This window comes from Gigantopelta aegis, chromosome 9 (assembly GCF_016097555.1).
Source record: "Gigantopelta aegis isolate Gae_Host chromosome 9, Gae_host_genome, whole genome shotgun sequence".
Lineage (NCBI taxonomy): Eukaryota > Metazoa > Mollusca > Gastropoda > Neomphalida > Peltospiridae > Gigantopelta > Gigantopelta aegis.
The window spans coordinates 68,601,363-68,673,451 of NC_054707.1; the positions used below are offsets into that span (position 1 = coordinate 68,601,363).

The 72,089-nt window shown below is 34.6% G+C and overlaps 2 protein-coding genes across 6 annotated transcripts in view; both read right to left on the reverse strand.

Annotated features, from left to right (window-relative positions):
* Positions 1-2,665: 2,665 nt before the first annotated feature.
* LOC121380585 (mediator of RNA polymerase II transcription subunit 25-like) lies at positions 2,666-46,125 on the reverse strand. Of its 5 annotated transcripts, none has more exons than XM_041509466.1 (23): positions 45,872-46,125; positions 41,470-41,515; positions 40,836-40,960; positions 38,762-38,860; positions 36,565-36,685; positions 35,334-35,399; positions 32,636-32,723; positions 32,051-32,119; positions 30,444-30,554; positions 28,788-29,062; positions 28,202-28,232; positions 26,890-27,453; positions 24,659-24,770; positions 22,950-23,115; positions 21,694-21,855; positions 21,415-21,456; positions 19,213-19,293; positions 15,835-15,915; positions 14,501-14,587; positions 12,435-12,558; positions 10,621-10,668; positions 6,263-6,381; positions 2,666-3,646 (listed from the first exon to the last, which is right to left on the reverse strand). In XM_041509466.1, exons 1-23 carry the CDS (start codon positions 45,994-45,996, stop codon positions 3,422-3,424), a joined length of 2,967 nt encoding a protein of 988 aa, XP_041365400.1. In that variant the 5' UTR covers positions 45,997-46,125; the 3' UTR covers positions 2,666-3,421. The 5 variants fall into 5 exon arrangements, with proteins under 5 accessions (XP_041365400.1, XP_041365399.1, XP_041365403.1 ...); XM_041509465.1 differs by having other exon boundaries at positions 14,501-14,590; XM_041509469.1 differs by lacking the exon at positions 19,213-19,293.
* Positions 46,126-51,379: 5,254 nt separating this feature from the next.
* LOC121382351 (NADH-cytochrome b5 reductase 3-like) overlaps positions 51,380-72,089 on the reverse strand; it is a 23,944-nt gene continuing 3,234 nt past the window's right edge. Inside the window, exons 2-9 of the mRNA XM_041511936.1 lie at positions 66,486-66,632; positions 63,476-63,548; positions 63,057-63,163; positions 61,796-61,925; positions 60,643-60,726; positions 56,519-56,604; positions 55,831-55,930; positions 51,380-54,152 (exon numbers count right to left, since the gene is read on the reverse strand). Of these exons, the coding sequence (XP_041367870.1) occupies positions 53,980-54,152; positions 55,831-55,930; positions 56,519-56,604; positions 60,643-60,726; positions 61,796-61,925; positions 63,057-63,163; positions 63,476-63,548; positions 66,486-66,632 (900 nt within the window). The 3' untranslated portion in view covers positions 51,380-53,979. The remainder of the gene's footprint in view (positions 54,153-55,830; positions 55,931-56,518; positions 56,605-60,642; positions 60,727-61,795; positions 61,926-63,056; positions 63,164-63,475; positions 63,549-66,485; positions 66,633-72,089) is intronic.

Consider the following 72,089-nt stretch of genomic DNA (forward strand, 5'->3'; position numbering starts at 1 on the left):
TGTCGGTGGGCACATTGGACTATTTCTCATTCCAGCCAGTGCACCATGACTGGTATATCAAAGGCCATGGTATGTACTATCCTGTCTGTAGGATAGTGCATATAAAAGATCCTTTGCTACTAATGGAAAAATGTAGTGAACTTCCTCTAAGACTATGCCAGAATTACCAACTGTTTGACATCCAATAGCCGATGATTAACAAATTAATGTACTTAGTGGTGTTGTTAACCAAAAAACCCCTCAACTATTACGGTAGGCTATTAGCCAAGATGGATCAAATTTCTTCATTTCTAAATTGCAAGTTAAACAATTTTTCTTTTTTTCTTTTTAAATTGCAAGTTACTGAAAGTGCATTGACATGACTGTATCCTTCAACTTTTAAAAAAAAATCACAGAAATATGTACCGACAGGCACAGACATGTGCTAATAGAATATAAATAATAACAATAGCCATACCATTTAACAATTTTTTTTAATTACATTGGAAATATACTTAAGCTGAACAAATATGTACAAAATTATACATGTGCCAAGTTGTACACAACTTATTAAAAAATACCCTCATTTATTTTTTAAAAAGTTTCATGATTTAAAAAAAAGGATTATGAAAAACAAATCTTTGGGTTTTTTTTAACTCTTTCTTGGTAAAACAAGTTTCTAATAAAACTCAAATGGGTCATTAAACTGGAAAAAACAAACAAAAAGAATTGGTAGGTCAACTAAAGTTTGAACTTTTGCCTCACCATTATATCAATAAACACCCTCTTAACCCAGCTCCAATCAAAATGTGATGATAAATGATACAGGTAGCTTTAATGTTCATAGGCTATATTTATTTGATCACATCAACCAATTTAGTTGGAACATGGCAAACTTTTTATCAAACAGCAGTACATAATACTGTATTTTTTGTATCCATATAGTGTGAACATATTTCATTTGTTTTTAACTTTTAATTAAAAACGTTTTTAAAGTGGTTAATGCTCATTACCATTGATTTGAAACAATTTCTTATCATGCGAATCAGGCTGGATGTATACCTGGATATTTCTCCATATCAAAATTATAATATACTTATTTACATTTTTGAATTTTTATACTGATGATATTCAATCATAAATTGTTTCATATCATGGCTCACACTGGAAATTGTTTTGGATTAGCCAATTTTCAGATATGTAAAGTATTTTCTTGAAAATGATTAAAATGTGTTTAATTTAAGGAATATTTTATTATCCAAAGACTAAAAATTCGCAATTGGCTAATTTGGCAATGTACAGGGTGAGCCCTGCATATACTTACTTGGTTTGACACCCAAATAGCTGATGTATTTTTCACAATTATCAACATATTCACAAGTAAAAACTACTTGTTTTAAGTACCCCCTTTCTATAAACATACATGAACGTTTATAATTGTAAACAGTCCCTAACTACTTAATATATAAGCATAACAAAATATTTCTTAATTTCATAAGGACACATTAATATAATGCAATTTATATGAAGTTAAGAACCACCCATATTGTCTCTTTAACAAATTCATTTAAGTAAATACGAATCCATCAGTAGCTAACCATATAGTTTAAGAAGGCCACACAAAACGTGCAATGGAATAGGGGTGCACATTAATATACCAACCGTATGAGTGCTCTTCTTGTTGCCCCACTCGATAGTTATAATTTAATCCCCCACCCACCCCACATAAGTTCTAAAAGTCTGAGGTACTCATAATAATGTATGTACAATTAACAAATAACATACATGCAAGACAGTTATTATAAATAACAATAACATAACAGGCATATTACACAGCACTAATGTGTACACCACCACCTAGTATAATTTTTTCGTATCACCAATTCAACCATTCAACTTTTTCTTTGTCTGTTACAAACAAAATTGTACTCAACTTGAAAGTCTGGCAATCAAATAATAATTTCAGATTTCATTATAATACTGACCATTTTAAAACAGTTTTATGCAACTATTTTGATAGTTACAAAATAACAACAAATAAGAAGGCCGACATGTGTGATGTCTCATAAAGATGAAATCAAGAAAAATGTAGATGTATGTTTTCCATGTCTAGTAAGTTGAGATCTTCTATACTGTTCAAAATATGTAGAGGATATTTTAATTCAGAAATGAATATTAATGGAATGAAACATACATGTATTAGCAGCAGCACGTCAACACAAAATGACAGCTAGCTCTGAGCCCAGATCTAACTCTTCCCTCCTCCATCCTCGGACATTTCTGTCAACAAAATTTCACAAGTTCCAGCCTTGTTGCTTATCTAGAGCCTAATTCACAAAGCCCCTTTAAGTAACATAATATCATCCTTGAAGGTCTCGTTTCCACTGCACTGCAAGATGGAAGATTTGCAAGAATTAGGTCCCAGGGTCTGGTTTGGGCACACCTTATACTTCTAAAGCATGGCATAAACATTTAAATGCAATGCTTGTATTCAATGCCCGATGTCATTTAAAAGTCTATAGGTGACATTTGCTGTGTTCTAAATAAGATCAGGGCCCAATTTCACAAAAGATCGTAAGCCTAGTTTTGCACGTAAACGTAAATCCACGACTAAATGACCATTCTTATTACTATTATAGTTCAACAAATATAGTTTGAAGAACACATATTTCATTTTGTTTGGTCTTTAAAATACTCCAGCTTCCATAATGATGTAATTTTCTGTGTGAAATTGATGCCAAACATGTGTAAACGCATGACCAGTACAACTGCTAGTAGCAGACATAAACTTACGATTTTTAGTGAAATGGGCCCTGGAAGGGTAAAGTCATCTACAAAAGCCTATAAGTGGCATTAGCTGTGTTCTTAAAAAGGTCTGAGAAGGTAAAGTTGTCTCACAAAGTCTATACTCTGTCCCTTTTTAAGTAAAATTTACAAAACTGTTTAGGTGGCATTGACGGTGTACCAAATAAAATTTGGGAAGGTGAAGTCATCTAAAAACATTTGTATTGTGTGTACTGGCTGTATTCAAGGTAAGATCTGCGAAGATGATGAAGTCATCTTGTAAGTCTGTAGGTGGCATGGGCTATTTTTTAAATAATATCTGGGAAGGTGAAGTTATATAAAAGTCAATGCATTGGCTATGTTCAAAATACGATCTTGAATGCCAGTAGGTGGCATTGGCTGTGTTCTACATAAGATCTAGGAAAGTGAAGTTATGTGTGAAGTCGTTTATCAAAGTCTGTCCTTGCTGCTGCTTCCTGAATCCTCTATTGTATGGTTTTGGTACTAGCTTTGTTATAAATAACATCTGGGAAGGTGAAATTATTGATGACAATCGGTAGGTGGTATTGGCTGTGTTGTAGTCGTGTAAGACAACGGTAGGTGGTATTGGCTGTGTTGTAGTTGTCTATGACAATCTGTAGGTGGCACAGACTCTATTCTACATAAGATCTGTGAAGGTGAAGTCGTCTATAAAAGTCTGTCCTTGCTGCTGCATTGGCATTCCCTGTCGTATGGTGTTAGCCATCATGCCGGGCTGTGATGGTTGTAATGTGTGTTGAGGTTGCTGCTGCTGAGACTGCACCATGATCTGCTGACGTATCTGCTGCTGCTGCTGCTGTTGCTGCTGCTGCTGCTGGGCAGGCTGCTGTGCTGGTGTTCCACCCTAAAACAATTCAATCCAAAGTCAGTTCTAAATAATTAACTTAATTAATCAAATTCACCAATGTAAGAAATTTTTACAAAACTCGCTGCTGTATTTTGCTTATAAATTTATGAGAGATGGAAAGATTGAAGATGTCTCTTTAAAAAAAAGTGTACAATGTATGATTATTATACATGTACTAACAAATTATTATAAGAGATGTTCAGAATCATGACTGATTAGCACCAACATCAGTAGTCTGCTTGCATCAAAAGAGAACCGATGAAATAAAAACATTTTTTTACAAATTACTATCCAACTGCAAAGATTATCTCCTATTCTGATATAGAGATGATGGCAACTGATGGGACAGGCAAGGTAAAGTTCCCACTAAAGTCTTTAGTATCTGTGTAATGCATTATCAATTTATTTAGTAACAATTCTGATGAAACTGTGTAACTTGGCTGTTCCAGCTTTTTGTTTTTATCCCTCTATTACAACCCCGTCAGTGGGCTCCAGCCAGGGCATCACGACTGATACATCAAAGGCTGTGGGATGGTGCATATAAAAGATCCCTTGCTGCTAATCGAAAAGAGTAGCCCATGAAGTGGCGACAGTGGGTTTCCTCCATCAATATCTGTGTGGTCCATAACCATATGTCATATAAGGCTACACTTATTTAATTTTTTTAGGATTACGGATTTTTTTTGAAGGAGGCTATGTCGGAGGATGGAATAAAAATAAAAATAAAATTCACCCAATTCCTGTTGTTTTTATTAAAAAAAAAATTGTATTACGGATGTTTTCAATAAGACGTTCGGGAAAGAGGAGAACTAAAACTAAAAAAGATCCAAAAAGGTTCCCAGCCTTGATATACTGAAGCCAGGTATTACATGCTGTGTATGAGAGGAAACTACCATCCACCAGCCCAAAGGAATTTAAAAAGAACAAGCCAAGATTTAAAAAAGATACAAATTGTTTTATTACCATTTCAGAAGAAAACAACATGTGTTTGGTCTAAATTCCGAACTTGTCGAAAGATGAAATGAAAGTTCAAAGTCGGAGTTGGGTATAAATTAAAGTATTAACACCATTCAAAACATACTTTGTACTACTTTTAATAAAAATCCATCAAGATAAAATTTAAATAAACATATTAATTAATTAATGAAATGTCAAGGGAGAGAACGACTCTTCGGCACTCCGTTTCAGATGGTATTGAATTCCACTTTTCTATACACCACTCCACTCCAGGTTGCACCGCACCAAATAAAATACTTCCGGATCGAAGCTGAAAGTGCACCGACAAAATCTTACGGAGTTGGAATTGGATGGGCTTGTAAATACTGATTTAGCTTTATATTTTAAGGCTTGTATTTTTATTTATTCGTATTTCCCGACACTGCCACTGTAAAAATCATAAGTAGGCGGGAAAATAAAATAAAAAATTGGCTGAAAACTGAATTTTTCTTTTTTTTCATTTTGGCAAAATTAACGTCGGCGGATCCGTAACCCGAAAAAAAAAAAAAGTGTGGCCTAACCGTAAATAAAATCTGTTGAGTGCGTCGTTAAATAAAACATTTCCTTTCCTTTCCCTCTATTACAAATAAAATTTAAACTATGTACTTTGTTGGAAATTTGTCAGGAAAGTTTATTTTACACAGATTTTAGTAAAAGTATTTTTTTAAAAGAATTATATGTATTTAAAACTTAATATGTTTTTACATGAGTTTTAACATTATTTAGTATATAGTTAATATATTCCAATTCATCGGGTCCCTTTGGCCTCAAATAGATTCCTGCTATTGAAAATATATCAACTGAATTTGACATTTAAAAAATAAATATACTAATTTAGTACTACTTACCAGGGCCCCGTTCCATGAAAGAATTGTAGCTAAGGTTAATTGTAGTGACTTATGGTGAATTTTACAACTGGCACCGTAAACTTTACAGCCGTTCCACAAAGCAACCTTACGGTAGTCGTAAGTGCCCCTTTACCGATTAAAATATTCTTTATGAAGAAGTATGAATTAGTTAAATAATGAATTGGTTACTGACTTTTCGGAACATCTATTATGTATTCAATGGTATCGGACATCCATGAAGTAACTTTGTCAGTTTATTTGCTAAGCGATAATTGCTGAATGCATAAGACATGAGAGTTATCTCCCGTATTTTCATGTAAAGGTCGTATGGCCGAGAATATTTTTCATCGAACGCCGAGTTTTATAAAAGGTATTTGGTATATATTAGATCCATTTTTATACAAAAAGTTTGTTTCTTTCTTAGAAAATGACCAAATCATCATTTAACTGCCATTTGACAGCTACGTTAATGGCTTACAACTGCCTTGTACCTATTGTAAATTTTCACAGTAATTTACGACGATAGTAAGCTATGCTGTTGTGGAACGGGCTGGTGATCGTAGAACAAAGTTAAGGAGGCGATAGTAGGCATTTATGGTGATAGTAGTGCTAAGATAGCTTCGTGGAACGGGGCCCTGGCTATTTTGTAATGTTTGAGTGCTAAATGGTTCAGAGTACAAGACTTAGTGAGAGTATCACTGTACTCAGTGATGTGCGATATTGATGATATTAAACTTCTGGAAATGTTTTTCTGAACAAAACACTTTACCTGAACTTGAAGGAGCTGCTGCAACTGTTGCTGCTGCTGCTGCTGTTGTTGCTGCTGCTGCTGCTGTACACCCTGTTGCATTTGCAGCCTTTGTTGTTGCAATTGGAGTTGTCGCTGAGCTGTTACAAGAAATTGTATTCTGCTTATGAAAGAAGATGAACTGATCAGATACTATTACACTAAAAATAGATTGCATTCAAAGTATTAGTTATTTGACAGAATCAAAGATTTCTACCAATTTAACTAATATATTTGATGTGATTACATGACATTATATACATAGCAGTTGTAACAAAAAACAAAAAACCCCAAAAAAACCACCCACATTTCAAGGATTTTTCAAGCACATTTCCAATGTCTTCAAGGACTACATTTCTCACCTATTACCTACTACAAGCTTTATATACATGCATGTCTGCACACACTTAGACATGTTTACAAATAAATACCCAATGACTCACCAGTAAGCAAAGCCACACATTCACTTTATTATGTTTGCTTGGAAACGTGCCATTTCAATTGTTGGTGTATAAAAAATCTTTATTTCTAAATTGAAGGAAGTTTCTGTAAATTGCAAGCACTGTGTATATGTTCTAAGTATAAAACCCATATTTGCAATATTTTAAGTACTACCCAAGGTCTTTTCATGGTCTGTATGAACCCTGCCACATGAAGGAAGATTTGAGTATAATATCTATTATCTACACTATAAGTGCTAAATGTTTTAAAATAACTCCTATCAAATATATCTTTCTTCTAACAACAAATCAATAAGATGTAAAATGTAAAGTACAGGACCCATATTCACAAAAAAGTGTAAATTTACGTCTACGACTAGCACTTACGTGTGCCGTAGATTTACGTTTACGTGCAAGAAGCACCGTATTCTTAAAGATGGTCGTAAATATAAACGTAACTTAGTTGGACGTAAATCTACGATTTAACATTCTCACTGGAGTAATTAATAAAAATACATTAGAAACGATGGCTACCGGGTAAATAACAAATGCGCAAAACGCAATTTTGTTTGTCGTCTGCTAACAATAACATTGCGAACAGTGAACCATGGCATTTTGGTATTGGTGGGGATCCGCGTTTTGGTACGAACTTGAGGACATTTCTTAAAAAGGAAAAGATAACTCAGGAGAAATTGGCTGAGTCGAAAACATCCATTCGATCACGAACAAAAATATGTTCAATCCGTGGGCGTTCGCCATCGCAAACTGCTTCATTTATTGGAAATACTGCTAGTTTCCGTAAATAATAGTAAATAACGGCGATCGTGCTTGATTTATTATATGTACACTACTTACGTGCAGCGTTAGTTGCAACCTGAGGCACTCCTATATTTACGTCCAACTTTACACGTAACTTACGTTTTCGTTGTTTCGTGAATAGCTCTTCAGTCGTAGATTTACGTTTACGTGTAAAACTAGGCTTACGATATTTTGTGAATATGGGTCCAGAAGTCTTAAAGACCATCACAAACATTAAAATAAAAGATGCAAAATACCCACATCCTGTCACCACACATGCCAATAATAAAATAGATATGAAACACCATTAGTACACCAATAAGCATACACGTCTTACCCCCTTAACCATTAAACCAAAATGTGCCAATTTAGGCTGACTGGACAGTATTTCTGTTAGAAATAAAATCTTGATTATAAAATCTATCTCTCAGGTAACTTGTCCAGAAGGTTGCTGGTTCAAAACTGCTTACTGTCCGATGAGCTGTGTGTTACATAAAAATCATTACAATCTTATTACTATCTGCAAACTGTCATATTTCCTGTTTATATTAAGATGTAACAAATCAGAGTAGCTTGCAGTAATGTAAAGTGTCATATCAGTGACTGAATGTAGTTAAAAACAGTTGGAATTTAACTTTTAAAATGAAAGCAAAACATAAATAAAAACTCAGGCATAAAACCCATATCCTCTTAAATTTACAAGTATTACCAAAGATGGATTAACTTGGTGCAATGAGATTTGTTAACCCTTTTGGAAAAAGGCACTGTGACAAATATTTTTTAAATTAAAGTATTTATTTTACCTTTTTACCTAAAAAATGATTTATTGTACATAAATAAAAACTTCCAGCCAGTTACATGAACAACAATATGGAATGACAATGCAATATTAAGACAACCCATACCAACAACACAAAAACGATTATATCACAAAAATCATCCAAAAGTATAATTCATAAGGTGGACTCATACAATTTAATAATCTGTTTGGGCAAAACTGTTCTAAAGGTGACAGTTTAACAAAACAAGGAATCTACCAAGTACACATATGGATGAATAGACAACATTAGCATATCATAAAAGCTAAGCCTTGTGACTTTGTACAATGGAACATAAAATTAAAATAGCACCGTCAGCTTTCCCAAAACTATGACCAAACTAGAAAGCATTAACAACATAAGTCGTCTGTTTAATACAACCCAACACAGGCTGACAAAACAATAATGTATTTGTCATAAATTCTGGACTCTCATTAAATGTAGTTACAGACTACTACAATGTCATAAGATGAAACTATAGACAATGTTTTGACATATGCAGGTAAGTAATCCCCACCATGTTATTTTTTAATGGGCTAGGTGAGCTATATTTCCAGGACTTGTGAGGGTAATGTCCGAAATGCAAAGTGCACAACTGGGTATCTGGTGAGCATTCAGGTTTCAACATTATATATGGGTGCAATGGCATGTACACGTATGAGTGACTTCTCACCATAAAACAATGCCTGAAATTGGATACTTAACTAATTGTATGAATCTTATGTTGAAATTTTTTTGTTTTGTTTAACGACACCACTAGAGCTCCTTGATTTGTTAAATCATCAGCTATTGGATGTAAAACATTTGGTAATTTGACATAGTCTTATAGAGGAAACCGCTACCTTTTTTCCCCCACTAGTAGCAAGGAATCTTTTATATGCAACATCCCCAACAGGATAGCACATACCACAGCCATTGATATACCAGTTATGGTGCATTGGCTGGTATGAGAAATGAACCTTAATGTTGAAATCTAAACAACTTGTAAACCTGCTGCTATTCACTTTTAAATTAGTAGGATGAGATAATCTCAACCACAGCATACATACAGTTTATTACCAGAGAACATTTTGGTATCGTCAATATATTAGGAATAAAAATAGTATTATGTGACCTTGTGGGTCTTTGTAAATGGGAATGGTATCATTCTAAATAATTATAAACTAGTGCATTTTTGTTTTAAGAATGCTGGACAACTTCCAATTTAAAATTGCTAATGAAATGTTTTTGCTTGATAACTGTGAATGCATCCATCAATTCTTGAGTGTTCCTGTAGCACATGTATATGTATGAATCAATAAAAGTTCTGTGATCTGGTTATGCTGCCTATTATATTCAAAATCACAAATGCACAAGGTCATGACAGCTGCCATGAATAACCATCAGACGCTTTCTCTGTGGAACTGACGAGAAATCCTTCCTACTTTGTAGGATTGCCACTCCCAGACTGGTTTGACAAATTTAAACCTGCACAAGACAGTAAAGTAAAGTTTGTTTTTAATGACACCACTAGAACACACTGGATTATTCATCATCGGCTATTGGATGTCAAACATTTGGTAATTTTTTACATATACATGTACTCTTAAGAGAGGAAATCTGCTACATTTTTCCATTAGTAGAAAGAGGTCTTTTACATGCACCATCCCACAGACAGGGTAGCACATACCACTGCCTTTGATATACCAGTTGTGGTGCACTGGCTGAAACGAGAAATAGCTCACTGGGCCCACCGATGGGGATCGATCCCAGACTGATTGCATATCAGCCGGGCACTTTACCTCTAGGATAGGTCCCGCCTCCACACACGTCAGAAGCTTGACGAACAAAGCAACTTGTTACACTGTGATTAATCTAAGTTAATTTAACAACCCCAGATTAAAAATAATTATAAAAATTAATAAAAACTCAGCTTTAACCCTTAAACCCTTTTTGAAATGACTCTTGTATACCATTTCTAGTTGAGTATTTTGTTGCAGATATTAGTATTTAGTGGAAACAGAAATTTATTAAAACCACAAATACTTTATGCAGTATACTCAACCTTTCAATTAAAGTGAATGATACACTTTTAATTCAACAAATAATTGACACAATAAATACTGGTATTGTGAAAAATATACAAAACATTAGCAAATAGCAGACATCTAATATATAGATCTTGTAGTCCAGAATGTATGAGGGACAAAAAAAATTCACATCCCAACATCCACAAAACTGGGTTGTAATGTAGATGCAAACACCACCAAGCCCACTTAGACAGGATGTTACCATAGTTACGTACCAGCATACATGTGACTAGGTGGAGGTGGGCCTGGAAAATACACCTCCTCTACAAATGGACAGACAAGTTTTCTAGATTATTGATATTTGTGAAGCAAAAATCAGTAGAGCTCATTTGGCTGAACAACATACAATGTAATTATTACCATTATTCACAAATTGCCCATCCGCACCTTGTAAACTAGAAATATCCCCCCCACCACATATTAGAATCTTAAACTCTTAACACCAACACACACCCCTAAATCTGACCCTGTTGCAGACAGAACCCCTACCAGTATTTGCAAACTAGAAACCTTTTTTTAAATTAAAAACGTGCCTGCCTCAGTTTCCCCCTTCCCACTAACAACCCCTTAATTGTATACACAAGCAGCAAACTTAAAAGAGTTAACATATTTCATATCACACATTTCATATATGAAGGTTAACAATTGCCAGGGACATCACTTTGTGCAGTCAAGCTAAGAAAAATATATAAGTCAAAGTAGCAAAATAAACACAGCAAAGTTGAACCACGAGACAGAAACAGCCAAGTTGAAATAACTTATAATAATAATTATTAATCAAGTAAAGTAAATTATCCTGGAATTCATACACTTTTTATTATCTAATATATAGTTCATACAGTAATTCAATATTTTATGTGAAAGCAATTTATAGATAGAATAGATGTATAACGACACACCAGCATGAAAAATACATTGGCTATTGGGTTCAAACTATGGTAAATACAAAAATAATGTGATGATAAACATCAATATAAAAATTCAAGACTTAAATAAAAACACAGTGTAAAGAACTGTGCAAAAAATACAAAGTCTGTATGACGTAAAACTTGTAATAAAAGTTCTGGATGGAATCGAAAGCAATTTATGCCTTAAAAATAATCATTAACTGTCTGATGATACACATTACAAAATGCATGTAATTTGTATTTGTGCATTTTCTGTAGTTACATTTTACACTAAACCTGAATTTTATGAGACTGTTGATTCAAAATGCTAAATCCACTAATCAAAACTTAAATCCACAAATTAGCATTTTCTCCGAACATTGATAAAATCCACTAATCAGAATTTCTCATAAATGTTAAAATGAACCAGTATGCTGCATTCAGGTCTGCTTGGAAAATGACAATTCTGAATTTTAAACTCATAATCACAACTTGTACACCTTTAAGAAAATAAGTTCTGGTTCCCTCAAAATAATCAACGTTTCTTACTGACAAATTTAGCTATTTCTACTAATACTGAAACAAAGAATTGAAAAAAAAATAACAACAAAAAGAGAAACCTTTTAAAAATAATTTTGTTACTCGAATTAAATTTTAAAATATTTTTCTATTTCAAATGTTTGTTAATTATGAACAACATCAGTTTTCCCAATTGAAGTGATGCAAAAAAGGATTAAAAATAGTCTCCCACCATTTTTACACTGAACAATCATATTCCATGGAACATTTAAGGTGTATGGGTTTTTTTTAATCATCAAAAAGAAGCTCATAGAAACATTTTGTCACCATTTTCCTTCTAAATTAAAAAAGGTGCAGGTCACTTGGTGAGCTTGTTTTTCTTCCCAAGTTTACAAGTTGTTAATACAAGCTCTGGAACATTTCGGACAATATTTTCCTGTCAGAAGTTGTTGAACTGGTAATTACGAGCACACTCGAACGCAGCATTATTATAACTGGTGAACAAAATCTACCAATCTGAAACTGTTGTGGCAAATAAAACAATATATTAATTTAACACCACAATCTTAATATGAACATGATAAAGGTTACTACCAATTCTGTTCTTTAATATATCCACCTACCCATCATTTGTTGTTGCTGTCTCGCAGCAATTGCATTGCGTTGCTGGAGTTGTTCCACCTGCTGAAACTGCAGCTCTTTTTGCTTGGCCATTTGAAGTGTTTGTTCCAAGTTTTGAATCTTTCTCTGACAAAAAAAAAAAAAATAATAATAAATAAATAAAATTATCATAAATCAGTAAATAATTATTTTCAAAGAATATGATCTTAACTGTTTCACTGAATGAATGAATGTTTAATGACACCCCAGCACGAAAAATACATCGGCTATTGGGTGTCAAACCTGTTTCACTGAAGACTACCATCAAAGGTTTAAGCATTCCATGTTCCGTTACGTAGTTGCTCCCAAGACAGATGTTATTGTTAACAGCTTTATGTGTTGGCAGATGCTAAGATTTGTTAACAAAATAGACATAAAGTTTGTTTTGTTTAAACGATACCACTAGAGCACATAGATTAATTAATCATCGACTATTGGATGTCAAACATTTCAGTGGAAACCCGCTACATTTTTCCTAATGCAGCAAGGGATCTTTTATATGCAGTTTCCCCACCGACAGGAAAGCACATACCACAGCCTTTGATCAGTAGTGCAGTTTGGAATGAGAAAATAAACCTGGTATATTAATCACACACATCAAATTCATGTGTGACTACAAAACATGTATGACATCAAGTATCTGTAGTTTTGAGGTTACACACACCTCTAAACTTTAATGCTCTGTAGTTTTGACATCACACACCTCTAAACTTTGATGTTCTCTTAGCATGAATACATAACCTGACCTAGCTAATTACATTTCCTAACATCACACATTTACAGACTTCAAGTTGTTTGAAAAACAAATTATTAAACTTAATAAATCATGAAGTTGTAACCAATTGTTTGTGACATATTTGAAGGCCTGAACATACCTGTAAATAATAGCATTTTCTTTTTGAGGATTGCTAACCTGTAACCTGCAAATCAAAACATTAATTTTTTGAGGGCTGAGGATTGCTAACTTACCTGTATATCAAAACATTAATTTCTTAAGGGTTGAGGATTGCTAACTTATCTGTAAATCAAAAGATTAATTTTGTGAGGCTGAGGATTGCTAACTTACCTAAGGGGATTCGAATCACAGACTCTCAGTATGGAATCCAGCGCTCTACCAACTGAGCTAATAGGGAAATTCCCACTAGCTACTGCCAGTATGAGCACTTTATACCAACACTACTACATACTCCCCCCTCAAGTGAAGCTACGTCCCGGAGCTGTGGGCCACGGGCAGTTGAATTATTATGGGTCCTGACTGAGTTATAATTGTATTCTTCTATTAAGAACACACCCAGTCCCTATGTCGGCTCCAAATGTAACAGATAAAAATCAACCTCCATTAAGGGGATTCATGAGAGTCCAGCACTCTACCAACTGAGCTAATAGGGAATTCCCACTAGCTACTGCCAGTAGGAGCACTTCATACCAACACTATTACACCTGTAAATCAAAACATTAATTTTGAGAGTGTTGAAGCTTGTCAACTTACCTGTAAATCAAAACATTAATTTAGTAAGTATTGAATATTGTCAACTTACCTGTAAATCAAAATGTTCATTTGTTTGAGTATTGAAGATTGTCAAATTACCTGTAAATCAAAACATTAAGTTTGTGAGTGTTGAAGATTATCAACTTACCTGTAAATCAAAACATTAAGTTTGTGAGTATTTAAGACTGTCAACTTACCTGTAAATCAAAACATTTATTCTGTGAGTGTTGAAGATTGTCAACTTACCTGTAAATCAAAACATTAATTTTGTAAGTGTTGAAGAATGTCAACTTACCTGCAAATCAAAACATTCATTTTGTGAGTGTTGAAGATTGTCAACTTACCTGTAAATCAAAACGTTCATTTTGTGAGTGTTGAAGATTGTCAACTTACCTGTAAATCAAAACATTCATTTTGTGAGTGTTGAAGATTGTCAAATTACCTGTAAAACAAAACGTTCATTCTGCGAGTGTTGAAGATTGTCAAATTACCTGTAAATCAAAACGTTCATTGTGCGAGTGTTGAAGATTGTCAACTTACCTGTAAATCAAAACGTTCATTTTGTGAGTGTTGAGGATTGTTGATCAAGTTTGCTCCTTGGCTCCCCATCATTCCAGGAACAGGCTGCTGCTGAAAAAGATAAAAAATAAATACAATCAAACATCTGAACCACAAATATCCATCAGTATATTTCATATAGTCTTCACTGTCACCCAAAGTTGACAAATTTTGCCTTCAAAATTCAAGATTCCCAGTCTGGAGCTCCACGCGGTAAGACGTGTTTGTTTCGCTTGTGCACACTGCACGTGCTTTCGTGTGCTCGACTTGGGGGTCCTTCATTTCGTTGTTTTTCTCGTTTGGACAGTCTGCACCACCAGGTTGGATTCTTTTTCAGCGAGATTCCTCACCTCCACGTTTTTCTCCGTCTGACTATGTTGACTTGTTTTTTCGTGACTTGTATGACAGCCATTCTGCAGAACGCCACGGTTGTTCGTGTTTAGTCTCTACATGTCCGAGCCTGTCCTAGCAGCACTGGAAGATTGACCGCCCCACTCTAAGAAGAAATAGGAAGCGGGGTCGGCCCCTACTACTCTTTTTCTAGACTTTACATTGTTTTATAGTGATACCATCTCGTATCCTCCGGAGTCGGGCCTGTCCGCACCACTATACCAACCCATGACGACTGGTACTCTACTTGTTCGGACGGATCCGGCTTCTCAAGATCTGTATTTCAGCACAGCACTACACCTTCAACGTCTATCGACTGTCAATCTAGGGCTTTTCTTGATGGGATGCAACCCATCTCGTCCCTTTAAGCTGTGCACCCAAACGGCCTTAACGAGGCCACTCGCATGGACATATCGATCGGACTTTAAACGTTTAGATCTGCGTTCAAAATTTTATGTCGAAATTACTTTTTTTTTTTAATATTATTAAATAGTCCGATCCTCTCCTCTTTCTCTTATTTAATTTTGGACTGTCCTTCTAAAATGCTCCAAATTATATAAATATTCGGCCGAGCAGTCAATTCTTTATTATTTTTGGCTTGTAACTTTTTTTTTTTTTCTTCTTTAATCTATTAACCTTTTTACTGATTGCTATTTTCAAAATTCTGCCCATTTTCACCCCCCCCCCCCCCCCCCCGTCATGCCACCGATCTTATTGGAAGTCGGACTCGGGATGGGCGTGTTCGAAACCCTAGTGGTATATGGGCACGTTAAACTAGTTATTATCATCATCATCATCATCAAAATGCAAACATTTTCCCTGAATTTGGCATTGAGCAGATGTATTAATTTGTAACTGAATACTTGTTAAAAAAAACCCACTAAACAAAATCATCCCAACTTAGTATGAAGAAGACAGATTACTACCTGTGCCTGGTCCTGTCCCACCGACATGGAAACGACTGGCTGCTGCATCGTGCTGCTTGACATTGGCATCGTACAAGGCACCTGTAAACCACAACATCATCATTGTTCAGTGTAATGATGCAGAGACTGGCAGAATGAAAAGTAATCGTTAAAAACTCAATCAGATCTATTATTATTACCCATATGGCTGAAAATATCTTGATACATATCAGAGTGATACGTCCCACTAGAAATGCCAAGTGAGACATAACACTTTGTGACATCATCAATTAGCACACTACAACCTTACAGGAACATCAACCAAACGAGTTGAGTGATATTAAATTGAGACCAATCATGGGTAATAAATAGGATATTAAACTTGCTACCATTCTGTATCATGTTTATTTTCCCTCGTGAAATAATTTTCATTGTCACTCGCTAAAGCTCACAACAACTGAAAATTATTTCACTCGGGACATAAACATGATACGAAATAGAAGCTTGTTTAATATCCTATAAAACATTACCTGTATAAAACTAGCAGCGTAATCCAAATGGACGAATGAATAATTAATGACACCTCGGCATGCTTCAGTCTCATGCCATCACAACCTCATTTTAAAATAGCGGTCTGCTCAATACAGTTTATATTACATTTGATGATTTGGAAGAATAAAAAATGTGACCTCTTTAAGACATGTGGCTGCTTTTTTTTTTTTTTACAGATGGTCGCTTGAGCTGGCTTGATAGTATATTATTCTGATATAACACAATCTCAAAAATGTAGTCTCTGGTTTATTTGTATTACTTAACCATTTAAAACACACTGGCGAGTACAAAACATTGGGCCTAGTAAGCATAAACAAGTTAAACATTAAATCATCAGTTCTTAATATCTTAGTGTATCAAAAAAAAAAAAATCATGTTTACTTCCTATATGACCAAACTCCAGCTTAGATCGTCTGAATTTGTTATAGATGCATTTATTTTTAGCTTTAGCCTGAGCATGCACAACATATTATGTACAGGAAGTTTAGCCAACGATAGGGTAAAGTCAGTTGGACAGCTAATGTCCGTTTGTATCTTTGATGCATCAAACAATTACTATATGCCTAGTATTCATTAGATTTCATGTTGTGTACATTCTTTTAAATAAGCACTTTATTAGCACAGATATGGAGCAGAAAATTTCTTGGAATTATCAAACATCATACAATTTTTATTAGTAGTAAAAAAAATATTAACTCAAGGACAAATGTCAATAATTATAATAAATAATGATAATAATAATCAAGTATTGAATTTGGGGATCTTTTTAAGGATTCCACTGGAATTAGTTTAAGATTCCATCCAGTAAATTTAATCCTGCAAAATGTTCAGCCTTATAAATGTAAGAAAAAAATCAACCTCCACTGAGGGACTTGAATCACGGACTCTCAGTGTGAGAGTCCAGCGCTTACCAAGTGAGTTAATAGGACAATCTAATTAAAATTAGCTCCACTATTACATGTAGATCTAACAGCAGCCAGTTGGAGCTCATGTCCCCCAATCAAAACCTTACTTGCAGAATCATGCCAGTGATTTGAAAATAATTTGAAAACATTCCGAATTATCCTGAGGGTATACGACATGTTTCATGTGAATTATGAATTACGAATGCCTTATTTAGACCTGTAGAACTAATTTTAATCAGATTGCTAACAACACTGCGTAGACTCCAATGTCCAGGTAACATTTCGTCTGTAAATAATAATGTATATATTGACCAATCACTTTGCCTTTTATAACGTTATTTGGGAGCATACAATTTCTAAAAATATTGGGCGAGTCTATTTTAGTGGCCGCAGTACAGCGAACCATACCAATACGTACGGGATGGGTTATCAGTCTTCAATTTTACATTTAACATTATTTATTTATTAAAAACCCCCAACTAAATCAGTCTTCAGTTTTACATTACAAATTATTTATTTTATAAAATAAAACATGTTTTAAGGCATTCGTAATTCACACGAAACATATCGTATACCCTCAGGATAATTTGGAATGTTTTTAAATTATTTTTAAATCACTGGCATGATTCTGCAAGTAAGGTTTTGATTGGTGGACATGAGCTCCAACTGGCTGCTGTTAGATCCACATGTAATAGTGGAGCTAATTTTAATTAGATTGCTAATAAATAGGAGCACTGTCTACCAAAACTGCTAAATACTTTCCTTGCAAGTGAAGCTACGTCCTGGAGCTGTGGGCCATGGGGCAATTGAACTGTGACTGGTCCTAACTGAGTTATAATTGTATCGTTGTGTTAAGAACACACCCAGTCCCTACATCAGCTCCAAATGTAACAGAAGTGTTGTATACAGGAAAACAACTCGGCATAATATTGATGATGCCTCTTACTTTTATACATGTTCATTCAACTCCTCATACCGGTGTAACAGCCCAAAATATACCCCCCACCAAACTATACCTGGGATATAAACTGGACTAGCTCAGAATATACCCTGGGGTCTAAAACAGGCTAGCCCAGAATATACCTCTCTAGTCTGTATTTCAATGTCCAGAGGTTTTTCCCCATCATAATTTATATATTTTGGGCTAGAGAATATCGAAATATCTTCTAAAATGACTATCTGTGATATTTTTATTTTTATGAAAGCAATAGTTCTTTTAAAGCATTTATTATTATTTATTTATTTGTTTTGTATACAGGTTAGTATTAAAAAATGAGGAATAGGGTTAGGGGTAGGGGTATAAAACAGGCTAGCCCACTTTAACCCCGGGTATAGTTTGGCAGGGGGTATATTTTGGGCTGTTACACCGGTACCAATAGCACACAACTGATACACTACCATACCATCATACACAATATCATCATACACCATTTAATGTGTGTAACAAACATCATCAAACATCCAACTTCTTACATCTACAGCGAAAATACAACTAAGACTGAATCTAAATCTGGTAAAAAAAAAAGTTTGTTTTATTTAATGACGCCACTAGAGCACACTGATTTTTTATCTTATCATTGGCTATTGGATGTCAAACATATGATCATTCTGACACTGTTTTTAGAGGAAACCCACTGTCGCCACATAGGCTACTCTTTTTACGACAGGCAGCAAGGGATCTTTTATTTGTGCTTCCCACAGGCAGAATAGCACAAACCATGGCCTTTGTTGAACCAGTTATGGATCACAGGTCAGTGCAAGTGGTTTACACCTACCCATGGAGCCTTGCGGAGCATTCACTCAGGGTTTGGAGTCGGTATCTGGATTAAAAATCCCATGCCTCGACTGGGATCCGAACCCAGTACCTACCAGCCTGTAGACCGATGGCCTAACCACGACGCCACCGAGGCCGGTTCTAAATCTGGTAACCTTAACAACAAACCTGTGATGTCATCATGTCAATGCTTGATGTTGACGTCATGGGGTTTGTCTGTAAAGGAACATTTCCTTGATTCGGTAGATTCTATAGAAGGAAAAAAACCTAAAACATTGAAATAATAAGCTTAAAAAGTCTGATGTCCTATATGCTATTAGGTATGATATATATAAAAATCTAAATATAATAAACAGAAAAAACATATACATCAGGAAATATTAGCGAGCCTAAAATATTAGCAAATTTAGCAAGACCATACAAATCGATAATATTTCATGACCAAATAATCTTGAAAAAATTAAAAAATTAAAATGTGTATGTGCATTAAAAAAGAGCACACAATATACAGGGGTGGGAATTGGTGAACTGTAAAAAAGAGGAAATCTAGAGGGGTCCCGAAAATGTTTGGTTTTTTATATGCACCATCCCACAGACAGGATAGCACATACCACAAACTTTGATATACCAGTCATGGTGCACTGGCGAGCAAGAAATAGCCCAATAGGTCCACCGACAGGAATCGATCTTAGACCGACCGCGCGTCAAGCGAGCGTTTTCCCACTGGTTTACGTCTTGCCTTAACATGTACACAAGTTTACAATCACAGAATAATATCTCACTATTATTACACCATTTGTACTGAGGGACCGGCCTCGGTGGCGTCGTGGTTAGGCCATCGGTCTACAGGCTGGTTCAGATCCCAGTCAAGGCATGGGATTTTTAACCCAGAGTGAGTGCTCCGCAAGGCTCAATGGGTAGGTGTAAACCACTTGCACCGACCAGTGATCCATAACTGGTTCAACAAAGGCCATGGTTTGTGCTATCCTGCCTGTGGGAAGTGCAAATAAAAGATCCCTTGCTGCCTGTCATAAAAGAGTAGCCTATGTGGCAACAGCAGGTTTGTTCTAAAAAACTGTCAGAATGACCATATGTTTGACACCCAATAGCCAATGACAAGATAAAAAATCAATGTGCTCTAGTGGTGTCGTTAAATAAAACAAACTTTACTTTTTTTGTACTGAGGTACACCAAATAGAATGAAATATTGGTATTATGTAGGCAGTTTATAACTTTTATCATAATCTGCTTTTAATATTTATTTAAAAATAAAATATTTGTCATCAAATAAGATCTTTAGATTAACCAAACGTAAAAACTTTTTTTTCAATGTTTGATATATGCTAACCTCGCTAAAATTTTATATAATGGAGAATTCATGGTTAACTGCTGACTCTGTGAAACTTAAATGTTGAACATGAATTCAATAAGGTAAAAAGTAATTAGTTTTTTTTTATCCAATTCGACTTATTTTCATGCTTATATGCAATTAAGGTTCAAGCTTGCTGTGCTGGGCACACACCTCAGCTATCTGAGCTGTCTGTCCAGGACAATGGGTTAATTGTTAGTTGTTAGTGAAAGAAAAGAAGGCGTAGTGGTTTTACACCTACCCATTGCATTGTTAAAACTCACTCTGGGTGGGAGCCTGTACCAGGCTGTGAACCCAGTACCTACCAGGCTTAACCACGCCACCACTGAGGCCGATTGACAGCTATCAATTGATTATGATTATCAATGGAAGCTAACTTTATTGTTATCACTGTTTAAGACTGATATTTTAATTTTTATGATTAAAACCTGCCTTATAAAACTCATATTGTTAACTTGTGGTGTTAAGTTTCATTACACAAAACAAACATGGCAGATTTGAGTTTAGTTGAGTTTGACGAAAATGGTCAAATAAAAAGAGTTACTTTTTTTAGTCATATTTGTTCATGTATAATAATATACTGATGGAAAGGAATAAAGGATCACACAGATAGCAACAAGAAATAATGACTGCATCAAAAATCAATTCATACTGTCCGAAGTTGACTGGGAACATATAGGCAACACATTCAACACTACAGACATTCAATCCCACATTACAACTTGGTATGAAATACAGACATTACTATGCTAGTAGTGAATTAAATTTGGTCTACAATTCGATGTGTTCCCTTATTTCTTTCCATCAGTATAGTTTATTTGGATGAGATAAAAAGAATCCATCATATGCAGCAATGTGAGATAAAAAAGTTAAACTCTTGATGGTAGTAATTTCAAGCCTGGAACATAGCAAGTCTCATCCCAGGTCAAAATGAAGCCACCTCATGCTTACTTTTTCTATTCCACATGTCCCTGTATATGATGGTTGTTTTCTAGCCTTACCTGAGCTGGAGTTTGAATCGGCTGTGAAACTGGTGGGAGACCCTAATATAAAATAAAATAAAAATATGTTACAACTATTATCCAACAAAATTTAATATATTATTCAAAATAATTGTTATTAAAATATTTCTTCATGTGAAAAAGCAGTGCATAGTGAATAGTAGTTTTGAAGAGAAAAAAAGCATGTTAAAGAAAAACATATTTTTAATGAATGGAAACCAACATTTTATGAAACATTTGTACGATATTTTATAATAAACAATACTGCATCAAACATACCCGGATTGTTCTGTGTTTTGTGAGGACATGTTTGATTCCCTGTACAAATGCACTCTGGTCGTTTGGTATGAGTCCGAGGAAAGCCTTCTTGCGATTGCTGAATAACAGCAGCAGGACACGCACTTCACACTGAGACGGCTGCGGGAAGTGCACACAACCAGCCTAAAAGAAAGGAAAAGTTAAAATGTTTGTTTTGTTTAACGGCACCATTAGAGCACATTGATTTATTAATCATCGGCTATTGAAAGTCAAAACTTTTGTTAATTTTAAAATATAGTCATAAAAAGACAACCTGCTACATTTTTCCATCAGTAGCAAGGGATCTTTTATATGCACTATCCCACAGACAAGACAACACATACCATGGCCTTTAATATACCAGTTGTAGTACACTGGATGGAACGAGAAATAGCCCAATAGGCCCACTGACGGGGAATGAACCCAAACCAACTGTGCATCAAATGAAAGGAAAGAAATATCACTGTACTGACACGTTAACACATTTAAAAACTATTTGGTGTATAACGTGTGGTTATTTCGACAACTAATTGTGACAAAGTGAGGAAAATCTCAGACTTATTCCTATCAATAAAGCAGTATGAGTTTCTCATTTCAGTAGTTTTCGTAAATACACACAACGAAAACACTGTGTGCAACATATTTGTGGGTATCGTGGGTCAAATTTTACTGAAACAATATTTAGAAGTCTACTGTGAAGGCAATGTGCTAAAATAATATGATACTTGCAAAGAATGACAAAAAGTCTACTGGGGCCTAAGCCACTAAACTCTCACAACTTTACAATCTCACAGTGCAATTCAAAAAGCCTTACGAAGACGATGCTTTGTTGTCTAACAGAGCCTAAGATAGCTTTGTGAATTAATCCCCTGGGCCCCCATTCCACGAAGCGATCTTAGCCCTAAGATTACCTTAAGCGCATAGCTACTCTATGCACTTAAGTTGATCTTAGGGCTAAGATCGCTTTGTGGAACGGGGCCCAGGTCCTTAATTAATTTTGTTGAATATAATGTAAAATTAGATGCCAAGAAACATCCAGTGAAAGGTGATTCAGTTATAGCCAAGTAATTGTACACTTATTACAAATTTATTAACCGGAACACACCTGGAAAAACTAAATATTGGGAACTCAATGCATGTATTAGTAGTAATTTTATCTGTAAGTCATTAACAGTGAATTATACCAACAACTTATTCTTCATTTCATACAATAATTTAGACAAAATGCAGATACTTACAAACCCAGTTCCCATAATACGATACAGGTTTCTCATAGCCTCCACGTCAGTGTGTTGAAAGTGGAAAGATACAGTTCTTGAGTTGCGGAAAAGGGAAGACAACTCATTCAGCATATCTTGTGGCATCAGCTGCATGATAAGTTTCTCTGGCCAGTTGCGAGCATTGCTGTAGAAATAACCAAATTTAGGTGAGTTTTACAAAATACTACTAATTGCTCTAACCCGACCTACTCTGAAGAAAGTTTTAGATTTCTTGTTTTCAGCCATCAAGTTTCTACATTTCTTTTCCACTCACCAATTTTCAATTTAACAACATCCGAGTCGTCCTTTGAAAATGGTACCTTTTTGATGCCCAGACATTTTGAATAAACAATTAAGCAGACATTAATTTTGTCTCAATTCCACCTAAGATATTACAGTGAAACCCCTCAAAACAGGAAAGCCATGGGACCAAGAAAAAAGTCCGGTTTTGGGGGTTACCCGGTTTACAGAGGTTTGAGTATTGAGGTGAACTGTTTGTTGGTTGATGTTCTCTATACAATAACAACAAACAAAAGGGTTCAAACAAATGGAAAAATTAATTAAATTCCTAGTTGCTTTGCTGTTCAATGTTGTACTCGTGAGACGTACATGTAGGCTATGAAAAGGAGCTCAATCACATTCGTAAGTTAATCTAACTTTGTAACAATCGAGCTCAGAATAAAGGGAGTACATTTGTTTCCTCCAGTTATTTAAACATCAAAGCTGTTAATTAATCCTGTAATTGATATTTGTCAACTGCACAACAGTGACATTGGAGCATGCGCACATGTAATTAGCTCTGCATATGCAATCACCTTATCGGCTGAGTGGGTATTCAAAGTATAAGTAATGCAGTAATGATTGAATTCAGTGTGACAGTCTGGTTTTCTGAGGTAAAATGTGCATTAAAGGAACACAATGGGACCAGATAATTTTGTCCATTGCAGTTTAGAGGGGTTTCCGGTTTAGAGGGGTAAATTTTAGTGTTAAAAGATACGCAAATCATGGGACCGTGTAAAACAGGGAATTCCTGTTTACTGAGAGTCTGGTTTTGAGGGGTTTCACTGTAATATCCTGGATTCCTTTCAAACAGAAAGGAAAAATATACAAGTATAGGATTCGAATTTTACCGTATCAGGGCTTCTAGAATTTTTATAAAATCCACTAGCCATGGGATCAGTGATTTAAAAAAGGTACTAGCCACAATTAAAAGTTCACTAGCCCTACTTTACCTTTAGTTAATACAATTTTACTAAATAATAATAATAATCAGATATGTCACCTAAAGAGGGAGATGTAGAGCTTAAAACACTAACATTGGAGGGATGGGGTGAGGGCAGGATATTCATATTTACAAAATAAACTTAACTGCAACATTTGACAAAAACAATTTCACTAGCCGTCGGGTATGGCAATAGTAGTTATTTACTAGCCCAACACTGAATATCACTAGCCATGGGAGTGGGGCTACCATAATCTAGAAGCCCTGTAAATATATACAGTAAAGTTCTCTTACAGTAACGAACATGCTTAGAATGATCTACTGCATAGAAAGTCCTATTTTATGTCTCTATACATTAATAACCAACTTGTGCAAATGTGTACAACAAATTACTGCTACCATGGTCCCTTTCGGTTCGGTATAGTACTTTACTATATATGCAAGTGTTGAGTTGGTATACACTCACAAATCTTGGGTTGATGCATTCACAGAAACACAACAGCTCAGCGTCTTGGTACTCTTCTGCTTTACCGAGTTCGGTTCTTGAGTCTTTGTTTTATCCTGGTATTCCAGCATTCCTACAACAACAGAATCAGAATTACTATGTACTGAATGCAGTTTAACTCACACATGCTAGAAAGATTTTTTATTGCACCGTGCTGGAAGAGATACCCATGTGATATTTATTGTCTCTTTACATTGTGGAATATGCCTTTTGAAAAGTCATGACCTCTGATCAGGTGACCAACTGTATCACACAGTACAACTCCACATATATCTTTGTGCAAAAAGTGTGTGCATGGTTCTTTCGATTCATATTTTTAAATTGAAAAAAATACTTGCTGTCAATTCTTATAACAAATGTTAGCAGCATATATATTTTAATAATTTTGTTTAGCCTTGACTATGTTTATACTATTGTTTGTGTAAACTTCATTGATAGATGTGTGGTTTAAGAATACAAAGAAAGACATGTTTTATTTAACAACACTCAACACATTTTATTTATGGTTATATGACGTCAGACATATGGTAAAGGACCACACAGATATTGAGAGAGGAAACCCGCTGTCACCACTTCATGGGCTACTCTTTCCGATTAGCAGCAAGGGATCTTTTATATGCACCATCCCACAGACAGGGTAGTACATACCACGGCCTTTGATATACCAGTCGTGGTGCACTAGCTGTTTAGGAATACAAAGTTTCATTGATAAATGGCTAAATGAAGTAACCATAACATGACATATTGTAAGCGACATAATTTTCTCGGTCTTTAATCTCTGCATTTTCAGGTCTTGTTTTGTTATTTTGGAAAGTCACTATGTGTGATTTTTGGTCATTGATGTGCTGTGAAATAAATAAAATACTATACTTGTTCCCATGTGAGATCATTTATATTACAACTCATGTGTTTTTAATTGTTTCGCTCGTGATGTACAATTGAAAGCACAATCGTTGTAATATAAACGGACTCACACTGCAACTCGTTTAGTATTCTCTATATAAGTAACTATAACATCATGTCACACAAAAGATTATCATGGTTTTCTGAAAATGATAACCTCAGTGCTAGTCTTTAAAAAGCACTTATTTTCTGTTTTTTAAGTACTTTAAAATGATATCACACAATACGAGTGCAGCATATAAGAATAGCCGATTACATAACAACCGAAGGAAGGAAGGAAATGTTTTATTTAACGACACACTTAACATATTTTATTTATGGTTATATGATGTCGGACATATGGTTATGGACAACACAGATATTGAGAGAGGAAATCCACTATTGCCACTTCATGGGCTAATCTTTTTGATTAGCAGCAAGGAATCTTTTGATATGTACTATCCCACAGACAGGATACTGTAAACCATGAAAAAAATGAGTGCGTATAAATTTCGCGTCGTTCGCGTCAAACTTTATGTCGTGAAATTAATACACACGCACTATTTTTCAGTTTGAAGTGTGCTTAAAGTAATTTGTTTTGTTTTGAAATATTTTATTGAGAATAAAATTCACAAAAAGATTCACTCAACAGGCACAGCCTATACACGAGTTCTCCTTGATGGCGACTAATCGTTAATTGTTTTATGTAACTTCAATCGATGGCGACTAATCGTTTATTGTTTTATCTACCAAAGGGTGTTAACAGTTAACAACTGAAGCTGTGAGTTGTGATTCTAATACAGGTGAGGTGGGTAGGGCCTAATCCCCTCTATAGACTCTGTACCAGGCACAACTGCTTGATGTAGGATAACAGAATATTGACTTACAGACAGTAACTTTATAACAATTACACTGAGCTGTCTTTATCCATATTTTTTTTGAGCTGTCAACGGTCGTTCGCGAAAAAAACACGTCGCAATATTAATACGGTTTACAGTAGTACATACCACAGCCTTTTTACACCAGTTGTGGAAGACTGGCGTTAACATGAAATAGCCCAATGGGCCCACTGATGGCAATTGATCTAGGATCGATCGTGCATCAGGCGAGCGCTGTACCACTGTGCTACATCCCGCCCCCACATAACAATCGATGTCACAATCAGCTATTCTCATATGATGACTCATACATTTTTCTATTAGTAGCTAGTAGCAAGGGATCTTTTATATGCACCATCCCACACAGAATAGCACATACCACGGCCTTTGATATATCAGTGGTAATGCACTGGCTCAGTGTGAATCACTCACCTCTCCAAATGACCTTCTTGCCTTGAAGCTGTAAGCTCTTCGGTCCCAGCGGATCTGACCCTGCATCAGCTCCACCCATCACTCCCACCGGATTGGCCACAGCTGTCGATCCCGACCCAACAATCCCGACCTGCGGCTGAGACGAAGGATTCTGCTGTGGGAACGGCTGATTGGACACCATTCCTGACTGGTTGGGCAACATTGAGACTGGAAGCTGTGTCACTCGGTTTGATTGGTTGTCAGTCTGGGCCACCATGGGCTGAGATGTCTGCAGTCCCGGTTGGTTCATTCGAATCTGCATGCTGGGATTCTGGACTAGGATGTTTTGTTGTTGTTGTTGTTGTTGTTGTGCTGTGATCACCGTCTGTTGCTGTTGGTTCAGGTTGTCTCCCTGCACGGACATGCTGGTGGGCGGGGTCACGACGATGTTGCCGCCACCGCTGCTGACCCCACCCTGGGTCATGCCTGGCTGTGCTACCATCTGGTTCGGTTGAGACATCGCACCCATCGCATTCGGCATTCTCTGGTTTGGTAGCATTCCACCTTGACCCGGTCTCTGCTGACCTGTATCAATAAAAATGTTAATATTTTAAAAATATGGAGTAAACTTGGATCATTTTCTCTTTTAAGAAATGCCTAATGTGACCTCATACAATGGCAGGATACCAACAGGATCCTAGTTTTATGACGAAAAGTTGTTATATCAAATCTCAATTTTACTATGTATGTTTTTAATAACAGACATTTTATATAGGGTTTAAACTGGATTCTAAAATATTTATGTTATTTGACGAATTTGGTAAGAAAATCTGCAGTCAAAATTAAGTTCGAATTAGCCAAACAAAATCCAGCAGGTAAAATAACACTACAGCAAATGACTGCTTAAACCCTGATTATATAGTTTACTAAACATGACTGTACTCTCAAACGTAATGTAAATTATATAATTCATTCTGGGTGTGGTAGTTCTAAAGTAAACTACATTCCTTCCATGAATGTCTCAAACAGAGTATAAGGCCGGTAGGTACGGGTTCGCAGCCCGGTACCAGCTCCCACCCAGAGCAAGTTTTAACGACTCAGTGAGTAGGACTACTATCCACTCTTCTCTCACTAAACAATAACCACTAACAACTAACACACTGTCCTGGACAGACAGCTGAGGTGTGTGCCCAGGACAGCGTGCTTGAACCTTAATTGGATATAAGCACTAAAATAAGTTGAAATGAAATGAAACAGAGTATCAGGAAAATATCTCAAATGAATGTAATTTACCATAGAAACAGATTAATGTTTTGTGGTTGTAAAAACCTACCTGCTCCAGTTTGGTCTTGTTTAACCATACCCTGAAAGATATTAATAATAAAACAATAGTGCTTGAAAACATTTACCAAAATATTTGGTAATAAATATAATACAAAGGGTTAAAGTTGTTAATATAGGAATCTATTGACCTACAACCCTATTCAAAAACTTGAAATATTTATTGCTTATAAAAATATATTTACATATATTCTAAAAATGTGACATATAAACCCATATGGCATTTTAAAACATTTCTAAAAATATTTATTTTTGCAAAAATGTGAATGGTCTATAGTCTTTTCCATTAGGAAACATCATTCTGTTAATATGGCATTTACTACAATCTATTTATTTCTGAGCTGATTGTGTTTAAATTGCACACAAAAAGAGTGGGTTTTTTTTGTTGTAATTTCCAAAACACTTTTACTTTTCTTCTTACATCAAACGAAACTGAAATTATTTACAACAAAAAAAGTTCATAGAGGCTGGGAGGGACTATATGCACTTAACACTTCTTTATATATTGGTCAAACTAGTTTCAGAAAACTCTTCAAATAATTATATATTTCTACAACACCTCTCAAAACCTATTCTACCTGAAGTGGCAAGCCAGGTCGCAATGCAGCTGCCGTGTTAACTGTCAATCCACCAGACATAGACGTTACTGTGTTGGGTGTCTGCATCGCCAGGCCAGACGGCATAGACATCACCGGCCGCACCTGTACAACCGGTGGCTGCATCGCTCCTGGCGACGGCTGAGACGCTGAGACAACGGGCTGGGAAGGCTGGTTCACCTGATTTGGAGGCTGTGACTGAGGATTCAGGGGAGATAACTGCTGGGGTGAGGGATGTTGAGGTATGGAACCTAAACCTGAACAGGAAAGAAAATGTTTTAATCACACATTCATTATATTTACAGTTACATGACATTGGACATTTATGGCCAAGGACCACAGAGACAATCAGAGAGGAAACCTGCTACTGCCACTCCATAGACGACCCTATCCAACAAACAGGAGCACTGGCTGGAATGAGATATAGCACAATTGTCTCTGACTGGAAAGGAAAAACATTTTATTTAACGACACACTCAACACATTTTATTTATGGTTATATGGCATCAAACATATGGTTAAGGACCACACAGATATTGAGAGAGGAAACCCTCTGTCGCCACTTCATGGGCTACTCTTTCCAATTAGCAGCAAGGGATCTCTTATATGCACCATCCCACAGACAGGGTAGTACATACCACAGCCATTGATGTACCAGTCATGGTGCACTGGCTGGAATGAGAAATAGCCCAATGGCCCCACCGACGGGGATCGATCCCACACCAACCGCGCATTGAGCAAATGCTGTGCCACTGGGCTACGTCCCGCCCCCTCACTGATGGAAATCAATCCAAGGAAAATTTACAATCAAATTCATAGAATTTAACAAAAGCCCTCACATAACAATCAATATTTGTTGTTTTTTTACATTCGAATCTTATAAGACAGAAAAAACAATCTAAGGGATCATCTAAGAGGCATTATCCATACGACCAATCACACCAGTGCTCTCCCACAAGCCATATCCTGTTTACAGAAATCAATATGAAATCTGAAGAATTTTGTTCCATATACTTAGGGATTTGTCTGTTATTTCTTTTACGTTCATGGGACTACATGTATAAACAAAACAAACCATACATTGGCAAACAGAGTGAATCGGCAAAGTAGATGAATGTAAATGAAATAATAGACAATATTTATAATAAAATTTGCATCATACTTGTTAATAATAACACTAAACATTCACAACACCAAATTAGTTTTTGATTCTGAAACAATAACGCTCAGTAAGACAAAGTACCAATATAAAGTGATGGCATCAAAAAAAAAAGAGAAAAAGAAATGTTTTATTTAACGACCCACTTAACACATTGTATTTTACGGTTATATGGTGTCAGACATATGGTTAAGGACAATTTCATGGGCTATTCTTTTCGATTAGCAGTAAGGGATCTTTTATATGCACCATCCCAGTCAGTGTAGTACATACCACTGCCTTTGATATACCAGGCATGGTGCACTGGCTGGAACAAAAAACCGCCCAATGGACTGATGGCATCAGATATGATGCTATTTTTACCTTCATCTGCTGGACAAATGGTATGTCATTAAATTGAAATGAATGAAACAGAAATTTTATTATTCAATAGCGAAGCTATAGTCACTGAGTACTATGTGAACGACAGGACCACGTACTTGACTGATTAGAGACGGCAGACGTCGCGGGGCCGGGAACCTTGAACTGACCGTCACAGCTACCGGGTGGAGCTGGCGAGTGTATCAGAGAAATTCCTCCTGCAGCTGGTCCTGAAATCAAACAAACAAACAATATTGTCACACAAGTGTTGAAGATATTAACAATCATATTGTCACACAAGTATTGATGATATTAACAATCTCATATTGTCAAACAAGCATTGACGATATTAACAATCTCATATTGTCACACAAGTATTGACGATATTAACAATCTCATATTGTCACACAAGTATTGACGATATTAAAGTAAACAACCTTAGTATTTAAACACTACAGCAAATTTCTCACTATTGGAGCAGTTTTTAATAATTGAAATCAAGACATTACTTAGATTTTGTTGTTTAGATTATCCATTTCCACACATCTGAAAAGTTTCTGGTCATCATTCTGTTTCTAATACTACGGAATGCATTTATTAATTTTTTTTAAACTACATGTCTCTCTAAGACGTACCAGCTATGAAGGCAACTCTAAGGTCGACGACAATCACTTTTCGCACCCTTGTTTTTGCTTCGTACACAATAAATATAACATATCTTACCGTAATTTCACTTGAAATCCATATTTCGGAAAAGGTACACTATTTTAATCACAAGATTTTCTTCAAACACATTTAAGTGCATTAGTAATGTTCAAGAAAAAAAAAAATTCAACAGCAATTTGGTATTGGAATTTTTCCAGCATTCTTAAAATGGAAACGTCATGTACCCAGTTTATGGTTAGTGATGTTATTGGAATATTAACGTCATTCAAATTCAAAATTAGTTATATTATTACAATGCTTAGCCACATTAAAATAAAAACTGGTCTACTAACCTCAACTGTTGTCAAATTTCTATAACAAGCAGACAACGTTGTTTACAGGTCAGTTTTTGTGTGTTTTTTTCATAATTCTGGACAAAATATTACTTTTAAGTTTTAAAAGATGAAAGAAATAAAATGTACCTTTTGTAAAAAATATCATGTCGAAAAATTAGTTGGATATGTTTTATTTATTGTGTATGAAGCCAAAACAAGGGTCTGAAAAATGACTGTTGTCGACCTTAGTCTGCCTTTTAATGGTATTTCTCCATTTCAATATCTTAAACTATTGTTTCACTCTGTTGGAACTGAGTCAGATGTGTTACTAGAGTGTAAGTTAACCAAATTTTGTGTCCACTTTTACGGATTGAAACTAGGGTCCACAATTTTAAAAGTGTCATAATGTGAATATTTCATACATTACAAATAATCAAATGCAATTTTGGCTATGCTTCAACTTTTTTGGTTACTGTTATTTTATTTTGAAATTATATCTTTTTACAAGACCAACGGAAGTCATTTTAATTAAATTCAAAACCTAACATGTCAACAGGGAACATTTTGTTCAGTATCGTTTTTTGATTCGCTGCACAAATTTCAGAGATCGCTACACAATTATAAAATGGTAAACAGTAGTTGCTACTCAATTTTTAACTGATCATCAACTGTCACTAATCAAAATTTAAAAAAAAAAATTTGCTGGTCAAATAACATACCATGTTGCCAGAGTACACAGAACTCACCACTGAGATTTGGTTTGATTATTTCACTTGCTTGTTTCTCGTCTTCTATCGTTGGTGTGTGTGAGCGCTCTGTTGTAAATACATAAGAAAATCAATTGATATTAACTTTCTGCTCACCACTTTAAAAATGTAATAGTCACAATTCGAATCTCAAATAGTTCCACCAATGAACAGCAAAAGGTATATTACATGATCACACAGGCAGGGTAGCACATACCATAGCCTTTGATATACCAGCCATCAATCGTTGGTTTGGGCAGCTAATTATTAATCAATTTACAAATGCTAAACACAATGCTATATAAAATAAGTCAATATATATTTGGCCAGGATCAGGTAAACATTGAACCAAATAAACTAGCGAATACCGGGTAGAAGGAAAAAAGATAAATGTGGAGAAGGCAAAACAAAATATTTCTTTAACCAACTCCACCTGGGCACATTCTAAACCACAGATGTCTAACATATGGTAGATTACATATATACTCACAGAAAAAAGTTCACAAATCCCCTCATAATGATTACGAATTACCCATAAATAATGCACAGGAAGATAATTTATCCCATGAATATATAAGTATGAACCTTGAAGTTGGTAGCCATGCAGTAAAACCATGTGACGTGGGTCGGTGGTGTAGTCCTTCTGTGTACATGGCTTCTCCTGGGGATACGCCTACAAAACAAAACAACGATAAATATAACAAAGCAGCAGTCTGTACGCGTATCTCACAAATGGTAAACATGAAACATGTTCTAGAGGGGAAGTGACAAAGCCTGTTACTATCCACATCTGACCAATCCAGAAAAACATTTTCTTTTTCAAATTTTTGTTACAAACAGTTGCTAATCACAACTGATTAACATTGTGAAAATGTGTAGCAATCTTTGAAATTTACAAAATGAACAAAATGTTCCCTGTGACACACTTATAAAATATTTTTAAAAACCCAGCTCAGCATGCGTTTCAATATACCAATGATGAATCATTGGTATATTAATGTGTTTAACATTCAACACATATATTTAAATTTTATAAAATAATTTCAAAATAATTGTTATTTTAAAAATTTAACAGATAATTTAGTAAAGACCGCACCGGAAGACTAGTAGCGCCACTCACATCTGTTACATCATTGCCGAATGCAAGGTTTGAAAAGCACATGTTAGTTAACGTCTATAAAACATTTATTGTTTAATATTGGAAGAATACCAGTACTTGTAACAGGTATAAAATACATTGATAAAACTTTATAACAAATATAGAACTCATGTTACTTGCCTCTTTACGTTTTATTCAGTGGCAAAGTGCAAAAGTAGCGATACTGCATTTAATTATTGAAAAATAGTGTTGATGTCATTATTGCAAGTATTTATTTTTGTGAGGTAATTATATTTAATTTATTACTCTTGCAGTACATGACAAAATTTAGATGTTTTGATTTATTGTATAACTGTGATCGCCCGTTAACAACATCTTCCTGTTTGTCTGTTTACTACAATCCAAGATGGCGGATATTTGTTTACATTTTCAATGATTTGTTATTATGAATACATTTATTGTGGCCCTGACACATCTGTTGTTAGGGAATCACATAAAAATAATCCCTATAACCACATCTTTATAATTAACAGATGTAGGACAAAATGTCAAGTCAAAATATCAACTATTAAAGTGGAAGGAAGGAAGGAAATGTTTTATTTAACGACGCACTCATCACATTTTATTTACGGTTATATGGCGTCAGACATATGGTTAAGAACCACACAGATATTGTGAGAGGAAACCCGCTGTCGCCACTTCATGGGCTACTCTTTTTCGATTAGCATCAAGGGATCTTTTATATGCACCATCCCACCGACAGGATAGTACACACCATGGCCTTTGTTATACCAGTTGTGGAGCAGTGGCTGTAATCAATTAAAGTGGTACCCAGGTAAAAATGTAAACTTTGACATTATACTTAATGTGTAAAAAAAACTTTTTAAAATCCTAACCATGTATTCTACGACTTTTTGTTTCACCAATTAAACCACTGTTTGCACACCTTTGACAATTACAGCACTAAATGTGTATATAATTGTCTCAGTAACACAGTATGGGTGATGTAATTTTGTTTTTTAATGCCACTAACTTATTTTTTAAAAATCAAAGACAGGCTGGCTAATAAGCCAAATAAACAACAATGAAGCATTCTCTAATTATTCCAAATTTTGTAATTAAGAAGAAACTCAATTTCCCAAAACCTAACATACATCTGTTATCTCTCTTGCTCTGTCCTTTTCCTCTCTCTCCCTCTTTCACTGTCTCTCTGTCTCATTTCTCTCTATCTCTCATATAACAGACACACACAAGTTGACATTTTGACAGAGATACAACATTAACGGTACACATTTTGTCCTCTTACATATTGACCATTGACCTGTATATCACTTTTTCCATGGCCGACTGATGCTCTTTACTCTGTACAATTGAATGCTGTGATAATGTGGGTAACGAATGAGGAGTTACATGTAGCACATGATGATGATGGTAATGTTCATTTGTAATGCACAAATGAGTTTTATTACATTCCACGTTGTATGATATATGCTTATGCAACAAAAATGGCCATTTTCTTATGTTGAACCCTTTTTGAGGGTGGATGGGTATTATAATGACCAATTAGTCAATTATACTGATTATATTAATGGTACTGAAGGTATTTTATTTGAAAATAATGAATACATTCCTACAATTTTGAGTATGCCAAACTTTTTTTTGGTTTTTGCAAAACGGAGTTACCTACCCTGATTACAAATTATTTTTTTTGGGGGGGGGGGTCAGGGCTAATTGAATTTTTATTTTTATTTTTTATTCTTTTAAAGGTATTTCTTCAGTATAACAAACAATCAATATCATTCTTGTCATACTTAAAAAGTCTCCGCGGTCCCTAAATTTAGTGAAATGTTCTTCTCTTCCAGAGCTAGACCTGGTTTAATACACATTACTAATGGTGGATGTGCAATACTGAAATATAAACAGTTATTTTCTATTATTATTTATTTGCCTCATAAAACCAGTGCAATATGATCAGATATTTATCATACAACATCCACTTTTGACGTTTGTACATTATGTGCAATGAAACTAGAGTTACGGTATATTCAACAGATTGGTCAAATGGAAAATTTAGACATTTTCACAAAAATATCTGAAAAATTAAGTCAAATTACAGTCAGAATTAAAAATTTAGACATTTGTAATGAAACAGATGAATGGACACTGGTAAAAGACACTACTTACCTCTTCAAAAAGTTTCTGAAGAGCTGGAATCTTCTTTGGTGAAATAATTGACAAATGGATTCCCCGCTGCAATATACAAATTAGTGTGTTTTTCAAACTGTAATGATCAATTAAACAGGAGCGCTCCAGGAAGGTTAGAGTCACCAGACTGCATGCATCCCACTGCTAGGACATTAATCAGTAACACATTACCATACATATTATATATCATGATTATCTTTGACTATAAATGTAAATACATGTCAGCTAGATAAATTTTAAAAAGGCAACAAGAACTTATAATAGTTGTTAACTAAATAAATATTTCAATTAATGAACCAAGAGTAATATTGTATAAAAAGTTCTGAATGTTACTACACATTTTTAAACAATATATATATGATTTGTTTTCTTACTGGACAGAATTCCACCACATATGAATATATAGCTAGCTTCAAATTTATTTTACTGTTTAGATGAGGAAGTAATTTAAAAGAAACAACCCAAATAATGCAAATCTACCTCCTATTAGAAAACAAAATGAATCTGTGACACCGAGATGCTACTGGCAGTACTGCTTAATGAATCATCAGCAAATTGTAAAACTATATGTCTATGGTTTCTAGTGTGGTTATTTCAATACTTGACCAAAACAGACAGAGAGGCAACCTACTGCTGCCACATACATATGGGCTAAACACAATTATAAAACAAAATGATATAGATCTTCTGTTGATACATTCCCATAGGCAGGACAGTAAATACCACAGTCTTTAACTTACTGGTTGGGACGGGGGAAAAGAACAACAGAGTCCCATCAAACCACTTGCCTCAAGAGACCACTCTACCACAAAGCTATATCTGGAGTCCAAGATCCTGGCTAATGAATTGTTTGGTATGAGCTAGTGGACATTATAAACTGTATTATATTACTACAATACACAGGACTCTAGCTGAAGCTTCTGTCAGGGCTAGTGACTTTCTCAAAACATTTATCAAACATTGTATAATATCCCGCCCAAAGTTGCTATTGAAAGGAAGAAGGAAATGTTTTATTTAACGACGCATTCAACACATTTTATTTACGGTTATATGGCATCAGACATATGGTTAAGGACCACACAGATATTGAGAGAGGAAACCTGCGGTCGCCACTTCATGGGCTACTCTTTTCGATTAGCAGCAAGAGATCTTTTATATGCACCATCCCACAGACAGAAGTTGCTATTGGAAACAAACTAAAAAAGAATACCTTTCCCAACATGGTGGCCAATTGATCACTGGTGTATCCGGAGTAGTCCTGACTCTCCTGACATGGCAGGTGATATGGTGGTGAGTTACACACCAGAATACAGTGACGCTGGGTAGTGATCCTGGTATGAACAAGGAAAAAAGCCACATTATACACCTGGCTATTTAATACAACTTGTACTGAAAGAAATGATTATTTAAAACGAGGAAGTATATTAAATGAGCTTCTAAACATCGGTGTGAGTGATTCAATGGTCAGCTCACTTCTTGTTCCATGATTGTTATTTTATTTTGAATGATAAGTTTGAATTTAGAATAACGGTGTCTGTAATATTTTAACCATGGATCAAATGTGTTGAAAAAAAAAACAATTAAATAAGTTTCATTTCATCACACTAGTGAAGTTTTCTTTTGTCATACAAACAAAAAACCTCACTGTAAGCAGATACATTTTTTGGTCAAACTTTAAAAAAAAACTATTTATATGGTTGATGACAGATTTATCAGACCACCCCCTTTGGAAATAAATTTAATTTAGATTTTTTTTTTTTTTATGACAATCACTGCCTTGATGAATGCAGAGGTCAGCCTGCCCATTGCCAAATTAGCCATTTCTTAACTTTCATAGAAAGTGGCTACAACATTTAGTATTTGGCTAATAACAAAAATTCTTTATATAACCACTTTTCAATAATTTTCTACGAAAACCTCAACAAATGTGAAAATTGTCTCAAATCTAAATATTTTTCAGAGTAAGCCCTGGAATTGTAAAGTGCAAACCATCAAACTGCTAATAAACGAAAGCTTTAACAAACACTTAAACCCACCATAAAAAAAAACACTGGTTAAAAAACAAGAACTCAAAATCATATGGAACAGTACAAAATGGTACTGATAGATTTCAAGTTTATAGGTAGTACTAAAGCAAATAACTTCCGGCTGGGTCAAAGTTCGAGGTGCACCGAACTTTTGATAGAGAAGTGAACACCACAAGTCCTGTGATTGGTTATAAATGTGAGTGTGTTGGTTGTAAAAAATAATAGTTTCATCTGGGTAAAAAAAAAATGCAATTTTATTTCATCTAGTACCAATGTGTCAAGTAGCCTTGTGCTTGAAACATGTATGGGGTACCTGTAAAAAAAAAAGTACTCGAATTTTGTGCAGAACTAGGGTAGTCATAAACGCTACCTGTTATCTCAGAAACGAGCAGCTTGACCCCCAATTTTTCCTGATTCACTTTAAGTGTGAGGGATGGTAGTATTTATATCCGTGGCGTTTATGTCGGTTGATACGTTGCAGGTAGGAGTTTTAGCCACATATGTTACTATTGTCGTCTATGGGATTTGATTTGGTAGTATACACCCTGTAGGCAGTTCCATGGAACATGGTCACATTATACTGGCCGAAAGATGAAAAATGTTGTGTTCCTGCACTTACCTTTGATCACTTTGCTGTATTATTTACTCTTTTAAATGCTATTGTTTTGATGTGTAGAACTGCTTTCCATATATTAAATTCCTGCTTCAAATTATTATCAAGATTTGAACTTCCAAATACTGCTATTTTAGAAATATAACATATATTTATCATATTTTAAATTTTCAGTGCAATCAAATTATGTGATATTTTTAAGATCACATACTTTAAGAATTTGATAACTTTGCAAATTAGATGTAAATTAATCGAGGTCACAGCACTAGGTTTATTGACATTTAAGCAAACGTACTTGTGTGACACTCCATAATTGACGTATAATAGTCATCAAATAAAAACATTTCAATGGCAGTTTGACACTGAAAGCTGTTCAGCGTTCAGAAAACAAAAAAACGTTAAGCCCTAGTTTGTTTTGATGTAGGGACATCCAAAATGACGTCATTCACGTTTGATGTCAAAAATACACCGCGCCACATATTTTTACGTCATTTGAATATCTAGTAATGGTGGGTGGACTGGAATTAAAGTTGCGTGTACAGTTTACAAAAACATGTTGTACTAAGCTAGAGATTATATGATAATGAGATTATTATCCTCGTGCATTTCGTTATCGTCAATATCATATATTAGGAATAAAAATAATGTATTATGCTTGCCAGAGGCTCGCATAATACAATTTTTATTCCTAATATATGATATTGACGATACCGAAATACACGAGGGTAATAACCTCTATATACTTTTTTTAAAGACAAAAAACGAACCCTGGATTTCTGCATTGCTTGATGTGGTCAAAAACTTGTAGAGCAGTTCCAAGACCTTCTGATATGTGACTGAACCGCTGAGATTCACCTCCAATAAATCTGCAACAACAATAACCCACAAAACTTATTAATACATTAATGATGTGTTTGGGTGTGCTCTGAAATTGATATACCTGTTTGCAGGGGTGGGAAAAATAAAATTGTCAATCGGTCCCACTTGATGTCATCATTAACAGAAGGGAGGGGAAGGGAAAGAAAGGAATAATAAAAAAAAACACAAATTGTATATATTTTACATAATGGAATAAATAATATAAAAAAGGAATAAAAGTTATGAATTTAATTCCCATATATATGTATAAAAAGTACGAGTATTCAATACTGTGTCCAGAAAGTTAATAAAAGATCGCACCGTTGAAGCATTTGACAGCCTGAGCTAGCACATGTTTAAACAAAGAGATTAATAACGTCATCACTGATTGGACGAAATTTGACCTCTACTGGCTCTTGAGATAACCAGTACATGTAGCTGTTCTACTTACTCCCACTTGTTAACAAAAAGGTGGAAACCAGTCAACAATAAATACATTTATAGATTATTTCAGTATATTTTATGCTATTTCAAGCAGTTTGTATTGCACAAAAGTCTCTTGCTTCAGACTAGGACACTTGACCCGACAAAGCTCCGTACATAGGTGTTAACAGGTGCTGATTGTAACCAGTTGCAAACTCTGGGTCCTTTGTTTTAATTGGGAGTGTAATACCTTGATGGCTCTCTTACCAAGAGTGGTGTTATTGTTAATGTCTGTTTAATCTCTTGACCGGCTCAGCAACTTTGACAAAATTAATGTCTAGCCTAGTGGCTGTGGATTGATACTACTGTAGGTCCGACTTCAGTGACCGACGATATATATATATATATATATATATACGTAGGCAGACTTTAAAATCACAGACGTCTGAAACACCAGCCATATTGACCACTATTTATTTATTTTAAATCATGCATGAGATACCGATGTCTGGGGAGGCCGATCCACTTGACAAATAAGAATTTGTTCCAATAATAGAAATGAACAGGTGCTTCGGACCGACAAGAATGACAAAAGTGGGACCGGCAAACACACGTTTTAAAAAAATAATTTCGGTCTCGGAGATCGAGAATCGGTCCCAGACTGGGAGAAAGGGGCTTTTCCCCACCCCTGCTTGTTTGTGTTCAGGTGCACTTGTAAGAAAGTAAGTTCCTGTTCACTCAAAATAGTCAAAAACAATATATTTAAGTTACAAAAATAGCTACATTCACTAATAATAAAACAAAAGTATCTTAAAAAAAAAAAAATCTTTTCAAAGTCTGCTACATATCAAATTAAACTTTATAATATTTTGCTATATTATAGACTCAAATGTTTGCACATTTTATAAATTATGAAGTAATTACCACTGTGTTACGTTCTGCTGCAATAAACTTGTGAATACAGCCCTTGAAAAAAGTCTTACGTGCAAACGTAGGCTTACAATGTTTTCTGAAATTGGACCCAGATCTTGCATGGGTTACGTCTTGGTATTTTTCTATAACCCATACTTTGTATGCATATTGCCAATCACAATTTTGTTTGCATTACATAGTTTTCATAATTTCTACAGACCACCCACATCAGGGGTGGGCGAGAACTTACAATGTCTAAAAGTCATGTTATGGAATTATAGCCTTCTAGTCTAGTTGAAATTGTCAAACAAACAGTAATTGAATTAGCTAAGAAATAGCACATAACCCACTAATCGGTTACGCGGACTACAGTTTATTTCCAAAGGCTGTGAAGGCTGGTTGTCGGGAAGTTGCAGTTATATTTGTACCATGCATTATATATATATATTTATCCTATAACTTACCCATAATATCCATGCCATAAACTCATGTGATAATTTCGTGTATTAACTCGGTTCATAATGGTATGCAAATTTAAAGATATATGCAAATTTGCCAAGTCGAGACAGATACCGATTAACATAAGACTTGGTTGATATTTTCCGTATTCAAAAATACTTGTGACGAATCCTTTATATATGTACTTACTCAGCATCATCTATCCATTTCATAAACTTGTGAATGCTGGTCGTTGGGTAGGTGCAGTTTGATGCAGGGCTTGGAGCAATATCCCCAGAATGGAATGTGACCAAATCATACAACGTACTGCTGAACTGTGAAAACAAAACAACACACATGGGATAAAAAAAAACAAAGTTATATATATATTGAAAAAAAAATAGTTTTACTGTGCTAGACATTGTTACTCTTTATTTACACTGAATTTTGTTTTAAAATGTTATTTGAGTTTATATAAAATGTAACTTTATGTGTTATGAAGTTATGAGCCAATTTGACATTGGTTCCCTTTTGACACAAACGAACTGTAAGTCATATTGATTTATTAATCATTATTAGTTACTGGATAATTCTAACACATTGTCTTAGAGAAACCCCATTACATTTTTCTATTAGCAGCAGGAGATCTTTTATATGTATCTTCCCCCAGGGAGGACAGCCAATACCACCTTTGATATTCCAGTTGTGGGACACCAACTAGAATGGGAGAAAAAAACAATCAGAGAATGGGTTTAATCCTTTGACCCAAGCACCTCAGTTGAGTGCTCTACTGACTAAGCTAGATCCCACCCATGGGATAAATAGTGTACAATTAACAACATACATCATTTCCATAATCTGTTGGATCCGGTGGGGCGCCATTGAAATGTCTGAAAAACAAGGCAATTTACAGGAATAAAAATAGTCCAAAAACACACCACAATAAATAAATTGTACATTTATACATACATCATATTTTGTGGAAAATAACATGCAACTTTCCACCCTACCCCAATCAGAAGAGGCATATTATTTAAGCCAGGACGTGACATTCTGACTCTTATGATCTCCTTCACTGAAAATCCTTTTTAAATGGAAATGCAGTTTTAACATTTACAGACTCATTACATATAGTAGTATAAGTACGTCAGACCTAATTTTGTTTTTGTAAACAAAAAATTACTTATAAAGTGAAAAGTAAAATGTGCCAGGACATGACGAAAATGGACATCACTTTTTTAACACTGCAGTAAATTTCAAAACTCTGCTCTCCTGATAGAATGTTTGCTTATTGAAATACACTGTTTAACACAATATCCAGTCTATTTCTAAATGCCGTATAGCAATTTAATAAAAAAAATATTCTTTATGATGTAACTTTAACTTTTAAATTTTTTAGTACGAGCCAAGACGACTTTTTGTCCAGTTCACTTATACAACTAATAAATGATATGTATATCAAATACTACCAATGAAACAGTGTTAGTTTATGAAATCAATGATATTTACTTGTTTTAAGTGTTTTTATCATCAAAATAATTGAACTGTCGTGGTGCAAAAAAAGTTCTCATACAATATTCATATATAATAATAATATACTTTTATAACCAGTGACCATACTGTCAACAACACTGTTTATCCTGATGTTGCTAAGTCTGGTGATTTTTGTCTTACCTTTACAGTACATGTACAAACTAAAAAGATGAAGAATAGGTATCAACTTTTGCATTTAGCTCAACATTGATTGTACAAATGTAGCTACATTTCTCATTAATGACATGTCCTGCATCAGTACAGCTTCATTTATAGTTCTATCTATGAATGTTCACCTCAATGCACAACAAATTTTTTTTCTTCAAATTTATTATTTTAAAATTTTAATTTAATTTTTTTCTGTTTTAAAAACATTTTTAACATGCATTGAGATAGATCTATGCACTATCAATAATACTGTTCAAATAAGTTTATGATAGGCCAGACATTTAATTCTGTGGAATGTTTGTTTGTAATTTACAATATATGTTAGAATTAATATATTATTATATTTTGCCTTTTGTTGGTATTTTTATGATCATCTGATTTAATTGGAATTCAAAATATGAACCTCAATCAGTACAGAAATTATAGTTTTTGGACAGTTTCTTCTTTCTGTTCATCATTATCTGATAGGCCAAACTATCAACAATGTATATTAATATAAACTGTTGATGGTTGACAATATAAAAAATCTCAATGACACAATTGATTTGAATTCCCCCAACCCAAGTTTTATGATCAACATGTATCTTTTATCAATTACATCCTTCACTGGAGGAATGTTGGTTTTTATATTCTAATTAATGTTTGAATACCTGTATCTGCCAAGGAATAAACTTTAGATTTTAGCAGCACATTGTATTTGAACAAATCTTTGACACAATATTTATTGTACGTGTACACCAGTTTGGATTTCACAAAATGGAACATTTGGTATAATACAATATTCTTTAAATTGGTGGATTATCAATAATTCATTGTTTGGTCAAAACATAGAATTAATTGATAATAGTATTTTTGTATCTACAGTCAAACTTCGTTAACTCGAAGTTGAAGGGGATGACGAAATAGTTCGAGTTTCAGGGAGATCGAGGGTTCGAAATTCGTACAGCAGACCTCAATGTGAAACTGCATTGCAGTATTATCATTTCGTTGATATCGGATGCTAGCAAATTTCTTCTGTGTATATGATAAAACTAAGTAAATATTAACAGAAACGAGATAAATCCGATCAATTTGACGTACATATCTATGTACTTTTATTGTATTAATTGACAGTAAAGTAAAAAAAAAAAAAAATGAAAACTGAAAGCACGTACTTACATATAACAGGAAGTAAGCGATAAATTAAAGTTGATATATTTTTCAAATGTCAAAACAAGGCGGAACGTAACGTTGTAATAAATTAAAATACTGAATGTCAATTAGCACTAAGTACGTTTGTTTACCAAATAAAAAATACACAATATAAATAGCAAAATTATTGTAAATCACAAAAATCATTTTAAAAACCCTCACTAACATAGCGAGACATAACATAACAAATCAAAATGCTGTATGCCAAATAGCACTAGGTTATGTACTCTTTTTTTTTTACATATAAAACATTCACAACAGTACAAAATAATTTATAGCTCTCAAATCACAAAGAGCAGAACTATCCAAAAAATTTTGTAATTAGAGATTGTTTGGCACACTTGCTTAAAAAATTGTCTTTCATTACTGTGTCTGTAATCTTGCACAGATTTAGCAGCATTTCTTCCGAATGTTCACGGTTCTGCAAACAAACAGCGTTAATTGTTATTACAACAGTTCTTTGAAGATTACAAGACTATCGGTACTTTGTGTAATGAGGCCCGCTTCCGTGTACAAACACCGACAACCCAATGCAGGCATGTAGGATCATTTCATTCCGCATAGTCGGCGATCTATTATTCTGTAAGTACCGCGTGTATCATCGATAGCCGAGACCAGTCGAGGCACTCACGCTTGGCTTGGGTGACAATTCATTTTTCTTTAAAGTATTACCGGTACAGTTAAAAGGCTCAGTCACTCCACAAACTTCGAGTTTTGGAAGTGCAATATCCCTTATTTTTTTATGGTGGGACCACAAAATTACTTTGAGAGATAGAGTTTTTCGAATGTTCGAAGTTTGAGTGTTCGAAGTCTGTTATTACTAGTTTGTATAGCTGTTCGGCCGGGACCGCCGTTTCACTTCGAGAGATTGATGTTTACGAAAGATCGAAGTTTGAGTTATCGAAGGTCGACTGTACATGAATCCATGTTAAATATTCAACATGCTCCCTCGAACATCCAGTTTTCTCCGTTTTCGATTCTTGATGGTGAGAGAAAAAATATTGAAAATAAAAGTAATTTAGTTTAGGTACACGTGCATTATCTAGTCAGTTTTGCCAATTTCTCTATAGAGAGAGATTTAATACATTTTTAATCTTTACTCAATTTAACATGCCATCTTGAAATTCACGTCCTGGTTCAAAGTTTGAGGTGGTTATTTTAATCATTTAATACAACCAGTCATCATTATACCTTTAATTTATACTTGGAACATTGAGAAGAAGGAGAATTAAAAGACATTTTTATTTCTGAAAAAGAGTTTTTAAATAAAACTAACTTTTATATGTCAAATCAGCCAGGACGTGACATTAAATATTTTGAAAAATAATTTAAGATACTAATTATGATATGAAAGAAGGGAAAGTAGTATTTTTATATGCAGTATATTTTAGATATGATGTCCTGATACCTAATTTTTAAGTTTGACATAACAGTAATGAAATATTACCAAAAAACAAATGTCACGTCCTGGCTTACAAAAAATATTTTTTCAAATAAAACCATCATTAAAACAAAAGTAAATTGGCAATAAAAGTATATTTGTATGTGCTTACGGGTGTTCACTTTAGGCTAAAATATAAACCTCATTTAATATATCATTTTGAAATTTCCACACCAAATACCATGGAATGGCCCTATAACTGTGTGGTTTATATACAACTTTTACTTTCAGTTTCACATGTATAGACCATTTGTTTTAACTAGATGTAGTATGAATGTTTTATTGTAATAAATACAGGGCTAGCTTTGCAATGTTCCAGTTAAATTATAAATACATAGATGCATTGCCGTCGGGTTTCTTCCTGTTGTATGTATTGGCAGTGAACAAGCAAAATATTTGTTATCAGCAAACTTGAAAATTATCAATATAACTTTTAGATATTTGTGTTGTATTTAGCAGGAATCTTTGTCTACTGCGTGGTAGTCAGCCATTGTTCGTTTTCACTATAAAATAATCTCTGACTGACTGAGCAATCATAACCGTCCCGATGTCTGTCTAGTACTCGAGCTACCAGTGCATGGGTTGGAACGAGAAAAAGCCAAATGGGCACACCAACAGGGATTAATCCTACACCAACAGTGCATCAAGCAAGCACTTATCACTGGGCTATGTCTCCAAAACTCACATAGCAAATTGCAACCCCAATACTGAACAAAGTTTTCCCCAATAATTTGAATAAAAGATGAAAACCAACTAATCACAAATCAGTCTAATCATTGACATTTCAATTCATTGTCAGAATGTTCATGTTGCAAAAAAAACACAAAAAAAACCAACAAAAAAAAACAACTAAATATCTTATCTATATACTATATTTTAGAAAACTCTTTTCTCTTTTTTAACAGTGACTTACTCCAGTGAAGGCAAAATATATGAAGATTTCAATGTGTTTATGTAAGTAGCAAGGTTTGCCGTCATTTCCACAACAAAAACCACATCATACACTGGTCCCACAGGGCTGTCGACTAGAGGTATCATTTCTCCTTTTTACGTTACATTAGTCATAAACCAAAAGAAAAATCTAAGCAACAACAACGAAGCAATCACAGAATATCATGTTTTCATTTTGAATACGATTATCGATTAAAAACTTCCTTCTTCCCTTGATATATTCCATATGGCGGAAGTACGCCAAAGCACAAACTAAAATAGTTAATACACCTTTAAAAAATAGTTTCATATATAGATCTCAGTTTTGTACATTTTCAGTTTTTGTATCTAAGATATGTCTACATTATTGTGATTGATTTTGTTTTTTAACATATATGTATAATTTAAGTATTAATATACGTCAGAAATAAATAGCAAATCGATCGTGACTGCTCACTATGAAAGCGGATTAATATCTCGCACCTGCTATACAAGTTCCGCCTTCTATAGTGGCGCATCGTTACAAATTAGAGTCGCAGAACGTCGACTCTAAATTGTACTATTCAGATTAAAGTTTTGTAAAGCCTTTTTTCCAAGGCTAATTTATTTAGGGTAGTATTGCTTCGAGATGTTTGAACAATGACCTATTATACTTTCAGTTGCTAGACCTCCTGCCTAATGACATGTTTACATGTCAAAAATTGTTCCGTTATAGCTTATTTAAATAATAAAAAATTTATGCCAGGTGATTGACTGTAACCTTTGTAATTAAAAACAAACAAATATATATATATATTTTTTTATTTTTCAAAAAGTTTATTTCCATGAAATGCCACATTTATATCCGTGTTATATACCCACGTGGCTTGGGTATACTATACACACACATATACATAATAAATATTATACATCTTATTTGAAGAAATAACATCGCAAAATAATAATAATGAAAAATAGCTATGTACATCTATTACATAATAAGGGTTGGCAAAGTCATGGAGGACAGTTATATTAGTAAGAAAATTAAGGAAATGTTTTATCTCCAGCTGAAAGGATGTTTCCATTAGCGTAAAAATAAACTACGTGGAATTGATGGACTTATTGTTATTATTATTTAAAGTATTAATTTTAAAGAGGTAAAATGCTCCAGTTTTCTGTGAAGCGGTCTTCGTTGTACCCTAAAATATATTTTTGTTCGATAATATTTTATAAAACTAAGAGCTTCCATAATTTTTTGTAGTTTTTCTTTATGTTTACAACTATATATGTATATTTTAAATATAACTTAGATGATTTATTAAAATGCTTTGACTAAGGCTACCTAGCAAAACATCTTGAATATTAAATTTAATAATTTTTCTTTTCTTGCTGTTTGAATTATTGTTCATGTGTGTATGATTCATATATGTAAATAAATTATTGATTGTATGTTTAATGGCAACATTGGGCTTTCTTTCTTATATTTCGATTACGTGTTGGGGTAACCATTGCACTTATTCACGAAACATTTGCGTTGCGTGAACATTGCGTAAGGTTTGCGTGGTATTTGCTTCCAAGCTAGGTTAGAACAGAACAGAACTTTATTCAACTCATATCACCAAACGGTGATGCATTGAGGTGGTTTACAAACATATATACAGACGGCTGCAGTAAACGCTTAACAAATATATATATACTTTAGTTTTATATATATATATATATATATATATATATATATATATATATATATATATATATATATATAGATAGATAGATAGATAGATAGATAGATAGATAGATATATATATATATATATATATATATATATATATATATATATATATATATATATATATATATATATATATATATATATATATATATATATATAGATATAGATATAGATATAGATATAGATATATATAGATATATAGATAAATACACACACACACACACACACATATGATATACACATACTACACAATAGGTATAATAATATGACAGTGTTATAAGCAGTAGTATACTTTTGATGTTAACCATTACGTATTGTCTATAATTATGCTGTATAGATATTTTTGAGAACAGAGTTAATCGTATTCAGGAACATACATAATTTCTTTGTTGTTGATAGCTTTTTCGAATTAAATAATTGACAGAATTTATAAGTATTGGGTCTGTCATAATAATATTTTTTTAGATATATGAATCTCTCATTTGAGAAATATGTACACTGAAATAAATAATGATTTTCATCACCTAAAGTGATACAGAGAGGACATTTTCGTTCTTGTCTATCGATATTTTGCCATCGGCCAGTTTCAATTGGTAGATAGTGATTACAAGTCCTGAATCGACAATATATTGTTCGCATGAAAGAGTCGATTTGAAAATTTTGTATGTGGAACATTTTGGATAACGAAGTGTGGTATTCACTAAACAAAACGCAAACCATTGCTCATTGCGTTTCCGCTATCGTGTGCATCACAGAGATTCCCTCATTTACAACGTTTTGGTAATGCACGGAAAACGGGCCTTGTAGAATTATATGAATAATTATTTATGTTTTCGACCATTTTTATGTCATAGAGGCAACAATTATTGTACCTTGAGTAAAGGAAATTCGAATTTCATTTCACAACCCCCCCAAAACCACCCCCACATACACAAAGAAGAAGAAGAAGAAGAAGAAATACCCCACATTTTAAAAATGTATTTGAAAATCCTAATAATGTGTTGTTTACCCCAAAATGGGCATGGTTGGATAGTTGTATGTTCATAAGTCTCTAGGCGCAAAACATTAGAATTACAATCGATAAATCAGGTGGATTATGAGAGTGATTGTTGCCAAGCACTTCTGTTAGTGGGTGGGCATGGGCGTACGGGCTCCCATTTTTGCAGGGTGTTATTTGCCCGAATAAAACGAAAATGCTCGAATCTAGATAACAACATTTCCAAATTATGACACAAAGACTACTGAATAAATTTTCTACATCCACATAGGTTACTCCTTTTCATACGCAGCAAGTCTTTCCCGTTGATAATAGTACTCCCCTAGTTTTTAATATTCAGGCCGTGGAGCACTGAACAGAACGAGAACATTTAATATACAACCTGTTCAATGTATATCCCATGTTTATAATTATTTATATTGGTAAACACATGCATTTAACATCTGTGACATATTCTAACGTTTTAAGCATTTATTACAGAATGGGTATATATTTTATTTAAAATTGGCACCTATTTTTTAAATTACAAAATGGGCCCATTTTTGTATATAAATTGCACACTTATATATGTATTACATAATGGATAGATTTTTGTTACAAAATGTGTACTTAGTAGTGCTCGGTATTCGACCTAAAAATGGTAATCGAATATTCGATTCCAATGACTAGCGAATATTCGAATACGAACTAAACAACAGCATTCATCAAACTAACGGGTGTTTTATAATTTGAATTGTGTAGCCTAATAGACTTTTTAAGAACCCCCAAAAGCAAATTACGACAACAATTTAATAAAAATCACAATGTAGTAATGACTATAGTAGCTAACCCAGCTATATATTTTGACTTCTCATCATTATAAATACTAATTTACAAATATAAAAATATAAAAATCCCTCTAAAACAGTACGTATGACCAAAACAAATATGCGCCGGGAACTCCAACAGAAAACCAGGTCCCGTTCCACGAAGCGATCTTAGCCCTAAGATCAACTTAAGTGCATAAGGTAGCTATGCGCTTAAGGTAATCATAGGGCTAAGATTGCTTCGTGGAACGGGGCCCAGATCAGTTCATACGTTGTTGTTTTGTTTTGTTTTTTGTTTGTTTTTGTTTTGTTTTGTTTTTGTTTGTTTGTTTGGGGTTGTTTTTTTGTTGTTGTTGTTGTGTGTTTTTTTTTGGGGGGGGGTTGATGTTGGTGTTGGGTTTGTTGGGGTTTGCTGCTAAAAAATATGGCATTTTGACAGTACTCAGCTCTAAATCATTTCCAGACGTGCTTTGAACTGCCGAATGAACGGATTCGGATCCTAGATCCTCCCTTGGCAACTGTATTTAACCTTTTGGATTCAACCTTTAGCAAAGAACACTATTTTTATTAAGTTGTGTAGAACATATTAATCTAATCCAAGCAATAACACCATTATTTATTGAATTATTATATTGTTACGTCTGCGGTACCTATAATTGTAGTTCACACAAAAGCCCATGGAATAGCGTGATTGTGTGCGTACTCGCGATCTTCGTGAAATAACAGAAAACAGTTGCGCAGGCTCGCAAACACTTGCGTGCATTTTGTGAATAAATTCGGATACCTGTAGCTTAAAATGTGCTCTGTTGTTAAACATATACATCCTTTTTGTTTTTTTCATCAAGCATTTTGTACATTAATTAATTATATTACTCTTCCAAGATAGGTAATAGTGTTGGATTTGTTTTTCATGGAAACAGTGCAACACAAATTATTAAAGATGTATTTGTATTTGTTGTTTACATTCATTCTAGAAATTAGAACGGTGTATTCCAGTAACTCAAATTCCATCAATATCTGCCCGTGATCTGCTAACATCTGGCCACGTTGCTTTATGCAACTTTTGTATTAAATATCAGGGCCGAAGCTAGGATTTTTTGTTTGGGGGGGGGGGGGGGGGGGGGGGGGCGGGGCAACTGAGTAGTTAATAGTCTAAAACTCCTTAAACAGTTAAGAAGAGAATTATCTTTAAGTTTCTATAATGCTTTCCGGATTTTTTTCGGGCAACTGCCCCCCTTGCCCCCCCCCCCCCCCCGCTAGCTACGGCCCTGAATTTAATTACACCACCTTTATAATCAAGAAAATGCGATCCAAAATTGTTCATTTCAGATCAACAGGAAGCATCTCCGACTAGATTTCTTCCGTACCAATATTACCATGCTACGTTTTTGTAACACTGCACGAGTACCTAGTGTAGGCTGGTCCATCGATACTAACTAATTAGCCTACATTATTTTACTGGTCAAATAAGTCATGTCTCATAACGTCCTATCCCGTTTCACGAATAGTAAACACTCAATATTCAAAGAAAAGTTTAACTTTTTTTAACCCCACCTATAACGTTTTTGATTAACATGCCATTGGCTAATGGATATCACTTCATTCTTAGTCTTCCAAGTTAACCTACTTCATTTTTTCCCCCAAGCAGCTAGGGATATTTTAAATACAATTTTTGAACAGGACAGCACATACCACTTCCTTTTATATGCCAATCACTGGGGACTGGTTGGGATGGGGAAAACTCAATGTGTCCACGGAGTGAGATCCTATCCTAACGGTAAATTAAATAAAGTTGGGAAACCATCAAGTTGCTGCAAGTGATCAAAATTTGCTTGTAATTAACCAATGGAACCATGTAGCCCAGAATGATTGCATTTCTGTTGCATATATTTGTGTACTAAGTAAAGCTAATAAAATAAATAAAACCCATTATTAACAGACTACACTAAATCAGCCTTAATAAAGCACAACAGATGATTTGTATCAAAAAGCTTTTATTTCTGAAGGCAAACATCTACCTAACAAACAGCAAAGATGACCGAAAATGCATCAAAAGCACATACCATGAATATAGCACCTTTTTGAAGGTAACAACACACCTGGCAAGCAGCACACATCCATGTAAATCACACTACAATGTAGTTTGACAAGGGTGGGTTTTAGGTATCACACCACCATTTATTATGCTGTTATAACTAGCAGCAATTTACAAGTCTGGTTTAGGAAGTAGGTCTTCATTAAAAAATTAATAATTTAAAGTTAATAATTGATTTTTAAAACGTTTTCTTTGATAATTATATGTACATCTATGTTGATGTTTGTGATATTTAAATAACAATCTTGGGGCATTATTTGTTACTGTTATTACAACCAGTAACACTTTCTGTCCTGGACGGAGGAGCTGCAGAGGCCGGCTCCTGTGACCATGACAGGCGTGCGCTACAACAGCTTGTTCTGAATGTGCACGTTAAACCCTATGACCTGACCTGACCAGTAACAGCAGTTGTATGTACGTCACCTATAAATAGAAACCCTAAGAGCAAAGTGAAACAGTGCTCTGGCTTGTGGGTGGACAACTCCAAATATTTGTTGTCACCCTGTATTGATGAGTTTTTTTTAATGCCACTTACCAAGCGTATGTAGGTTCAAACAGTGGTACTAGCAGTCATTTATTTTTTTGTGATAGCCTATACTATTTTTCATGGAATTTATTCTGAAGCAACATTTCTACTGAGATTTGTATGGTGGTGTGCAAGAGTAAGCTTTTAAATTTGACTTTATGCAGTGTTCAACAGGTGTTTGAGGAAATCAAAAGCCTTCACACAAGCTTTGGCTGGTGCCCCATGTATTACAGTAATATAGTTGATAATTTCCACTAGCCCAAACCAAAAATCACTAGCCAAGAAAAAGGGTTTGTGGATTGGTCAATCCTGCTTTACCCCACACAGCCTGCAGGAAATGTTACACATTTCATATACAATTGGTTATTTTCATAACTTTATTAGTTGTAGGTTTAGTAGGAATGCTGGACAAGTCAGAACCTATGCCCAGATTGCATCTGTCTGAACCTGATGGAGCAATCTGTATTTTAAAACTCAGAACAAATTCATATAATAGTGGGGTTTTTTCTAATTTTGAAAAGATTTTAAATATCAACGATCCAAAAATAAATCAACTACTAGTAATTGAAATACAGCCAGACATTATTACTATAAAATTAATGTACTTTTCTGCCAGTTATTAAAAAATGGTTTTGTTTTTTTGTACCATAAACTCTTCCACTATCCTATATTACAAATTTTAAGAATGCTAAATGAAAAACATGTTAACTGAAAATCAAATATGTAACATTTTCCAAACACCCGTACGAACTTATACTCTGTTTAATCACTAGTACATGTAATAAAAGAAACAGACTTTTTTAACTTGCAATCAAATATACCATTTATTAAAAACGACTAACAGATAAATCAACCTCCACCAAAGGGATTTGAACCTTGAACCATACAGAAAACAATGTTATGTGATGTACCAAATGAGCAAATGGAGAAATTCCGACCAGCTATTGCCAGTAGTATATTATACAAATTATACAACAAAATAAACAATAAGTTTGTTAACATATCCAAGCACCAATCAGATGTGAAGTAGAAGAGTATTGTATACATGATAATAAACATCATATGTGACATACATTTGTACAAACCTTTCATACCCAATTAGAGAATGAGGCTAATCAGCATTACGAAACTGGAGCCAAGTGGACTTATATCTTGCTTCCAAATTGTTTTTAAAAAACAAATTTATTATTCACTGAAAAATGGAGAAGGAAAATAGAAAAATAAAAAATCTTGCACCATCAATACAAAATCCATTAGGAACGCAGCAGTATTGTTTATTTAAATGAACATATGTTTAATACAACATATTCTCCAGAACAAACAGCAATACAATTGATTCTGTACAATATATTTCTTAACCACAACATACATCTCAATATTTATAGTCAATAACAATGTGTCAATATTTGATAGTACTCAAAATCATGCAACTGTCCTTAAACAAAAAATATCAGTGTTTAGTCAAACATCTTGACAACTAATGGATCAAAAACAAGATATCAAAGGGACAAAAAAATCATTTTATTTTTAAATAACAATTTTTATTTTTTTTTGTTAAAAATATACAGTAAGTAAAATAAATATATAGACAAAATAAGATATATAGTTCTTGTTACCTATATGAAAGATTAAATGAAAAAACAAAACCTTCAATATTGGCCGAATGTACATGCAACCTCAGTTATATAAAACCGGTATATTGTATGCAGCTTTCCCAAGGTGGGCTAATGTTATAAGCAAAATATATTATGCAATGAGAAATAAAAATTGAAACAAATAAGCACTGTAACCAAGAACATGTATTGTACAGCTGTTACAAACATGTGCCCAACTTTAAAAACAGTTTCTCAAATAATGCAATTCAGTAATGCTTTCTGAAAATGAGCAGAGAATTCTTGTCAGATGGACATGTTGAAAATAATCTCCCAGTTGATCACAAAAACTGTTAGAATGTCCTCAGTAAGAAAAGCGCTGACTCGGTGAATACCCGAGCTTGTCGAGGTTAGGCACGCAGGCGAAGTTAATCATGGGAGGGGGTCCACACATCAGGATCAGAGTGTCGTCACCCGGTGGAGGTAAGTGGTTCTTGATCATCTCATCATTCACAAATCCCTTGCTGTACTCCCACCCTAAAACAAAGAGAGACTCAACCATAATATTACAAAATTAACAAATTCCTTGCTGTACTCCCACCCTAAAACAAAGAGAGACTCAACCATAATATTACAAAATTAACAAATTCCTTGCTGTACTCCCACCCTAAAACAAAGAGAGACTCAACCATAATATTACAAAATTAACAAATTCCTTGTGCACTCCCACCCTAAAAGCAAAGAGTCTCAACCATAATATTACAAAATTAACAAATTCCTTGCTGTACTCCCACCCTAAAACAAAGAGAGACTCAACCATAATATTACAAAATTAACAAATTCCTTGTGCACTCCCACCCTAAAACAAAGAGTCTCAACCATAATATTACAAAATTAACAAATTCCTTGCTGTACTCCCACCCTAAAACAAAGAGAGACTCAACCATAATATTACAAAATTAACAAATTCCTTGTGCACTCCCACCCTAAAACAAAGAGTCTCAACCATAATATTACAAAATTAACAAATTCCTTGTGCATTCCCACCCTAAAACAAAGAGAGACTCAACCATCATATTACTTAATGAACAAATCCCTTGCTGTACTCCCACCCTAAAACAAAGAGAGACTCAACCATAATATTACATAATTAACAAATTCCTTGCTGTACTCCCACCCTAAAACAAAGAGAGACTCAACCATAATTTTACATAATTAACAAATTCCTTGCTGTACTCCCACCCTAAAACAAAGAGAGACTCAACCATAATACTCCCACCCTAAAACAAAGAGAGACTCACAAAATTAACAAATTCCTTGTGCATTAACAAATTCCTTGCTGTAACCCTTGCTGTACTCCCACCCTAAAACAAAGAGAGACTCAACCATAATATTACAAAATTAACAAATTCCTTGTGCACTCCCACCCTAAAACAAAGAGTCTCAACCATAATATTACAAAATTAACAAATTCCTTGCTGTACTCCCACCCTAAAACAAAGAGAGACTCAACCATAATATTACAAAATTAACAAATTCCTTGTGCACTCCCACCCTAAAACAAAGAGTCTCAACCATAATATTACATAATTAACAAATCCCTTGCTGTACTCCCACCCTAAAACAAAGAGAGACTCAACCATAATATTACTTAATTAACAAATCCCTTGTGCACTCCTACCATGAAACTGACATAAACAATAAAAAAAAAAAGAGAAAAGAGTTTGTTTTGTTTAACAAATTCTAAAAATTCTTTATTTGCTCAGACCACATTCATTTATTAATAATCGGCTATTGTATTTTAAATCTTTGGTAATTTTGACATATAGTCTTCCAGAGGAAACCCACTACATTTTTCCTTTGTAGCATTGGATCTTATATATGCACTATATAAGGACAGTACATACCAAAGCCTTTGATATACCAATCGTGGTGCACTGACTGGAAAGAGAAATATTTTATTTGCACTATATAAGGACAGCACATACCAAAGCCTTTGATATACCAATCATGGTGCACTGAGTGGAATGAGAAATATTTTATATGCACTATATAAGGACAGCACATACCAGACTTTGATATACCAGTTGTGCACACTGACTGGAACGAGAAATAGCCTAGACTTTACCACTGAGCTACATCCCTCCTCCCAAACAAGTGTTCCGTACCACCCACACAAATCGAGTGAAGTGTTAAATACTGAGAAATACGTTACCATCCTTTGGTCGGTCCAGAGTGTACCACAGTTTGAAATGCTTGGGATGACTGTCCTTAATTTCATCCAGTTCCGGTCGCAAGAGTATGTCATCCTCGGTCTATAAATAAGAAAGATCATGTGGTAAGATTTTCTTTGTTTACTATATAACAATATGGGATTTGTGGCATTGTGTATACTGTAAACTAATTTGGGATTGATTGGCTGTATGAGTAAAAAAACCCACCAATCTAATTTTTGCTTTTTTAAATTATTATCTGTGTCTTTAACTGAGATGGAAAAAAAGGAGATATGTTTTTGTGTTCTCTGGAATGATGTGTCATCAAGTACAGGGGTGGGAATTGGTGAACTGTAAAAAAGAGAAAATCTAGAGGGGTCCTGGAAATTCTTGAAATCCTAGGTTAAAATCTGTGCCATCTGACACATTTTGGAGGAAAGGACGATTAAAATGCGAGGAAACGCAATGTTCCATGAGAGGAAAACTGCAGATCTGAGGAGAATTCCCACCCCTGCAAGTGCAACGTTCTATTAGCCAACACGAGAATCAATGGATCTGGGTGTATCACTGTATCACAGCAAGCTTCTTATTTGCAAACAATGAACATGGGTGAAGTATGTGATGATACCTCATCAAGTTCCTGAATGGGAAACAATGAGCCTGAGTGAACAACACTATACCATAAAATACCTGATTAGCGAAAAGCAGAAACAATTCCGTTTTATCTTCCGGATTCTTCAACACTTGACGTACAAGTTGCAACATGGGTGTAATTCCTGCAATGACAATTAAAACATGGACTACATTCTATCACAGTACGCCACCACACCTTTGGGTACATCAATGTAAATAGTATCAGAAAGAAAGAAAAATAAATGCCATTTACATGAAAATGACAGTAAACTTATATTATTTTCCCCACCACCCAATCTAATTATGACTCACCACATGAAATTTAAAGTACCATAACCCAACTTTTACAAGCTAAATGCGAGTGGAGTGTCTTTCATATCAAATTTGCAAATTTTGCTGAAAATGGTTCATATCGAAGAGTCCAAGGGAAAAACCATCCAAGTCACATGTTACAGATGGAGAGAAATATAGATTTTAAAGGCTGATGCTGCCCGATTGTGTGCACGTTCAAGTCACATGTTACAGTTGGAGAGAAATATAGATTTTAAAGGCTGAATTGTGTGCACGTAAGATTTTAAATTTTAAAGGCTGATGCTGCCCGATTGTGTTCACGTTCAAGTCACATGTTACAGTTGGAGAGAAATATAGATTTTAAAGGCTGATGCTGCCCGATTGTGTGCACGTTCAAGTCACATGTTACAGTTGGAGAGAAATATAGATTTTAAAGGCTGATGCTGCCCGATTGTGTGCACGTTCAAGTCACATGTTACAGTTGGAGAGAAATATAGATTTTAAAGGCTGATGCTGCCCGATTGTGTGCACGTTCAAGTCACATGTTACAGTTGGAGAGAAATATAGATTTTAAAGGCTGATGCTGCCATGTTACAGATTGTGTGATGCACGTTCAAGTCACATGTTACAGTTTGGAGTTCAAGTCACATGTTACAGTAGAGAAATAGAGATTTTAAAGGCTGATGCTGCCCGATTGTGTGTGCAAGTCACATGTTACAAGTTGGAGAGAAATATAGATTTTAAAGGCTGATGCTGCATTGTACAAGTCACATGTTACAGTTGGAGAGAAATATAGATTTTAAAGGCTTGCTGCCCGATTGTGTGCACGTTAAAGGCTGATGCTGCCCGATTGTGTGCACGTTCAAGTCACATGTTACAGTTGGAGAGAAATATAGATTTTAAAGGCTGATGCTGCCCGATTGTGTTCACGTTCAAGTCACATGTTACAGTTGGAGAGAAATATAGATTTTAAAGGCTGATGCTGCCCGATTAAAGGCTGATATAGATTTTAAAGGCTGATGCTGCCCGATGCACGTTACAGTTGGAGAGAAATATAGATTTTAAAGGCTGAATTGTGTCCAAGTGTTACAGAGAGAAATATAGATTTTAAAGGCTGATGCTGCCCGATTGTGTGCACGTTCAAGTCACATGTTACAGTTGGAGAGAAATATAGATTTTAAAGGCTGATGCTGCCCGATTGTGTTCACGTTCAATGCTCATAAACTACACTGCATACTTTACTGCTGTGCAATGTTATTGATCATGTTATACATGATGTAATGTTTTTGTTGATATTTTTTTTTTTTTAAAGATAGACTAAGTATGTTTTTTGTTTTTTAAATTTGCTCCTGTGAACACTGATCACTATTTCCTTAAAGTGAAGGCTAGCAAAATGAATTGTTTTACTAACAAAACATAACAATTTAACCATTTTCACAAATACAAAATTAAACTATGATGTTGATAGATTAAGATGGTGAAAAAATCTCAATTTCACCAAAATTTGACTGACATTGTTTTTCCTGTGGACTTTTCATATGTTTCACATGATCTAACAGGAATTTAAACAAGCATTCTGAGAGTACTGCTAAATAAATACAGACGCACATGTCCCTTACCAGGACCAACACATTTTCATATGTTTCACATGATCTAACAGGAATTTAAACAAGCATTCTGAGAGTACTTCTAAATAAATACAGACGCACATGTCCCTTACCAGTACCAACACATTTTCATATCTAAAGACAATAAGTGTGAAAAATGGACAAATTGCCATGAAAGTCAAACATGATCTGTAACTGTACATGCTAAAGCTATTCACAAAATGCCAGCTCAATATCTTAGTCATTGCAAAAAAAAGGTCTGGAAAACATTATCTAAAGCAGCCCATACACGATCAATTTTATTGACAATAATATTGTCAATTATAAAAATTGACAATATTATTGATCATTAGTGTGTGATATTGAAGGAAGTTTTTGACTGACACAATATATTGACAGAATCAAACATCGGTAGATATTTATTGAAGGTTCCTCAATACTAGTGTGTCGTTGATGGCACTTTGTTAAATTATTGCACACTATTTCATTTGGAAGCCAGTCATCCAGTTAGGAAAAAGAAGAGAGAAAATGTCTTCTTCTTAATAAATATAACATTAATAAAATTATCAATCCACTGTCTGCTTTATTTCTTTTCTTTTTATTAAAATATATATTAACTTTGAATTATGTTTTCTTGCTATATTTACTGGCATTTATTTTTCAAAAGCATTTTCTCATATTTACCTATTGATGTCATCATTAAAGGGACACACCCTAGTTACGTTTATTTGTTAACCATTACGGCATTGTTTTTTGCTATTAAACCCCATTTTTCACAAATAAAATTGCACTTTACTTACATTTTATTATTTAGAATACACATTTCCATTCACCTGAAGTGCTTTTTGGTAATCCTGATGTTTGTAAAACCACGAAATGCATTTTTTGCAATTTTTCACAAAACGTGTTGTCGAGAAAAAAATGTTAAGCAAGCGAGGTCCAATCTATTTTTAATGTCACAGACGTTGGTATACCACGTGACCGTTATAATTTTGGTTCGGTTTGTTTTCTCGTGCACGGTTCGCGCAATCAACATCCGATTTGTTGTTGTTCATTTGTGAGATTTTTCTTCATAGTTCGTGAACATTTTCAATAACAATAAAGTTCAGACAAGTAAGTGTCTCAATACAAAACGTTACAAACCCTTAAAACCAATAATTTTGCTAAGTCTTACGATATCTGGAGAGGGGATACAACCAGGACAGAACAGTTGGAACATGTCCAGGAGAGGTGAAACGAATGCACCCCAAGTCTGTGAAATTTGTCGTGACGTAGGCATTGTTGTGCTTCTACCGGTGACATCAGAATACTAACTTTCAAAATTATTTCAAGCAATTGGGACATGGGGATTCCCATGGTATTTATCGATATAAAACCTGCTTTTTCACTCCATTTGATAAAAACGTGATCTAAGTGTGTTACAGGTTTGTAGATTAACCAAATTATAATTTATTTTCGCTGGATGGAACTAGGGTGTGCGGCTTTAATGCAAAATTAGACAAATTAGTATTTTATGAATATAATGTTAATTATTTAATAATGATTTGCTATAATGATCCATACGAAAAAAATATCGATAATACGCCTGCTAATTTTTTCTAAGTTCCTTAAGCAGTTGAAAATGGCCAAACTTTTTTCTCTGCACTAACCATTGTTTGGACCATGGTTTTCTTTTTTATGTTTTCGCTTATCAAAAGCAAAGACAATAGCTTAGAGCAATGACTTGAGGACAAATGACTTAAAATATTGTGTAAATAACTGCGTCGTTGGTGGCCAATAAATATTCATCAATAATATTGTATCAATATTATTGTCAATTAAATTGATCGTGTATGGGCTGCTTAAAGCTATTCACAAAATTCCAGCTCAATATCTTAGTCATTGCAAAAAAAAAGTCTGGAAAACATTATCTAAAGCTATTCACAAAATTCCAGCTCAATATCTTAGTCATTGCAAAAAAAAAAGTCTGGAAAACATTATCTAAAGCTATTAAAAAAATTCCAGCTCAATATCTTAATCATTGCAAAAAAAGTGTCTGGAAAACATTATCTAAAGCTATTCACAAAAATCCAGCTCAATATCTTAATCGTTGCAAAAAAAAGTGTCTCAAAAACATTATAAAAAGCTATACACAAAATTCCACCGTAATATTTTAAGGCATTGCAAAAACATTTCTGGAAAACTATATTGTAGGGGACTAAAAATATGTTCCGAGTACACTTCATTGAGTAGCACAATGCCATCCCTGATACTGGTATACACTTGTATCAATTCTTCTCTCACCAGTTCCTCCGGCGATCATGCCGAGTTTCTTGCAAACCTTCGTGACGGGCTCTTCCTTCTTGTCCGGTTTGATTTTGAACACACCTGGCAGGTAAATAAGTCATTAACTAAATTAGAGATTCGTTATAAAATTGATTAAGCATGTATGGCAAAGCTATTATAGCTCACAAAGCAACATTATAAATACGTATGTATTTGTGTACAATTTGGGATTTTTACTTTGTAAATTTAAATTTTCTATAGACAAGGTCTAGTTATTTTAAAAACACCTCATCATTCATTAATAAAAAGGAAATGGAAATCTTTTATTTAACGACACACTCAACACATTTTATTTTTGGTTCATGGGCTACACTTTTCGATTAGCAGCAATGGATCTTTTATATGTATCATCCCACAGACAGGATAACATACCACAACCTTTGATATACATTCATTAATAATACCAACCAGTAAAAAACCAAAACAATTCACACTAAAAACTACTTGGCTTACTTTAAGAGACAAATGAAGTGGTTATTTAACTACATGTAGCACAGTAGGACCTGTTTAAAATGAAGTATATGTCTAAACCACATGTAGGAGCCTATAAATGGTTGGTGCAAATTTTCAGTTCTCACAAGCTTATGCTACCTGTTTCAAATGAAGTGTTTATGTAAATCACATGTAGGTGCTGTGTTTGTGTAAAATGGGTCCTGCTGTATAAAATGAAGACATCACCTGTTTCAAATAAAATGTTTGTCTAAAGCACATATAGGTGTGATGTTTAATATTAAGTGTTTGTCTATATCACATGTATGTACTGATGGAAAGAAATAAGGGAACACATCAATTTGTAGACCAAACTGAATTCACTACTAGCGTAGTAATGTCTGTATTTCATACCAAGTTGTAATATGGGATTTAATGTCTGCAGTGTTGAATGTGCTACCTATATGTTTCCAGTCAACTTCTGACAATATGAATTGACTTTTGATGCAGTCATTATTTCTTGTTGCTATCTATGTGATCCTTTATTTCTTTCCATCAGTATATGTTTAAAATGCTGTGTTTGTGTAACATGAATCCTGTTAGTGTAAAATGAAGTGTTTGTCTAAATCACATGTAGGTGTGATGTTATAAAAGCTTTGTTTGTGTAAAATGGCTAGCCCACCTTTGCCCTCGTACTGCAGGAGTCCACTGGGTCCACGTACGTCCATGAAGTCGTCTATCTTCATGCTCTCTAAATACTGAGACATCTTCCCGCCGTCAGGAAACTTGGGGTGAACATTCTTGAAGTAAACCTAAAGAAAATTCATAAAAGAAAACAATAATTACTTAAAGACTTTAGTAGGAGAAATCAAGAAAATAAAATAAAAACTAAATTCTTCTCTATGGGTTAAGTACTGCTGTTTTATTAATATCTTGACCAATACACACAATAAAGATTATAAATCACCCATATTGTAAAACCAAATGTCACATAAATGGTGTCATCATATTATTATACCCATTGCATATAAATACATGTGGCTTGTTTATGATGGGAGGAAGGGTTGTTTCCAAGCTCTACATAATAATTTTAAGAGGTTTATGGCCTAGAGTTATGGAACATTACATGGGGGAAAGGGTGTCTAATTTTCAAAAAAATGGCATTACCTTTTTTTTAGAAAATACAGGTTAAAAATGGGAGTGCACACTATACATGGCAAATAAAAAAACTATCTTTTAAAAAATGTCCAGTGATCACCCATAAAAAATCACCGATCGGTAGTTTACGGTACATTACAGGTTATTGACAGTGTTCATTACAACGAAAAACCAAAACCCTCTTAGAAATTGCTTTTCACTGGTGATGGTTGTAATAAATGCAAAATAAGTCTACAAAGTATCCATATCTTGCCAAAATGTGCACAAAAATGACAAAACTAGACCGTAAATATTTTTAATTTCCATGAGATTTAATTCGGCCATTTCCGGCAAACCGGAAATATACCATACTATTATAAATTTAGAAATCTCAAGCATTCACGTTAGCCAAGAGAACCAAATGTAATATGCTATATTTTTGTTTTGATTTATGCACGTGTGAGTCTGTGACATGTAAGTACGCAAGTACTAGCCTTTGTTTAATGTGACATGTTGATCTATGTACTCGAGTACCTAACTTAAGTTTTGTTTCTTGAATATACCGCTGCTTTCGCTTTTCGTTAATTTTGGTGACAGGTGGAAAACTGTAAATCTTGCATTCACTGTCAATTTTATGGTTTAAACAAAACGGTGCGCATTATATTGTGGTTCATATTTTTTTTCTTGGAATAAATGTTCAAAGTGGGGGGTGCGCATAATACATGGGAAAATATGGTACGTAATATTTGAATAGCCTCTACTTGGTACTACAAAAAGCAAGTGGCTGTCAGTGTCATAACTTTCACCTTAATGACAAGATCCATGTAGCCTACATCATCATCGCTGGAGACGGGAGTGTAGGGACGGATTACCAGCTGACCGTCTATTCGAGCTGTCAGGTAAATGTGCTGTCCTGAAAATGTAATCAATGGAAACATCGTCTTAGTGTTGGGAATCATTTAGAATTTCATCACTATTGTTAGCACTACTCGATCAGTTTACAATGATATTGTAATCAGCCAGAAAATATATGCACTTGAAGAATTTTAATTATTAGGACCTATGGTACTCTCAAATTCACTATGATACATTCTTTGGCCAAGTTTACCTTTAATTAAGGATAGTCCATTATTTCTTTTATGTTCATTGGGGTATGAACAAAAAAAAATCATCCACAAACTGTATCTAAACTCTGTGTATGTATGATAACTTCAAAGACACTCACCAACAGGAAGACCGAGAATGTGCTCTGGACTCGGCAAAGCAAACCGAAAACGTCTGGTGTCATGACTGATGATCTGTGAACAATAATAAAACATATAACATATAAAAATATATAATGGAAGGATGGAGTGCAATAAACAAGTTTCTTACATACCCGTTGATGAGAACAGTATTAATTGGTTTTGATAACACACATGTGCGATAACATTTTAAAGACATATGACTGGCTGCTCCTAGGTAATGATCAGGTCACCAATACCATACCATCCAATGGAATAAAAACACGGTCGAATCGATCACTCTTTGAGTTAACCTGAAATTCACTTGTCTGTGACGCACATATTAACTATAGGCACTAGGGCCGTACATAGGTTTTAGTTGGAAAAGGCTTTTAAATAAAGTTCTCCGAAGATATGTAAGTAATAGAAGACTACATTTGTGTCCGTTAGATACCATTTATCTTACAACTCGTAAGATAAACGGTATCTAACAGCCACTGATGTAGTATTCTCTATTTCCAATAGGATTATCAGGGAACATTTTATTCAGTATCATGTCAAGATTCGCTATGCAAGTTTAAGAGATCGCTACACAATTTTAAAACAATAACCAGTAATAGATAATTAATTTTTAAGAAATATTGCTGATCAAGATTTTGAAAACAAAATGTTCCCCGACTCCATCAGAATATTAATTTTGCAGAAATTAATAAATCTATTAAAGATGCTATAATAAAGGCAAACGTTGTGTACATCAAACTTTCAACAGCAATACATGTAAGTGAGAATAAGGTCAACGTGAATTTCCTCAAAATACTGCTAAATGTCATATATACATGTATGTACGTCAAGGAGCTAATAATATTACAGTAAGCAATTAAGTGTAGCAAAAAGTAACCTAAATCTAAAATTACTTTTTAATATACCTCACCTCCTTCCCATTACATTAAAGTTTGTTTTGTTTAATGACCCACCACTAGAGCACATTGATTAATTAATCATCAGCCATTTGCTAATTACAAATTTGGCCATGAGAGGAAACCCGCTACATTTTGCCATTAGACGCAAGGGATCTATTACATGCACTTTCCCACAGTCAGGAAAAGTGGTAAAGTGGTAAAGCGCCTGCTTGATGTGCGGTCGGTCTGGGATCGATCCCTGTTGGTAGGCCCATTAGGCTATTTCCCGCTCCAGCCAGTGCACCACAACTGGTATATCAAAGGCCGATGTATGTACTATCCTATCTATGGGAAGGTGTATATAAAAGATCCCTTGCTACTTTTCAAAATTACCATATGTCTGACATCCAATAGCCAATGATTAATATGATGGAAGGAAATAAGGGAACACATCAAATTGTAGACCAAATTTAATTCACAACTAGTGTAGTAATGTCTGTATTTCATACCAAGTTGTAATGTGGGACTGAATGTCTGTAGTGTTGAATGTGCTGCCTATAAGTTCCCAGTCAACTTCTGACAATATGAATTGATTTTTGATGCAGTCATTACTTCTTGTTGCTATCTGTGTGATCCTTTATTTCTTTCCATCAGTATATATCAATGTGCTCTAGTGTGTCGTTAAACAAAAACGTCTTGACCAGTTGAATGCATCTACCGTGGTGATTCAATCCTGCAACTTAAGAATCTCAGGCGAGTGCTCAAACGACTGAGATAGATCCCACCACATTAAATGAATAACCGATGGGAACCCCACCCCCTGAATTTAAAAGTTAAACAGAAATTTGAAGGAGTAAATTGTTGCCTCTTAACAATCAGTTTTAATGTACAGTGAACTGCCAAAACCAGAATTTGTCTAAACCGGATGTCTGTGTAAACCGGCACAAATTCATGGTCCCGTCCAGCGATTTAATTTATTAACTTAACTTTTGCCTAATCTGGCATCTGTCTATTCCGGATATCGGATGCCAAATCAAGAACAAAGAAGCCAGTTTTGGTGTGATTAGCTCTGTTCACACCAGCGTCCAGTCGGCGTCGGTTTGATGACTGCCCAAGCAAAACTGTTAATTAACGGCCACGCGACCGATGCCACCGCAAGTGGTATAAGTATGTCCAATGTTCGACAATTCATGCATGTGTTTCTTGGAATCACTGATTTCGAAGTAGTCTGTTAATTAATAACAGCATAGTAATTAACAACGATCATTTAGGTTGACAAGAACCGTAACTCTGAATGAAATCTGTCTAAACTGGCAAGCTGTCTAAACCGGCATATTTCAACAGTCCCGACCGATGCCGGTTTTGGCAGAGTCCACTGTATGTTAAGACATTTAAATAAAAATGAATAAACATAATTTACATTTATCTCACTTCAGGTTTTAATGAATACTAGTATTTGATGTTCAGAAATCAAACTTAAAATGGGAAAACGTTATTAACAGTTATAACAAACAAGCATTTTGAGAGCACTGCTAAAGCAATACACATCCCAACAATTTTTCGTATTTCCTAAATTCATGGGCCAAACATCTGTGAAAAGTGGGTAAATCACCACAAAAGTTAAATCTGATGTCACCTCAATATTTTCAGATATTGCAAAACAAGTCTGGAAAGTTTTTTTTTTTCATATCTCCGAAGTACAAGGGCCATAACTCTGTCAAACATGGGTAAATTGCCATGAAAGTTAAACTACATCTGTAACAGTACATGATAAAGATACATACAAAATTTCAGTTCAATATCACAAGGCCTTCTGAAAAAGAAGTAAGGAATTTTTTTGTTTACATTGACTAAGTTCAAGGGCCATAACTCCGTCAAACATGGGTAATTCGACATAAAAGTCAAACTTTATCTGTAACTGTACATGAGAAAGCTATGCACAAAATTTCAGTTAAATATCTCAAAGCTGTCTGCAAAAAACATCCGGAGAGACAGACGGATGGATGGAAATGAAACCTATGTAGTCCCCTCCAGTTGGACCAGTAGGGCACTAATAACTGCCACTTGGAAACAAATATTAAAATATTGAAAATTATGTTGTCTACCTCCTCACCTCTTTATCAATAAGTCTCAATGGATATTTCATACTTGGATCTTTAAGAGTCACAGGATGCTTCTTCTTCTTGTCACCAAACAAAAATATCTTTGCTAAAACGGCAGTCATGCACACAACAGCAATTCCAACACCAACCGGAATACTCTGGAAGAAATAATCCATTATACTATTTAATAAAGAGTCTACAGGTAGAGAATGCTGATACAGGTGAACAGGCGAGTACAGGACTGTGTTCTGTGCATGAATCACCTGATCTGTATAGCACTACTATGGTAAAGGCAGATGTCACCTCACTGATAACACTGACTGAACAGGCTTCTTGATATAAAGAGTTTTTATACAGGTCTGTGGTAAACCAAGTGAGTGAGTGAGTGAGTGAGTGAGTGAGTGAGTGCGTGCGTGAGAGAGAGAGAGAGAGAGAGAGAGAGAGAGAGAGAGAGAGAGAGAGAGAGAGAGAGAGAGAGAGAGAGAGAGACAGAGAGTGAGAGAGAGACACTTAGAGACACGTGGGTGTTTAAAAAGCTAGTCTATGTTAAGTTAGCAACAGGAATTATAGTTCCTGACATGTATACACATTGTCAGTAAATACAAGATCTGTTATATATACATTTTATCAGGGAAGAAATCCACTGTTACCATAAATGTCTATGGTATGATGCAGTACATGTACATATATTAACTTTTTCACACACGCATACACATAAAAACCACACTCAATCACACACTAACACACACACACACACACACACACACACATATATGTAGCAAATATGCTGAAGATGTTTATTGAAAAAAAGAAATGCTTAATACCAATAAAAGGTTGTACAGCAGATCAATCAAACTACATGTACACATGATCTATTCCCTACAATCAGTAGCAAGGCATATTTTTCATTCACTTGACTCCTACAGACTATTTGGGAAAACCCCAAATGGGTTGCTTGTATTTCTAAAGAAAAATCCAATAAATTTCACTGGGTCAGCACACTTTATAACACTTGCACAAAGACTACTGCTCTAACCCCCACCCGACCCTCACCATCATCAAAATCTACCCATCCACAATAATATATATGGGTACACATGTAAAGTACTGAGACAGAGACCAGGCTATAAGGCATATAAAACACTGTACTACAATGTTTGCAGATCAAAGGTAAGAATGCATGGTGATTAAGTGTAAATAAAGAAATAGATGGAGACCAGATGGTCACAATTCATGTAGATCTCCAGCTTCACAAGCGAACCTGTTTAAGAGAGGCCTGCTGGAATGTGGGTGTGAGTTAAAAACATACATTCCACTACACAGAGACAGACATCCATGTCACAATGGTTGTCACCTGGTTAAAACCTGCATTAAGCAGCCACCTGTGCTAAAATGTCTCTGTAGCTAAAAACAGGGTTTACTGTACATGTCATCTGTGACTATATATATATATACATACACGCATTCATACAGGGTTAGACCGTCACCATTTTTTCAGGGTGTTAATAGGACTACCTGGCTTTTATTTTCAGGTGGTCCATATTTTGTAATAATTTGATCTGTTATTGATAAACTGACAGTACTATGGCACTGTACATGAAATGTAGTGTAATTATGTGTAGATTTGTTATAATTGTTTCAATCAAGTCATTTAATGTTAGATAATAAATCGAACATAATAAATATTGTTAAATGATGTAATCTGAGATGAAAAGTTGATTGAAACATGCAAGCAGTTTTGCGTTAAATTTGGAAAAACTGAAAATTAATATGTACCGTATCGGCAATTTCCGTAACAGCATTTCTATCAGGAAACCTCACCTAAATTTAACTTCAGTGACGCGTGTACCATTTGACAAAAACGTGTGACAGTTGCCAATCGATTATTGTTTTGCTGAGAATGGTCAACTTAGCAGCTCTTTCATTCCGACATGACATTGGTAAATTAAACTACCATTCTAGGAAAATGTGTGAGGAATCCGGTTATGTTCCAAATTCAAGATGATTGTACTTTGGTGGAAGACTGCATCGACTACAAAAGTGTAACTTGCACAAGCAAAGTTTATTTAGGATGCGGTAACAGTTAAAGTTACATTATCTGGTTACCATATTATAACATCATGTACAAATGTGAAATACAAGCTCAAATGCACTTTTAAAAAAGTTGTGTGTGTTCGCTATGAACAGATATCGTCAAAAGTATACGCTTGATTCGTCACTTGTGCCGCCATAGCTCGGCAAAGCACAAACAACAGCCTGTTGTCAGTTTCAGTTAACACGTACGTTTGCCGATTCAAATTGTAGGGTTCGTCTCAAAAAATTAAAAGAGAAATCTTGCGCTGTAGTTAAAACTGGTTTGATCTTGACAATGTATTATCGACAGTCGTACCTTCCTATTTCAAAATTGATATTTTATAAAGTGTTAGTAGAACTTTCAAAGTTTACTTTGTATACCAGTAACACATTAATCATGTATATATTTTAAAAATAAAATATACTAAAGCAGACAATGAACGTTTTCACTTCTTAATTTTACGTGTTAAAATCGACAAATTCAAATAAATATTATTTTGTTTGGAAAGGGTAAAGTTGGGGGTGGGTGGGGGGTGGTGTTTAACGACATCAAAGATAAAGCATATTGATTTAATAATCATCCGACCCCATACAACTGTAAATAAAATGTGTTGAGTGCATCGTTAAATAAAATATATCCTATCCTTCCTTTCATCTGCTGTTGGATGTCTAACATTTGGTAACTTTGACATATAATCTTAGAGAGGAATCGGGTCCATGTGCAGTGGGAGGGTATTGGAGGTCGAAACTCTTACTTGCCCAAGCTTAAACAAAAATTGAAATGTATTTTTTTGGGGAACATGGCTCCATATAAAGTTCGCTTAACACAGTCTATAACCTCAACCCCGCTGAAATCCCTGCACACGCGCCTCGGAAACCCGATACATTTTTTTTTAGCAAGGGATTGTTTATATGTACCATCCCACAGATAGGATATCACATACCATGGTCTTTTTGTATACCCACCGATGGGAATCGATCCTAGACTGACCGTGCATTTCCAAAAAACACCTTGTCTAAGTAATGAATAAAAATAACATATAGTCTTGAAAAATGTTACGTAAATCGAACACAGTACCCTCTTCCTCTACCCCTAGAGCGTTACGTAATTAGTAACACCCCCTTACATGTAACGCGTATGCCAACAGCTGGCCACTGTCAAAATTTCAAGGCAAATCCCCCACACACGGACCCCTGGAAAGGTGTTGTACCATACCTCTATGGATATAAATATGTTTTGGAGATGACCCCTTAATCAAGACAGTTAAATTTGTTCAAAAACTGCGAAATCTCATGTGATCTCTTGTTGGGGAATTCTATACTTGTAATAAGCCCGTCAAAAGTGTTCTACTTTCAAAATCATGACTTTGTTTTTGATCTGGATAAGCCAGCGTAGTGAAACCAATGCGGAGTGCGGCATCATATATACACCAAATGTAATTGGATTTTCTGTTCTATATGCTTAAATAATAAAAATATTCCAGGAAATGTAGTATAAAAAAAAATACAACTGCATCACATACTGTACATGAATGATATAATGGGGAACCAGCCAAATTATTTGTGTTACAATTGTTTTCTGAACAAGCCTGTTTCTGCAATTTGAAATAGGTTAGCATAGATCCACAAAACGTTTTATTTGTGTTAAATAAATTTTAAAATTCCAGGTGGTCCGATGGACTATGTGTTTGCAGCTCAGGTAGTCCTGTTAATTTTCAGGTGATCTCAGACTACCGGACTATACTGTTAAGATCTAACCCTGTATATATATTACATTACATTTATAAGTAACATTATACAGCTCTAAAAAGAATTCAGTGCTCAGAAAACATTCGACATAAAACTGCTTTGCCCAAATCGGTGAGCTCTATATATAGCCCTGCCTGTACATGCACTACCGTAATCTGTTCCCTCAAGCCTACATTGAACGTAGTTATCTTATAAAGTTAAAAAATTCAAATTTCAGAAAGTGTCAATTTAAAGTTGTGTAAATGACATATTTAAAGAACAAAAGTTAGTATTAAGTATTGTGCCAAGTCAGAATTCAGCAATTCAAAAACGTGATCTGTCTCTAGTGACAGGCAATAATTTAGTAACTGTACGTATCTACCTGGTTCAGTGACAAACATGCTAGAGACATGATACTGTACATAGAGTATAAAATGTATCATTCACACCATCCATCATTTAGACATGAAAACAGAAATGTACATGTAGGTTGAGAGTTCTAAATGTAAACAAAATTTTTGTAGATTATCTTGCCTACCACAGACGTATTTGATGTCACCGACAGTTGTATCAACAGATGTTCATCTCTATGTACAGGGATCAAACTTAAGAATTTGTCACCTACAGCAATTTAAAAATAATAAATGCTGTGGGTGACATATATTGCAGCAAATAAACATTACTGAATGGTTATTTTGTTGCATATAGTCATTTCAAATGCACAAGATTGCAAGAAGCAATAAAACTTTTAAAATTTCAAATTGTAGTTCATCAATATATATATATATTTTTTTTTTACAAGTAATGCTAAGACCACTCTCAGATCCCCTTTAAATTTAAGTTACCCCCCTCGCTGTGATGTGATTTCACCAACATTATTTTTGGTTTCTTTGGCAATAAATTCATACAAGATTAACACAATCACACACATGCATGCCAACACAAATCTGTAGCTGGACAAAATGATAATGACTTTGGTTAATAAAAAAAGAAGAAAAAAGAGACCCTTTCACATGTTTTGTAATGTACCCAAGACTGCCTATGACGTTATATAACTGGCAATTACCTCCCGTAAGGTGCTAGACTGTAATGTAGTATGGTCACAGCTTTCAATCTCAATTCACTTCAATTAAAATGGGGATATTTTAACTAACATGTACACATCAAATAACCAAGTGAAAGATATGAAGTCAGTGGTGCCAATATTCTATGCCAGATAGTTCTGACAAATGATCAGCCCGTACGTTACTTGTTTTTCATGAAGTTCGTCAGGTATAAATATAAATATGTAACAGTTGATAACAGACAACAGAACAGAATGCATCATTCAGGATTTCTGCCAGAGGGTAAAACGGGTATGGCAACATACCCATATTTTATTTGTTAAAAAGTTAACTTTTTCACAAAATTAATTACTCTTATTATTACTGTATGATTTTCTTCACCCTAACCCTAAACTTAACCCATTTTCAATCTGAGGGATGCCCCCATACCCCCTGTTGACTGTGGTTGCATTCGATTCCAAAGTGCCATACCCAAAAATGTCTTTCTGGCAGAAACACTACCATTGTACATTTCCAGGGCTCCAAATAACTGCCAGCGAGAAATGAAAAGCAGTCCATTTTTCAGACCTAGCTGGTAAAACAGAAATTCACCTGCTGAAAACACCTCATTTGTCAAGAGACAGATCTATGTATCTTCACAGATCTATGTACCAGTATGTTAGCTTATGATCTTGGAGCCTATTTCACTAAACATCGTAAACGTAAGTTTACGTGTAAAACTTACACCTGTTGTATGTCTATGTTTACTCC

Excerpts from the sequence above, each read along its gene's own strand:
- LOC121380585 (XM_041509465.1), bottom strand. The coding sequence starts at position 45,996 with ATGATACCTCTAGTCGACAGCCCTGTGGGACCAGTGTATGATGTGGTT. Across the intron at positions 38,861-40,835 it reads AAATGGATAGATGATGCTGA|ATTTATTGGAGGTGAATCTC; the intron begins GTAAGTACATAT and ends TTGTTGTTGCAG. Across the intron at positions 6,382-10,620 it reads ACCTAGTCACATGTATGCTG|CTCAGCGACAACTCCAATTG; the intron begins GTACGTAACTAT and ends TTCTTGTAACAG.